Source organism: Mirounga leonina, unplaced genomic scaffold (assembly GCF_011800145.1).
Source record: "Mirounga leonina isolate KUSES-001 unplaced genomic scaffold, KU_Mleo_1.0 Mir_53, whole genome shotgun sequence".
Lineage (NCBI taxonomy): Eukaryota > Metazoa > Chordata > Mammalia > Carnivora > Phocidae > Mirounga > Mirounga leonina.
The window spans coordinates 86857757-86929845 of record NW_023270807.1 but is presented as its reverse complement, the minus strand read 5'-3'; the positions used below and the strand labels follow the sequence as shown (position 1 = coordinate 86929845).

At 40.9% G+C, this 72089-nt stretch overlaps 2 long non-coding RNA genes across 3 annotated transcripts; both read left to right on the top strand.

Annotated features, from left to right (window-relative positions):
* The first annotated feature begins 29639 nt into the window (after nucleotides 1-29639).
* On the top strand, nucleotides 29640-32029 carry LOC118000810. The gene is made up of 3 exons (XR_004676565.1): nucleotides 29640-29660; nucleotides 29916-30070; nucleotides 31861-32029. It is a non-coding gene; the product is annotated as an uncharacterized LOC118000810 (long non-coding RNA).
* An 8454-nt stretch (nucleotides 32030-40483) lies between these two features.
* Nucleotides 40484-62362, top strand: LOC118000809. 2 transcript variants are annotated; one of them, XR_004676564.1, is made up of 7 exons: nucleotides 40484-41700; nucleotides 43099-43217; nucleotides 43302-43359; nucleotides 43959-44047; nucleotides 55963-56004; nucleotides 60196-60336; nucleotides 61934-62362. It is a non-coding gene; the product is annotated as an uncharacterized LOC118000809 (long non-coding RNA). The 2 variants fall into 2 exon arrangements; XR_004676563.1 differs by lacking the exon at nucleotides 40484-41700 and having other exon boundaries at nucleotides 42758-43217.
* Nucleotides 62363-72089: the final 9727 nt, after the last annotated feature.

Sequence of the window (72089 nt, the reverse complement as noted above, 5' to 3'; positions counted from 1 at the left end):
GAATCAGTGGCATTTCAAAATATGGTTTCCTGCACCTTGCTCAATATAGTAACTCAAGGATCTTGAAGAAATTTATATTTGCTAAGACAGGGAGAGTCAAAGAATATAAGTATCCGTACGCTAAGCATATTCACAGTGAAAAAAATGAATTGGCTCATCGCAGCCATGTTTGTATTAGGAAAAACTGGAAACAATTTCAATAAAACAGTTAAACAAACAATGGTGTATTCATTTGATAAAATGTTATACAGTATTTAAAAACTGAGGAAGTCTGAGGAATTGATTTAGAAAAATATTCATGTTGTAGAAAGTGGGAATAATTACAGAATGATATGCAAATCATAATTCCATCTTAGTAAGAGTAAATATCTTGATCTACATATATACCGTGTGATAGTACATGTATACGTGTGTGTGTGTATTTACCTAGGTGTGGCAGTGTGGTGTATGCACATGGGTAGGGATGGGTAAATACCTATGGAAACAGAATGTGGGAAGGCAGGTATTTTTTACCACTGTGGTATAAAAAAGAAAACATTCGATACCCACATTTTATATATATGTATAAACAGACATAAATATATATATAAACATACATAAAGTAAAAAAATATGTATTTTAAGACAGTAGATATAAGAAAGAAACATTACTAACAATGCATGGGTTTCATCAAAATAAATGTATTATAAAATATTTTAAAACCACTATAAAGATAAGACATTTTATTTAAGGCCACTATGAAAACATATGTGTTTCTGAGCCAGGCCAGAGAGCCTGGCAATTATGACTTCATGTTTTTAAGATCTTTGTGCTTGTAGCTCCAACTATTTTTATTCATCTAGGAGGGTACACTCCAGCATTCTATCTGAGTAGTCCAGAGTTTGAAGTAGTGTAGTTTAGCACTCCAGAATAGCTGTCATTAGATAATGAGGAACTCACAGACTATTACATTCTGAGAGTGTTTTCATTGCCTGGTATAAATATTTTGACAATAGCCTGTGTGCACCAATAACATTTTGCATAACAAAGAATAACAGGTGCCTCAAGAAGGGAGGTAAGTTCCTTGAGGATGCATTTTCAATTTATTGTGTGTGCTTTGACTCTTCTAAATGTATAATAATAATCATTATTAATGCTATTGCAGTGTCACTGTTTGTTATGGACAACCTATCCAATGAAATCCTTTTGGAAGAAAGAAATCTACCCAGATGAGTTCAGGAGACCATTAAGAGTATTAAGAGGCATGCTCATCAAAGCGTCCACTTCCTAGGAATGCTGTTCTCTTATGCCCTGGGGTGATCGTTCCCTGGGCTTTGTTGAGCCTGTGTTTTTAGTGGGCTGAAAGAGGCAAGGGGTAGGACAGGAAGACACAAACTCAGGTTTGTCCATTCAATGACAAGCACTTGGATCTCTCCCATACCCACACAGAGGCGATGTGAGCACTTGCTAATTTAGAAATGACGAATAATACCTGCAGTCAGCCAGGACCAGAGGACATGACGAACTCTTTTTGGCAGGTTGATCTCCCCCCGCCTTTTTAATGGATATATTTGGAAATCCAGTTTCACATGCAATTGTGATTAGAAAAGAAACCATAAAATATTTTATCCTATCATGTTAAAGTCATTGGAAATCAAAGAAGGTGGATTTCCCCCTCCCCTGAATTGCCAGAGCTGCAATTTCTGTTAGGATATGTAAACCAAACCCGTGTACATCATGCGGTTCTCATCATGTGAAGTCAGCCTGCAGATAGGATTTAAAGAAAAATCCAGGCTAATACAAAAAGGTGTAATCCAAAGTCCTTTTCAGCCATCTTGGCATTGGAACCATGGACAGGAAGAAAAGTATGTCTCTGTCATTAAATGGAATAAAAATTACTGGGAAATTAATTCAGGAACCCTTGTGTGAATGGCTGCAGAGGAAAAAAAAATAATCCAAGTTCATTTACCCAACATAAAATTAATACATTGGTTTTCCCCTTCTATTTTTGAGGTTATTAGTTTGGGGATATTCATTTTACATAGTTTTATGAACGTAAGATAAATGTAGCTTTCTGATTAGATATGGGCTTATGGTTCTGTCCCTGATACCTTGTCTTTTTTTTTTCTCTTTTTACTTCTTGGTGTAAGTCACTTCATCTCAATTACCCTACATAAGAAATTTTTAATCTTTGCAAACACTGGTTTTTCAGTTCTTATCAGAAACTAAGTGGAGGGCTGGCACTTTATTTATTTATTTATTTTAATTTTATTATGTTATGTTAGTCACCATACAATACATCATTAGTTTTTGATGTAGTGATCCACGATCCATTGTTTTCATATAACACCCAGTGCTCCATGCAGTACATGCCCTCCTTAATACCCATCACCAGGCTAACCAATCCCCCTTTCCCCCTCCCCTCTAAAACCCTGTTTGTTTCTCAGAGTCCATAGTCTCTCATGGTTCATCTCTCCCTCCAATTCCCTCCTCTCATTTTTCCCTTCCTTCTCCTAATGTCCTCCATGCTATTCCTTATGTTCCACAAATAAGTGAAACCATACGATAATTGACTTTCTCTGCTTGACTTATTTCACTTAGCATAATCTCCTCCAGTCCCATCCATGTTGATGTAAAAGTCGGGTATTCATCCTTTCTGATGGCTGAGTAATATTCCATTGTATATATGGACCACATCTTCTTTATTCATTCATCTGTTGAAGGGCATCTCGGCTCTTTCCACAGTTTGGCTATTGCGGACATTGCTGCTATGAACATTGGGGTGCATATGGCCCTTCTTTTCACTACATCTGTGTCTTTGGGGTAAATACCCAGCAGTGCAATTGCTGGGTCATAGGGTAGCTCTATTTTTAAATTTTTGAGGCACCTCCACACTGTTTTCCAAAGTGGCTGCACCAACTTGCATTCCCATCAACAGTGTAAGAGGGTTCCCCTTTCTCCACAACCTCTCCAACATTTGTTGTTTCTTTCCCTGTCCATTTTTGCCATTCTAACTGGTGTAAGGTGGTATCTCAATGTGGTTTTGGAAAAAAGACAGTCTCTTCAATAAATGGTGCTGGGAAAATTGGACAGCCACATGCAGAAGAATGAAACTCGACCATTCTCTAATACCATTCACAAAGATAAACTCAAAGTGGATGAAAGACCTCAATGTGAGACAGGAATCCATCAAAATCCTAGAGGAGAACATAGGCAGTAACCTCTTTGACATCGGCCACAGCAACTTCTTTCAAGATACATCTCCAAAAGCTAGTGAAACAAAAGCAAAAATGAACTTTTGGGACTTCAAGATAAAAAGCTTCTGCACAGCAAAGGAAACAGTCAACAAAACAAAGAGGAAACCCACAGAATGGGAGAAGGTATTTGCAAATGACACTGCAGATAAAAGGCTGGTATCCAAGATCTATAAAGAACTTCTCAAACTCAACACCTAAAAAACAAATAATCAAGTCAAAAAGTGGGGAGAAGATATGAAAAGACACTTCTCTGAAGAAGACATACAAATGGCTAACAGACACATGAAAAAATGTTCATCATCATTAGCTATCAGGGAAATCCAAATCAAAACCACATTGAGATACCACCTTACACCAGTTAGAATGGCACTTTAAAAATACTTACTGATTGGGGCGCCTGGGTGGCTCAGTCATTAAGCGTCTGCCTTTGGCTCAGGTCATGATCCCAGGGTACTGGAATCTAGCCCCGGCATCGGGCTCCCTGCTGCACGGGGAGCCTGCTTCTCCCTCTCCCACTCCTCCTGCTTGTGTTCCCTCTCTTGCTGTGTCTTTCTCTGTCAAATAAATAAATAAATAAAATCTTTAAAAAAATAAAAAAACTTACTGATTGAATCTTTCTTCCTGTATAATTCTAGTTCATCTATATTGAAGAGTGCAAGGCAAGTTATTAAACACTAGTGTTTCATTCATCGAATCCTTTTTTATAATAGTCATGAATATTCTTTTATGACTTTAATTATTGCATTTGTAGGCTTTTGTTCCTCACAATTGTTTAATAAACTTTAAAAAAGTATAAAACATTTTACTGCAGACAATACCCTGTATGTTTCTCCTGGTTGTTGACTTATTATGCACCCTGAGCTCTCACTTAGATCACTCTTGTTCTTCAGCATTCTTATATGAGTGATGAAAGAAGAGTAATGGAAAAGCAAACCAGAAGATAAAGTGGCAGATGACAGGCCAATGGCTGATTGAGGATACACAGTCCTATCCATAGTGTAAGAGTTCAATACATGTTGAATGATGGAAAAAATATCCAGGGTTTTTGGATTTCAGTCCTGCAGAGTGTGCACTCACTTATATTAGGCTTTAAAAAAAAATTATACAAGGCTTAGTAAGGCTGAAAGAGAAATCAAGTGTCTCTTTTTGGGAGCTAGTTCAGCCCCCAAACTGCAGAAACAGAATCATTTCTGCAGAAAAGAGAGCAACGTTTCCTACTCCGACTCTAGGTGCTATCTTGCTGGACATGTTCTTAGAACGCCTGCACCAGCAATTGAGTTGTCCTGGATTCTGATGTGCTTGGTATGACTCACAGGAAAAAAAAAAAAAAAATCTATGAATTCTATATTGCTGCACGGGTTGCCAAGCATCAGAAGTTTGAGTTTATGTGTCAATTTCTGTAAGAATTATTTCTAGAAACCACAGAAATGAATTAGTCAATGCATTTCAAGTGAAAGTCCTTGGGGAAGCAGCAAGAGTTAACTAGTCAAGCCCAATTAAAATTCTTTTCAGGAAATAAATTCAAATCTCCTCCTGAGTTCATGGACAAACCACACAATTAAATGTTCAAGGCTCACTCACATGCGTTCTTTAGTGTTTGTAATGTAAAATTCTTCTATGCAGATTTTAAAAAGTTACTTTCTTGGGGTTGATCAGTGAGCCCTCACTGTACCAGGTACCACATTGGGTTTAGGGGTCCAAAGATGGGTAAGAAGGTCTCTGTACTTGAGCTTACCCATTTAGCAGCATCACTATTAATGAATTTCATTGGTTTAAGTCAAATCTGTTAATAAAATACTATGTTCCAGGCAAGAGATGGCTTACAAAGTGAGTATGACCTAGGCATTCTCCCTAAGGTGTTTAATATCAAATGAGGGGGACAGACTTCTGAATATCTAATCATAATACCATATAGTTCGTGCTACAGTTGAGGTCAAGTTGCTGGAATGAGAGAAAATAACTCATCTTAAATTTATAGAAATTTTCCACTTCTAAATACAAGATTCCTTCCTGGCCCAGCATGTGTAAAATATTTGGATGAAATATGTTTTAAAAAATGTTCTTTCAGTGCATTTTTTACTGGCAAAAAAATGGGGGGATTCCTTGAAGGCCAGAAAAAACATCTATAGGAGTTACAGAAGCTGACTTTTGCAGGGTTATTGGCACAAAACCCATGTTTTAAAAACACACAGGGGACATTTCTGGAAATTGATTAGGTGAATTTGGCCTTAAAGAAGATATCAACGGTTTTTGGAGAGTTGGTAACACACCTATCACATTTTCTTGCTCTAATGGGTTAGATCACTGAAAATGTATAAATTCAGAAATTTAAAAACATACTTGTAAATCAATCAAAGAAGAATTAATAGAAATTAGGAAATTCTAAGAAACGAATAATAACAAGAATACTGTCTTTCAAAACCTGTGGGATGTAGCTAAGACCATGATGAGAAAGAAATCTGTAGACTTAAATGCTTATATTAAAAAAAGAAGAGTGGCGGGGGGTGCCTGGGTGGCTCAGTTGGTTAAGTGACCGACTTGATTTCTGCTCGTCATGATCTCAAGGTCCTGAGATGGAGCCTCACATGGGCTCTGTGCTCAGCGGGGAGTCTTCTTGAGATTCACTGCCTCTGTCCCTTCCCCCACGCTCTTGCACATGTGCTCTCCCTCTCAAGTAAATAAATAAATCTTTAAAAAGAAGAATGACTAAAAAATGAGCTAAGGATCCAAGTTGAGAAGCCATGGGGAAAAACAGACTCACCGAATAACCCAAAGAAAATTGAAGGGATAGAAACTGATGAGATACAAATGAAAGATACCTAGGAAAATATCAAGAAAAGTTTGTTTTTAAAAGAGTAAATAAAAATGGCAACTTTTGTTGGGATTTATCAGGAAAAAAGTAAAAAGAAAAGTCACAAATAGACCATACTGGCAATTTAAAAAGAGAATATTACTACACATGTAGAAGTACAAGAAAACAACTTTATGCCAATAAATTTTAAAACTTATGAGAAATAGGTACGTTCCAAGAAAACAAAAATGATCAGAACAGACGAAAAAAATAAGACAAAACCTAATTTGTGCTGGAACCATTGAAGGAATTGAATTAAAACAAAACAAACAGCAACAACAACTTTCTGTGAGCCAAATCCTGGGGCAGGACTACTTTTATAGATGAGCTCAAGGTATGGGTATCTCTTGCTTTTCGCAAGTTCACATTATACCATTTAATTTTTTTAAAATTTTTTATTGTTATGTTAATCACCACACATTAAATCATTAGTTTTAGATGTAGTGTTGCATGATTCATTGTTTGTGCATAACACCCAGTGCTCCATGCAGAACGTGCCCTCTTTAATACCCATCACCAGGCTAACCCATCCTCCCACCTCCCTCCCCTCTAGAACCCTCAGTTTGTTTTTCAGAGTCCATAGTCTCTCATGGTTCGTCTCCCCCCACCGATTTCCCCACCTTCATTCTTCCCCTCCTGCTATCTTCTTCTTCTTCTTTTTTTTTTTCTTAACATATATTGCATTATTTGTTTCAGAGGTACAGATCTGAGATTCAACAGTCTTGCACAATTCACAGCGCTCACCAGAGCACATACCCTGCCCAGTGTCTATCACCTAGTCACCCCTTTCCTCCCACTCCACCCCCCACTCCAGCAACCCTCAGTTGTTTCCTGAGATTAAGAATTCCTCATATCAGTGAGGTCATATGATACATGTCTTTCTCTGTTTGACTTATTTCGCTCAGGATAATACCCTCCAGTTCCAACCACGTCGTTGCAAATGGCAAGATCTCATTCCTTTTGATGGGTGCATAATATTCCATTGTGTATATATACCACATCTTCTTTACCCATTCATCTATTGACGGACATCTTGGCTCTTTCCACAGTTTGGCTATTGTGGACATTGCTGCTATAAACATCGGGGTGCACGTACCTCTTCGGATCCCTACATTTTATACCATTTAATTTTTATTAAAGTTCTACATTAGTATTTGTTTTCACTAACTGAAAAAAATCTGAGGAGGATTTTTGCTTTTATGAAAAAAACTGAAAAGCGGAAATAGCACTCAGCATTTGTTTTGCAGTGAACCCTTCTAGAGGTAGTGTGCGCCCCCAGCCGCGGGAGGGGCCCCTCCAGGCTCCTTCCCCAGAAGCGACACTCAGCATCAAGTCACCAGAGCTTCGAGCTGCATCTGTGAGTGTCTGTGCTTTATCTTGATTTATTTTGTGCATCCCTTAGCTAGATGTGTCCTAAGGTATCAGAGAAGCCTAAGAGAGTTTATTTTGGGGGGGCCTGAGAATGCTGAAAAAAATGTTCCATATAAAGTAATGGTAACTGCTTTTTCACTCTTTTCGACTTATGAAAGGTCTCGTAGGAACAGTCTGTTTTCAGATAGAAGGGAAACCTGTACAGGAAATTCCAAATGTAAACTCTTTCAGAGAACAGAAAAAAGCAGAGCACTCCTCAACTCATTTTATAGGTCCGTGGTAACCTTGGTACCAAAACCAGAGAAGGACAGTATGAGAAAAGAAAACTATGGGCCAAGTTGACAAACAAAATTTAGCCATAGATTAGGAAAAAAATCATGGCCAAGTTAGTTAGCAGGTCAAGGGTGTGTGGAAGGTGGGAGATCATCGTTATAGCCACAGAAAGATCATTTGGTGGAGTTACACACCCATTCATAGTTTAACAAATAAGCAAATAAAACTCTTTTGTGACAGGAAGATGATCATTATGTTAACTGGAAAACAATGAATCTAAAATATTTTATTTGTTTTTTATGATCTGGTAGCTAACCAAAAATGAGCTTGCTTTCTTCCTTAATAGGAGGACGAGGAAAAAGCTGTTAATATTTAAATATTTTTTGCCCTATTAAATACATAAATATGTGTGTTTATTTGTACAGATATAAATATATGCAATCATGTAGAGCTTTATTACGTAGTAGTAAAGAACATATGCTCTGGAGGAAGATTGCTAACTTAAAATCCTGGAATTGTATGATTTGGGGCAAATTTCCTAACCTCCCTGGGCTTCAGTTTTCTCATCTCTAAAATGGGTGAGGAAAATACCTCACTGGGTTTTGTGAGGGTTAAATAAGTAAATACATGTGAAGCATTAAAAAAAAAAAAAAATGCCCAGCAGATGGTAAGCACTAAGTATGTATTAGGGACTATGGTGCCTTCTTTTTTCTTTTTTTTTTAATACCAAAATATTAACATGATGATTTCTGTCCGGGCAGAAGAGTCATGGATGGTTTTTAAGTTCTTCTTGATGTTTTCCCCATATTTTCCAAACTTTTTACAATGCTTTTATAAACAGAGCTATTTTAAACACACACACACACACACACACAGGCACGCACACACTGCTCACACACACCACCATAGCAGCTCACGCTCTTTGATCTGAGTTGGCTCATATACTTCCCTGGAGGCTTGGCTTGTGGCAGAACATCACTTCGGAGAGCTCTGCTCTCACCCCGGGTACCCCTGCTGCTTCTCCTGGGACAGGAGAGTTGACGTGTTATCTCTAACCACATGTATGATCACCCCGTAGCTGTCCACTGTGAACAATAGTGACTCCAGAGGAAGGGAAAAGCTCTTTGTCATCACGTTGAGACAAAAGGGCATCAGAATCATGCAATGAACTTCCTAACCAAGGATGTTCAGACTCTGCCCCTGGAGACTGTGACTTTAGCAGGTCAGAGTGGAGCTTACAGATTTGTGATGCTGATAGGCGCCTGGGTTGTGAACAGCTGCTTTATTACGTTTTCACTCAGCCTTTTCCCACATCCTGACACAGACAGCTCTGGGCGGGTGAATTTTAATGGTATGCAGCACTTCCCAGTTAATTTCAAACATATAGATAATGCCCACTCATTCATTCCAAAAAATGGATTGGCTCAATGGTTCAGGAAATGTTCTAGGTTAGAAAAAGGAGACATAAAGGGGAACCTAACAACATTCCCCATTCTCCTAAATTTAAGTTTTCATATAGGCAAGCAGAAAACAGGATAAGTACAGAGTATAATTAAGTGTTCTTAAAAGAAGACGTAAACAGGATGATATGACAGAGTAATGGGAGAGGAGGCTTTAGAGAGGTGAGCAGGGACAGCTTTGCGGGGCCAGTGACATTTCAGTGGAGGCAAGGGGAATGAGAGGAAGCAGATTATGCTCAGAATAGAAGCGAATGTTTTCGATGGAGACACAACAGCCAATGCTGTGCATCAGAAAGAACCCGGCATCATGTTCAAGGTTAGTGTGTCTGGAATATAATGTGTAAGAGACAGTGGTGCAAAGAAGATGCTGGAAGGGTAGATGCATAGGGACTTGCCATCCAGGCCAAGGAGTTTGGGTTTTTTCCTGAGGGGAGGAGAAAACCACAGAAGTCTTTTAAATGGGGTAGGGTGGAGGTCAGGTAGGAAATAGTTGTTTTCAAAGATCACTCTGACTTCTCTATGGAGAGGGATTGGTGGAGGATAACAGCAGAAGCAAGGGAAGACACGGGAGGCAGTTGTAATAAAGTAGGTGACAGATGAGGACAGCTTGGATTGGGGGTGCCGAGGAGATGGCGAGAGGCCAACCAAGCTGGGGACTCTTGGGAGGTGGAAGGCAGCTAGGATATTTGTGGTAGATCCGTGGCTTCTGATTGGCTGTGGCAGACGCAGATCAGACCACTGGTTCAAAAGCCACTGCAGCGGCTCCGCCCATGGGTAAATGTGAGAATGCTGACTAATCTCAAGGGTTCAAAAGACAAGTTCCCATTTGTCCTTTGACCCTCAGACTAGTTCTACTGTGGTTGTTATAAATACCCTGATGCTTTCAAAGGGTGACATGCTGTTTATGCCCAAGGGTCGTACTTCAGCTGCTGAGCTCCATATTCCGGGGAACACTTAGGGCTCACGTGATTCCTCTCCTGTGTCAGAGGTAGGATAGATCTAGGCTGCATCCATCCCCATGAGGTCTGCTGTGAGATTCAGGGCAGGCCCCAGAGTCCGCAGGGCCTCTGTGGAGTGACTTAGTTCCATGCCGAGGAAACACCAAAGAGTCCCTACCCCACCTGAACCTGTGGGCCTCGCCCCTGGTGAGGTCCAGAGTTAACCTGCTTCTCAGAGGCTTTTTTTGAACTGGAGCCAATCTGAGTCTGGGTCAGAGTCCTCTGGTCAGAGTCCTCCATCTCTCTACACTCTTCCTCTACATGACTATAGTCTCTTTGAGTTCACTCAAATCCTGCTCAATTCCTGGGCCAGCTCCAGAGAATCTAGGGCTGCTCAGGAATCTGGGGAGGGGGGGGGTCGGGGGGGGGAGTGGTTTGGAAGGGAGGGCTAGGACAGTGGCTGTAGGCAAAAGCAGGAATAGAGATAGAAAATGCTCCCCTTCCCCATTTCCTGTAAGGGGAAAATGGTGAGATAGTGCATAACCTACAGCTCTCCTATCAGGTTTGTGGGTAGGACATGGTGAGAATGTCCGATTACACAGTCTTCAAGAAAATGTGAAATAAACCAGTGCGTTAGTCAATTGACACACCTACTGCCCTCAGCATTAGGAAAGATATTTGTATTTTGTGAGCCTATTAGATATAGGTTATGGGAGTGCTCCCAAGAGTATGATTCAAATTCTTTATCTCATCTGCAAAACTCTTTTATAAAGGACTTAGACCTTTATGTCTATGGCACTGTGTGAGGGGTCAGAAATAAACTCAGAAGCAATTGAAAAATGTGAGAGCTGTAGCCGTATGTGTTACCACTTTAAAATATCAAACAGTATGTGGATCGATGCAGTGAGAATGGTAAATACTGTGTAAAGAACTTATTTAGGTTCTCTTGAAAAGTGAACTTCAAAACAACACATCAAGGGGCGCCTGGGTGGCTCAGTCGTTAAGCGTCTGCCTTCGGCTCAGGTCATGATCCCAGGGTCCTGAGATCGAGCCCCGCATCGGGCTCCCTGCTCGGCGGGAAGCCTGCTTCTCCCTCTGCCATTCCCCCTGCTTGTGTTGCCTCTCTTGCTGTATCTGTCTGTCAAATAAATAAATAAAATCTTAAACAACAACAACAACAACAACACATCCAGTATGAACCATCTAATAACAAACTAAAAAGCTGGGTGTTCACTAAATCTAAGAAGTATAAGACAGTCCAGTGTCAAAAATGTTAATGTGTGAAACCATATGCATTTTTAAAAATCAATAAACATTTTTATAAATGCTTTCTCTAGTTGTTTTTAAATAGATGTTTTTAAGTGCATAAGGTGTCAGAACAATATGCCCTGAAATGTGAAGAGAGAAATACTATACTTAAAAATGTTAAGGTACCTCTGGGAGAGGGGAGTGGGGTGGGATAGATAAAGGACCCTAAACACGTATTTTTTATTCTCTATATTTTGATATTATTTGAATTTTTGGGGCGCCTGGGTGGCTCAGTTGGTTAAGCGACTGCCTTCGGCTCAGGTCATGATCCCGGGGTCCTGGGATCGAGTCCCGCATCGGGCTCCCTGCTCGGCGGGAAACCTGCTTCTCCCTCTCCCACTTCCCCTGCTTGTGTTCCCTCTCTCGCTGTATCTCTCTCTGTCAAATAAATAAAATCTTTTAAAAATGAAAAAAAAAAAAGATATTATTTGAATTTTTTACATTGAGCATGTATTGAGATTGTGTGTGTGTATGTGTGTGTATAAATAACACTGGTCCATATGGGGGATTTGTTAGTTAAAAAAAATATTGTGGGGCGCCTGGGTGGCTCAGTTGGTTAAGCGACTGCCTTCGGCTCGGGTCATGATCCTGGAGTCCCGGGATCGAGTCCTGCATCGGGCTCCCTGCTCGGCAGGGAGTCTGCTTCTCCCTCTGACCCTCCCCCCTCTCATGCGCTCTCTCTCTCTCATTCTCTCTGTCTCAAATAAATAAATAAATAAATCTTAAAAAAAAAATTGTGTATGGGACAAATAGCCTAAGAGATCCTGATTTTTTTAAGCACAGCAAACATAATTCAGGGAAGGCTAAAGAAATTCTGTTTGTGCTGCAACTGCACATTCCCACTTGCTGGGAAGTAAACCCAACCTTCCTGCCGGGCTCTGTTGATTCAGCTTTGCCTTCTGGGGCAATCTAGCATCAACAGCCTGAATGGAATAATGCTGCTTCGGTCAGGGGCGCTGATGGTAGCAAGGTTCGTGGTATATGGTGCTAATTACATTCTTTCCATCAAATAGCAGCGTTCAAGTACGGAGCCGGGTGGAAATGGCCGAACACGTGTGGTAGCCAATATTCAGGATAAAGGTAATTCCCTTGGATTTCATCTGTTATCTCTCATGGGAGAGGAGAGAATCTGGATTCAGGTCAGGAGGCAAAAGGTTTGTGGGCGAGGGAGAACACCAGGTAGGCAAGGCCGTAAAATCTGAGCAGTGACTGTCTCATTATTCATGAGGCCTGCAGCTTCTGAGAACATTCTGTACCATGTGCACAGTTGGCTTAGTACAAATTCCAAAGCCATTTTGTATTATCGTTTAGAATCTCCTTTTTAGAGGAGGTAGATAAGTAAGCTGATAGTTAAACATTTGTAAACCAATACATTCCAAGGAAAGCCACCCATGGTCCACGTGGCCAAAGGCCTTACAGTGCTTTCGAGTCGGCATTGAAAGCAGTGTTCTCCAGTCTCCTGGAAAAGAATATTCATTCACTTATTCATTCATTTCTTCATTTGTTCGAGAAATGACTTATTGTGTTCCTCCTACGTGTCAAGCACTGTGCCCAGAATATGGACTGATGAAAACACATAGAGAATCCCTGCTCTTGTAGAGTTTACATTCTGGAGGAGTTGACAGATAATGAACAAACAAAAAAGAAATAATTACAGATTATGGCAATGCTATGAAGGACATGACCAGGGTGACATGACAGAGAGTTAGGGGGAGTGGAAGTGAGGGGCATATCTTCATATAGTTCATGGTGCCAGCCAGGCCTCTCTGGGGAGGCATCGTTGGATCTTATTGCTGAAGGGGGACAGGCAGCAGTGGGAGCTGAGGGAAGAACCCTTCCCCGAGGGGCAGGAGACCTGGGTCAGGTGCGCTCTGCCCTCTCTGGCCTGGAGCCTCTGTTTCTGGAAGGCTCCCACCCTCTCTGGTCAGTCTTTTCATTTGCAAAAAGAGCAACCTGTTCCTCAAGGAGGAAGCCATTGGTCTGGAAATCCAAATAATTATGAATCTGTTAACTGAAGAATAATAACCTGTATGTGAAAGTACTTTGCAAACTGTAAAGAATTTTCAAGTATTACCTCCATTTGATCTTCTTAATAACTCTGCTAAGTAGGTCAGATAAGGATTAAAATTAGTTGGATACTGGCAAGTCTTGCTACATGATTTGCACTTCCTGGTGCAAATTGAAAAAAGCAGGGCCCGTTGTTCAGAAATGATTAAGAATTTTAAAAGGGCAACAACAGAGGATTAAACCATTAAACTTCTGAGCGCAGAGCCCTGCCTGACTGGACGGGTTGTGTGCTAAAAGGCCCCAGATAAGACATTATCATCAGCTGTAGTGGCAGCAGGGTGGGGAGGACCTGGCGTGTCATTTTTTTGTTGCTTTTATATCCAGGGTCCCTGCTTCTGCAAAATAGTAAATTGTCAAATTCTGGTTTTTCTTCATGTAACTATACCACTGAGCTTATTCCAAGGATTCTGTCTGGTCTGTTTCTTCATTTGGTGTTTTCGACCCTATTTCAATAATTCAAAAATCTGGGGGACCACCTAAAGGGCCAATATATCCTCCAAAAATCTGTAGCAGTCGAGCTGTTTTGATGCAAGTTGTCTTGAGAAAAACGACTTTTGTGCAGTCAGAAGATCATGGTTTGAAATAAGAACGCCTACATGAGTCCTGACCCTGCCATTTAATATTTGTGTGACCTTGAGTAAATGACTTAGTCTCTCTGAACTGTAGTTCCTCCTGCAAAATTGAAATATCCCTTTATAAATGTGTCCGGGTTGTTGGTAAGGATTCAGTGATCATGCCCAGTGGTCTGCAATATGTGGCAAACGTAGCAAATGGTTCTTTGGGGGTTTTCTGTCTGAAGGCTGACAGGACTGACATCTCGCTGGCTGGCGCCAATTGTTAATGGGAGATGTCATTTTTGACAGGAGGCATGTGCTCTTGCTGGTTATTAAATATTTTGAACATCACCCTTCACCCTTGAATGGTAGGAAGTATACTATACTGGTTTGCAAAAGAATGGCAAGTTTGTAATTTTATTTAGTATATTAATCACATCTCAGTGGGAAGACATGATTTATTTCATTTCGTTTCGTTTCATTATTTCATTTCATTTCATTTCATTTTAGAGAGAATGCAAGTGCGATCTCATGACCCTGAGATCATGACCTGAGCTGAAATCAAGAGTTGGACGCTTAACCCACTGAGCCACCTAGGTGTCCCCAACATGATTTTTTTTTTTAGGTGAGATTCATGTAACATAAAATTAACCATTTTAAAGTGAACACTTCAGTGGCATGTAGTACATTCAGAGTGTCTGTACAACCTTTATCTTTATCTATTTTAAAATGTTTTCATTACTCTAAAAGGAAACCCATGCCCGGTGAGCAGTCACTCCCTCATTTCTCCTTCCCCTCAGCCACTGGCTACCATTAATATGCTTTCTGTCTCCCTTTACCTATTCTAGATATTTCATATAAATGGAACCTACAATATGTGACCTTTTAGGTCTGGCTTTTCTCACTTAGCCCGATGTTCTCAAGGTTCATGGTGTTACAAGCATATGGATCAGTATTCATTTCTTCTTGTGGCTGAATAATAGTGCACTTTATATCCATGCCACAATTTGTTTATATATTTATCTGTTGATGGCCATTTTTAAAAAATCTTTTGGCTGTCATGAATAATGCCACGAACATGCATGTGCACATATTTATTTCAATACCTGTTTCAAATCTTTTGGGTATATACCTAGGAGTAAAATTGCTGGCTCATTTAGTAATTTTATGTTTAACTTTTGAGGAAGAAGATATGCAATTTTAAGCCAAATATTTAATCATAAAGACTATTTTTCTTAAATAAAAATATATAATAGCAAGAAAACACTTCCATTCATTTTTTTCATCTTTCTATTGCAACTGTTGGTTATTGAGCTGCTGTTACCTTTGGGTTGACTGATCAAAATTGAGGACTTGGACTCCAGAGCCCCTGCTTTTGATGGAGAACCTGCCTAGCAGAGAGCTTGAATAAAATATGAAAATGTTAGCTGTCAATACTAGAACGTATTAGCCAAATTGCCTGTTGTGCCTCCATCTTTGACTGTCTGTTATGTGACCTTATTGCTTTTAATAATCCCTCGGTCAGTCTAGTGAAGAGAACTATTAGCCAAGGTTGATTATCATCACTGAAATGGGAGTCAATGAAAGAAAGTGAGTCATGCACTAAAGTGATTTTATGATGCTTATGAGGGAAGGGTAAATCAAATGTACAAATCTAAACTACAGGGAACATTTGAGTGGCTGAATCATACGTCTAAGTGGAATATATTTTATAGCATATCCTTAACATAATTGTCCCACTGCTTTGGTCAGAGTGTTCTCTTCCTGAAGGCCCGGCAGTGACCTCTCCAAACACATCGAAGGAAACCCAGGGCACTTCAAATGGAGGCCACCCATGTTGGGAAAAAAGACAACAGGAAGGGAAGAGAGAGCAGTAAAGTCACATTTCTACTTGAGTTTCATCAAGAGCTAGCTCACATCCTGCAGTTGGTGATTTTCCCTACAATTCATCCATGTTAACAAACTTGAGCACAGCAGCTTCAGGAAAGTAGCATGCAGAGTTCTTGGGAATGAAGTGACCAAAGAGAAAAGACTGTGCTTCTCCTGCCCCATTGCCACCAACCTGTGTTTATCCTGGATGGGTTTTCACTGTTGAATCCTAGATGTCCTTATGCCTTCCTCACTTATTTGTTTATTCATTGATTGAATTAATGATATGATCTGTAACTCTGCCCAGGTACTATTTCTAATGTTATGTGGAATATAGACATGAATCAGAATGAACTCTGTTCTCAAGAAGATTGCAGGATTGGAGGAGAGATTAGGCGTGGAGGATGCCTACAACCTTACCATGCTGAAGGAGGTATAAGGTAGGGGTCAGAGTACAGACTGTGGGTCTAGACTGCCTCGGCTGGAAACCTGCTCCACCTTGGCAGATTTACTTACTATCTGTATCTTAGGTCCTCATCTATAAAATGGGGAGCATAATAATAGCTACCACATAGGACTGTTTTGAGGAAAGCCCTGGGATTAGTGTTGGTGCTAGGTAAGTGCTACACAGGAGTTTCCTAAACAAATAAGAGACAAAGATCCTAACTGAGAAATAACCGAAGTGCTCTGGGAGTTCAGAGACAGATGTGTGTACTGGGAGCCTCGAAGTCTCGTGGCAGAGACGACTCTGAGGTAGTCTTTGAAAGCTCAGCTGAGCTCTCTGTAGCATGGTCTTTTCGGAACATCTGAATCAGTGCTCAAGCAGTAGATAAGCAGGACTTCGCCCAGATTCCTCTCTGCATAGCTATTAGAGTTTGATATACAACCGACTCCTAAAACATGCTTTCTCTTAGCATTTGTTTCAGAGTGGGGGAGGGGCAGAGGGAGAGGGAAAGAGAATCTCAAGCAGACTCCCTGCTGAGCGCAGAGCCTGATGCAGTGCTCGATCTCATGACCCTAAGATCATGACCTGAGCAGAAACCAAGAGTTGGAGGCTTAACCGACTAAGTGAAATAAGTCAGTCATTGAAAGACAATTATCATATGGTTTCACTCATATGTGGAATATAAGAAATGGTGCAGAGGATCATAAGGGAAGGGAGGGAAAACTGAATGGGAAGAAATCAGAGAGGGAGACAAACCATGAGAGACTCTTAAGTATGGGAAAGAAACTGAGGGTTGCTGGAGGGGATGTGGGTGGAGGGATGGGGTAACTGGGTGATGGGCATTAAGGAGGGCACGTGATGTGATGAGCACTGGGTGTTATACGCAACTGATGAATTGTTGAACACTATATCTGAAACTAATGATGTACTTTCTGTTGGCTAATTTAATTTAAATTAAAAAATGCTTTCTGAGGACACTGAGAAAAAGAATTATTTCTTACATAAGGGTTAGTTACTTGTCCTTCAAATAATCAAGCCACTATTTGCTTGACTTTGAGCAAGTCACTTGACCTCTCTGAGATTTGGTTTATCCATTTGGAGTAGAAAAGATCTAGACTCAGTAAGTGTTATGACTTTTTAAAAACTAACTCTAAACTATTGTGATTATTAGGAGTATTGTTATGAGTTTTTGACTTGTAAACATCATTCACAGTATTTATAAAGAGTTGACTGCAAGTCATATAGGACTTGGGCCTGAGTTTTAGCAATGGATTTCTCTTTGAAGTTTTATGTTATAGAGTCTTTTTTCTTTTTTTTTTTAAAGATTTTATTTATTTATTTGACAGAGATATAGCGAGAGAGGGAACACAAGCAGGGGGAGTAGGAGAGGGAGAAGCAGGCTCCCCGCTGAGCAGGGGAGCATGACCTGAGCCAAAGGCAGACGCTTAACGACTGAGCCACCCAGGCGCCCCTATGTTATAGAGTCTTGAAAGGAGCTTTTCAAAACCATAAGACTGCCAAAAATTCTATTTGACCGACAGTGTTTATAGTATCTATGCCCATATTTACAAATTCCATCCTTATCCACCCACCCACCCTTTTGCCTATCTGCTTTTTCCCATTTTGCTAGTTACGGAAAAACAGCTAGCTTACTACTGCAGAAAAGCCACAGTTCTTCCTACAAATACCCAAATCTCTAAAGGGATTAGACTTTTTTTCGCTGTACTTTGATCTTCCATACTTCTTATGGATCCATATGCTATACGGCTCAAGGAAAATAATAGAACTTTTGTTGGTTTTCATAGGCTTAGAAACCATCATTGCATGTTGGAGCATCAGTGTGTCCTTTAGTCAGGATACAAGACACATGTTGTAGTTAACAGAATCCACTGGACCTAGGTTAAGAGAAAATGACTTAATTCAAGGAATGAGAAGAGCAGAAGTAGATTCTAGATTGAGTTTTCAGGCACCACCACTGAATTGGCCTCCCGAGGTAGTTTCTGCCTTTAAGAGAGTAAGGAAGCTAGGACACAACAAACAAACAAACAAACAAACAAACAAACAAACAAACATCCTGAAACTATAACCGCCAGCTCAAGGAATACTCCGCTCTGCTGTAATGGGCATTGTCAAAATGGATGCTGCCCTCTCCCTCTCCCTGCCTCTCAACACCTACAGAGGGACCAGACATTGGGACCTGTACTTATTTGCCAGGGCTGCTCTAACAAAGTACCAAGAACTGGGTGGCTTACACAAGGGAAATTTATTGTCTCACAGTTCTGGGGGCTAGAAGTCTGAGAGCAAGGTGTTGGCAGGGTTGGTTCCGTCTGAGTGTTGGGAAGGAGAATCTGTTTCATGTCTCTCTCCTAACTTCTGTGGTTCATCAGCAATCTTTGGCTTCCTTGGCTTGTAGATGCAGTCCTCTGATCTCTACTTTCATGTTTACAGGTCTTCTCCCTGTATGTGCATCTATCTCTGTGCCAAATTTTCCCCTTATAATCATTTGGATTGGACTCACCTTAATGACCTCATCTGAACTTGATGATCTGCAAAGATCCTATCTCCAAATAAAGTCATACACAGGTACTGGGGGTTAGGATTTCAACATTTGGGGGGACACAATTCGGCCCATAACAAGACCTCTGTAACAGTTGCTGTAGAAAAGACCCCAAACCCAAATGCCACCACTGCAAGGATGCTCCTAGAAATAGCAGAGGTGGTGAATGGCCTCAATGTGGTGAGGCTCACCTCTGCCTTCCAACTCTTGCATGGTTAGGTCTGATCGGTGGAAGCTAGGCTTTGGAAGGAACTAGAGCTATAAAAAAAAATCTGGAAAATGACAAGTGTCTTCAGCTTTTTGGTTTCTGGGATGTTAGGGGTGGTGGAAAGGAGATGGATAGGCTAAAATGGGGCTGAATGAGTCAATCTGTATTATCTTCCAGTCAGTGAAATGGAGACTGTGAGAGATGTTATGAAGACTGATGGAATCACGAGCGATGGAGTTAAACAACAGAATCATTAGTTGGTAGTGAATTACTACTTTCTGTCCCAGGACGGGATTTATGAAACTTCCTTTTCAACTACCGTGAGCAATTTATTTGTGGACTAGGAATTGTAGGTATTTAAAAGGGCAAGTGGTTTATTCTCTTCTTTCTAGCAAGATTATATTTAGACCCAATATCTTTGAAATCTTTCAGAGTCTGGGGGGAATCTCATATTAAAGTATAAAGGGAGGAAAAAGGAATAAAGGAAAACCTGACATATGCTGGGCTGGTTCATTGTGTCTACCCGCCTGGTCTTCTCAGTGACAAATCTTAGGAACATCTTCATGCTTCCCTTTTTCTCACTTTCTAGCCCATTTTTTTTCATCGCTAAATCCTAGAAATTTTGCCCTAAAATGAATCTCAAATTTGGCCACCCTGCTTCATCCCATGGCCACTGTCTGAATTTAGTCCCTTGCCACCTCTGGATGGTGTTTGTAATCACCTGGCATTCCCCACTCTGGATTCTCTCCCATTCTTTCTTTCATACTGTTGCCAGAGTTCTTCCTACAGATTGGATTTGGCTATGTCCTACCCACTTCCTATGCCGCTGCTATCCTAATTGTTGTTATTAACCATTGTAGAAGCAAACACTTGTTCTTTTGATTTTATAATTTTCTTGAACTTTTCCCTCAGCTCCTGTTATATTTTTAACTGTTTGTTGGATATCCTTTTGTATCTTGAGTGCTGAAGTGACCTGCTTCAAATTGAATTGTCATCTACTAATCTCCTCTCTGAAGATCAGGAAGGCAGCATGGTCAAGCCCTGCTGGAGGTCTGCTTCTGGATTGCAGACTGCGGGCTTCTTGCTCTGTCCTTACATGGTGGAAGGGGCTAGGGAGTTCTGTGGAGTCTCTTTGGTAAGACCCACAATCCCATTCATGAGGCTCTATCCTCATGACCTAATCACCTCCCAAAGGCCCCACCTCCTAATACCATCACACTGGACATAGGATGTCAACATGTGACTCTTGGGGGGGTGGCTACAAACATTCCGACCATAGTAATGGCACTATCAACCTGTCCCAATGACAGGAGTCTTCAGGAGACCACAGGAGAACTCCACTTCACCTTGGGCTGGCATCTTGTGGTCCACAGCTCTTCTACGCTCTGTATTCTTGTGTGAATCTCAGTATAACTTGGCCAAGTACACATTCCCTTATGCTATCCAGTCTAAATCTTCACGTTTCCTGTCTTCCAAAGCCCACACCATCCTTCCCTCTTCCAGGCTTCATTGAGAGCATTATTCTTTCAGTCTAGACCAGCCTCTTTGCATTCTGCAGGTTTCACTTTAGAATAACAGATGACATTGGCCTCGTGTTGATTCTAAAAAGATACAGGCAGCAGATGTAGAGCCTTCAACTTCAATCTTACTTAGCCCTAAAGACCAAGAGGAGGATTCAAAATCTGCTTGTGTGTGTGTCCATGAGTATGCACATAACCTTGAGAGAGCTTGAAAAACAAGCCGAATTGCTACAAATTGCCCCTGGTTCAGTTTTTAGGTTTGTTTGGATGAGCCTCTATGTAATCATTCATAACTAAAATATATAAATTATATTTTATTTCCTGATCACATAGCATGCAGTAAAATAAGGAAAAATAATTACAGGCTAGTACTTCTTTTCTTTACTTGAAAGGCTTTGTTTTAGGTCTATTCAAGGACTGAGTCCTAGAAAGGGCTTTATTCTGATCGGCTCACAGACAGCATAGCTTTAAAAAGAAAAAGCTGAATTAAATTCTCCTGTTACTGAAATTTCTCCCTTTTTTTTTTTTTTGTTTACTCGTGGCAGTGTCCAAACCATTCTTAAATTATAAGGCATATGATAGGAACTTAAAACCTTCCTTGCAATTCTAGTTCATTTTATTTCTATGGTTATCAGTTAAGATGAAAAGGCTTTACAGACTCTTCTAGGATAACACCTCATCAGCCTGAGGAATAATACTAATTTTTATCTACCTAAAGTTAGAGGGAAGAATGTAATTGATGGCCCAAAGTGCATTTGAGGCCATGGTTTAGAGGGTTTTTATCACGCTTACCCATCTCTACTTGCTGACATTCTACTTTTTCAGCCTCTTTCAAATGTCTCATTCATCATAAGGGCTTTCCTGGTCCCAACAAGCCAACCGGTGGGTTTCTTTCTCCTCCTCCCCTTTTTAGGTCTTTCTTCCTACTTTTATCATACGTTCATGTTTTAGTCTGTACTGTAGTTACTGGGCGCACACAGGGCGTAGAAAGGAAAGCATAGACTCTGAAGGTTGGCAGGTGGGAGCTCAATTGGGATCATGTCACTTGGATTGTATGGCTTAGATATATTGCCTCCTCCACTAAACCTTAGTCTCCGCATCTTTAAAGTGGGGATAATAGTACCTGTTTTGCAGGGCTGCCGTGAGAATGAAAAAGAATATTGTGTGTCTAGCACGTGGAGTCCCTCCAGAGGTGCACCTGTTATCAGTGGTGGTAGGAGTCACGGCTTTACCTGCTTCATTTCTTATAGGGCACACAACTCTGTCCTCTGTTTCCCTGAAGGTTTCACAGAGGCTGGAAGCACCCTGAACACGGGTGCTGGAGAAACTTTTGTTGAATTGGAAGAAATTGGTCTTTCCTCCCAAACAAACATTATTCCACATCTTCTATAGCTTCTTTTTTTTTTTTAACTACACATTTATTTGTGTTATGGCTGTGTATAGCGAGCGGCATCACTAATTATATCGTGAAATTTGAATATTTGGGATTATGAAATTAGATTACTGTAAGATACTTAAAAGTAAATTGTATCTGTAGATGGTTAGAAGCAGAATATGAGTGGTATGTATGCATAAGTGTGGGCATTTCTGTGGGTGTGTACCCAGAATTGGAAGTTTGCTGTCACTCAGTCTTCACGGCCTGTGTGGGCAGCCCCCGGTCTCTGAAAACAGCCATACAGAGAAGTCTTGCAAGCAAACTGTGCAAACACTTGTCAGTTTTCATCCTTTATGAAGACGAAATCTCATCTACAAAAAATATGGGTTTCCCTGATTGTGTTTTCCCCGCGGATCTTTTGGTCAAATTTCTGTATTGGGGGAAAACACACAGTTGCCACTATAGATTGAAATAAAATAAAATATATTATTTGCCCTTTGTAATGGAAGGTCATGAATTCCAAACATTTCTCATCCATACACTTACTTTCCTTGGTGGGGGAGGGTTCGTTCGTTCATTCATTCATTCATTCATTCATTTAAAAAATCTTCCTCTTTCTCTGCTAGGAATGTGCCATATTCTCTAACAAAGGCCACAGATGATCATAAAAGGCTCATCATGTGACAAAGACCTATTCCAACTCTCACAAGCTTCCTCCTTACATTTCACCATCAGATCCACATGCTGGTTCTTTCCCTAACCCTCTATTTTAGGAGGACACTATCTGATTTTGGCAATCCTCCATAGCAGGTGGGACCTGTAGCTCTCAGCACCGGTACCCTTTTATACATATGTATGCAGTTATGTTTCATATAATCAAAGAATTTTAAGACCGAAGGTCATGAGATTTTCACCACACAAGAACTTTTGAAATTTCTCAAAGCAACCTCAGCAGGTCCTCTCTAGATTCTTTTCCATAACCTAAGTGCTTCTTTTCATTGATTCTTACTAACATTTAAGCCTATAGTTTTAGCATTTCAAGATCTTGTTAAATCTGGCCTGCCCCTTGACATGTAGGCTATTCTTCTCAGTTTAAATCACATGCATATTGGCTCAATCAGTATTTATAGTTCTCTTTGAATTATCCAATTTATTACGAATCAACTAATTGTGCTATAATGTAGCTGGTTCTGTGAAGATATGGAAAAAGTGGCCAAATTCCTTTAAAAATTTATGCCACATTTATAGCATTTCTAAACTGATACTGAGCCACCCAGGCGCCCCTGGCCATGACATACTCTTGGTCAACTCGTGGGAGATCTCTTTGGTTGGTACTTCCTTTTCTAAGTTCTACACATCACCTGTTTAATCAACCTACCTTTCTAGAACTTTGTTGAAGATTGATGTCAAAATCATTCATCTGTAATTCCTCGAAGCTGCCTTTTTAAAAAGTTGGGACCTTTGTCCATCTCTAGGATTCCAACATTTCTTTTATTTCTATAAATGCAGAAATTACTAAAATTGGCCTTTCAATCAAAATGTGGATCCTCTCAGAAGCTTGAGGTAGTTCTTCTGAGCCTGGGAACTTGATTTTGGATAAATATGGCAGATTTTAAAATGCATTCATTATTTCCTCCACTATTTTGATTCCAAGTCCTTGCTATGTTTGTTCTACACTTTCCAGTTTGAAAATACTCTCTAAGGCAGAAACGAAATAGGAGAGACATATTTAACCATTTCTTGTCTGTTAATTTTATACCATCTGCCAAACAATGGGCCCATCTCTTTTGTTTTTAAAAAAAGCTTTTGCTTGCCCTTGGCAATTTGCACAAAAGCTTCTGGCCTTTAGACTTTTATCTCAAACTGTGCTGTATTTTCTCCCCACCCTACCTTCCTTACAGGCACTTTTTTCTTCTATATTAGGTACTGGTACTTTTAATACTAAACTCTTCGGGAAGCTTCTTGCGAGGGGCCCGAGTGTTTGCACAGTTCCATCACTAGCAATTCTTGTGCCTTTGGCTGACTTGCTTGATCTCTCAGAAATTTAGTTTCCTCATCTGTAAAATGGGGAAGGAATGCGTTACTTACAAAGTAGTTGTGAAGGTCAAATAGAATGGTAACTGCAAAAGCTTTTGGTAAGCTTAAAGCACTGTCAAAAATGTAAAGCCTTGTAATCTGGGGAGCTGAATAGTACTTTATAGAAGCAATTGAACATGGCCTATTAATACTGGAAAGGAGCTGGGGTTCATCTAGTCCAATCCTCTCCATTAATAGATAAGCCAATACTGATTTGGTGAAGGAACTTGCCAAAGCTCCCAGTCAGAGGCAGCATGGGAGAGAGCTTAACACACTGTGGAAGATGACTTGTTATCTCAACCGTAGCTGTGCTGTACAAATCTAAGACCTTGGTTCTAGTCCTGGCTGTGCCGCTAAATAATTATGACTTCCCTAGAGCAGAGCTTGGAATTATCCTACCTCATCCACCACTGCCCATTGCAGACATAGCCATTCACTGTGACTTCCTCCTGTTACCTCACGTTCCTTCTTAACGAAGTGTCACAGGTAGCATGACCAACCTTCCTGACACAGCTTTACCTGCTTTTAGGTTCTTCTTTTATATTCTGTTGAGGCTCATTTGTTGTTCTATGGTCCGAAGCTTTTGTTGTTGTCATTGGTTTGCTGTCTGCCATGAAGTGGCAGACTAGTTCAAAAGCCTTCAGTGACATTAATAAACAAAGCATGGGAAATGTAAGCCGTAGGGGAAGGCTGGTATAACTTATTTTGGACAAAAGTCAAATTCACAAATATTTATTTAGTGCCGACTAGATAGGAGGTCTGACAGCTTCTGTAAGCGGTACGCAAAGCACTATAATAAGGATCTAAGCTCAAGGAATTTCAAATATTCTAAGGGATATCTTATAAATCCATTGTATAAATTAGGCTGCTTTTCCCTATGACTCATAATAAAAGCTGCAACTTTTGGAGTGTCTACACATTGTGGACTTGATGATATATTTCATCTTATTTAGCATTACAAAGAAGTACTATTGTTCCCATTTTATGGTTGAGGAGACCAGGGCTCAGAGAGTTGAAGTTCCTTGCCCTAAGGCACATAGACCAAGGGACATAACCAAAATTTGAACTTACATTGGCCTGACTAAAGTTTGCTCTTTTTTTGAAAGTTACAACTTCCTGTTGTAAATTACATGTCTGACTACACCCGGTATTATGAAGTCTGAGATGATATGCTTGTTTCCCCCCAAATTTGATGCATCCAAATAATTAGGGATAGAAGCAAGAACACTTAATTTTAGAAAATCAGTTGATGGCCAGATGGAATTCTGCCAAGAACCGTTTATAGCCTGGAAGTTTCCAGTTCCCTACTCTGGGTCTTTCTGTCCTCAAAATATACAGATCCAACACTTGTTTGAAATTTACCTTTTAAGGTCCTGAAGAGCAATAGAATAACTCACTAATCCAGAATCCGTATATCTTTGTTGGAAATTTATATATACAACTTATTATATATATATACTTTTTCTTGGCATTCAACAGATATAATGGACTTCATGGGGAATGCACTGAATTGGCCAGATTTTCTGAGCTGGGCACTCTTTATTCTGTCGTGCTTTAGCTATCCATTCTTTTTTGGAATAAAAGCTTCTTTCCTTAGGCCTTTTCCAAAAAATATTCAGATTGCAATGCTATTGTAATTCTTTTAATGGGAACAGGAGCAACAGCATGAGCATTCATCCCAAATCTTAGCCTTGAAGTTGTGCTGTCCTGACCTGTGTCCTAGAGATGAGACTCGGCTGGAAAACACTATAGAACATCCACTGTGTTCCTAGGGACCAATAATGAAAGAAGATGTTAGCCTGTGTGGGTGACTTGGGTTTAGTCCGAAAGGTTTGTTTATTTACTTGTAGATAGTAGCACACCATAGATACTCTTTTACTGTTAGGAGAACTAGTGGATTTTTCTTCTTTAAAGAACTAATATCCGCTTGCTGTTTATAAAGATAAAATTATTTATGGAGCTGTTAAATCTAAACAGCTGTTATGTAGGATCTCCTCCAGGATCACTGCCGATTGAATAAAATATGTATTCACTCATATACCTCTGTTCAACCAAGTCAGGGGTTTTGGTTGAATACGTCAAATTGGGCAAGTGGTGATAAAACAAGATTGGGCATCTGTTAGCTTCATTCTGTTTGTGGTTCTTTCATAGGCAAACTATGAGAACTTGACCTTTGGGTCTATTTACCTGTCTGAAAAATAACAGTAATAGGTACTTTGGTACTACCTACTTATCTCCTTTTTTGGGGTACTGAGGATTTAAGAGTTAAGCTCCCTTAGTTATCCAAATGAATGGTTTGGCAAAAGCACCAACTATGATTAAGGACATGAGTAAAGTGACAGGCATTCTACCACCAGAATGTATTTCTGGAGTGAACTAATTTTACCTCTCGATTCTCTGTCATCAAATCCATACTAAGATATGGTTTAGTATTAAGTAAATTGCCTTTACTGTTCAGGCACTGAGGAGCTTTACTTAATTAGGATTTGGTTTGGACAAAGGGGTAAAGAGGTATTATCAATGATTACTCCTGACACTTTTAAATAGTTTTTAAGTTCTTAAAATGCACCTAATCCTGAATTTTAAGGAATAGAAAGAATTACAGGGTGAGGATAAATCAGAAAGGATTATAAAAATTGCAGCATATGGTGTTTTAACAAACCTCTTTACTCTCTCACTGGCTCTCAGGTTCACATTTGATCTTTTTACCAGAAAAAAATGTGCAAGTAAGATTTGTTTAACTTTTTCCTACTTGTCTATGGTTTGTTGGTGGAGGGGTAATCCTAGGACGTTTGCACTAAAGTAAAACACTGTGGGAGGTAAGGGGAGAGGACCGGGAAAGCGTGTAATATGTGTTCCTTTGCAACTTTTCCTGTGGAAGAATTTTGTACAGGGATATACGTTAATGAGAAGTGGTAATTGGTTCCTTGACTTTAGTCCTCTGTGACTTTGATTCAAGAAACATCAAACAAATGCGTAAGCATTGGTCTTGGTACTCAGGAAACACCGAAATGAGTAAGCCATGGCCACTGCCCTCAATGTTCCTTCTGTCTAAGGGAGGAGACAACGGAGTAAGCACTAAATAGAAGATGGCTTTAAGAGTCTGAAAAGAAGTAGGACAGATAATGTGCATGGGGATAATAGAGGAAGAAAAGATTACATGTGACCTGGGTGGTCAGGGAGAGATTTGGAGAAGACTTTGCACTTGGTTGGAGCTTTGGGCGGATTTGGGGAGAGAACATTTCATGTTGACATTGACAGAGAAATGGGGGCACAGGTGGACCTGTTTGGGAAGTGATGAGGAGACTGACAGGGCTAGAAGGGAGGGTTAGTGGGAGAGGAAGTCAGAATGGAAATTTGGGGTCATATTATGGAGGAAGATTAAGCTCTTCTCTGGCTACAAATTCTTTTTGGAGCAAAACCTCAGACGAAACTGCAGAGAATCTTCAGTTGCACTTGCCCTTTAGAGTAAGCAATTTTTGATGAACAGTCTTGTCAAACAACGTTCCTTTAACAAGATTCATTAAGGCCCCCATGTATTGCAAAGTCTGGGCCGTTTAAGAGCAGGTCATAGCTGAGAAGCAGCCACAGAAGTCACCTAGTACAACTTCCTATTAGTTTCTTCTTGCTGTTGCAACAAATTGCCACAAACTTAGTGGCTTAAAACAACACCTGTGTATTCTCTTAGAGTTCTATAGGTTGGAAATCTGAAATCAGTGTCACTGGGCTAATGTCAAGGTGCCATAGGGTTCGTTCCCTCTGGGGATGTAAGAAGAGACCCGGTCTCTTTGCCTTTTCCAACTTCTAGTGGATGCCTCTATTCATGAGCTTATGGACACTTCCTCCATCTTCAGATGACCTCACTCCAACATGTGCTTCCTTTGTCACCTGGCCTTCTCCTCTGACTGACTCTTGGGTCCTTTTCATAAAGACAGTTGGGATTACCTCAGGTGTACCAAGATCATCAAGATAATCTCGCCATCACAAATTCATTAACCTAATCACATCTGTAAAGTCCCTTTTGCCATATAAGGTAACAATCATCTGTTTCAGAGATTAGGGTGTGGACAATTGGAGGGACATCAAATCTCCACATTTTACAGGTAGGAGAGTTCAGGCCCAGCTTGGTCTAAGGACACACAAATAGCTAGTGACAGACTCCTGATTCTGCCTCCCAGTTTTCTTTGTACCTCACCATGATGCCAATCTTTCATACTTTCCATGAGGAATCAATCAGTGGTGCTTTCTGAAGGCAGAGAGCCCAGCCAGCTAAGACCAGGACTGACTGGAGTAGCATTTAGGAGTGGATGAGGCTCTTCCTCCTTGGTGTCACTGGGCAAGGACCAATTTGAGAGAAGAAGAAATGTTCTTTTTAGGACCAAAAAAGGCTGAGGAACTGCTCTCTCATTCAGTAGAGAAGAGACAAGGGAAGAGGAAAAGAGAAGTGTGCAAGAAAGGAGAAGAAAAGAGAGGGTAGAATGGAGAGAAGGAGATGTTGTAGTTGAAGTGGAGTTGAAAAGAAAAGAAGATAATCATGTATATCCCATAATGATGCCACTTTCTTCTCTCTATGTACATGCTTTCTGAAACTAAGTATCTCCTGCAACAGTTCTCTTCATTAATGCCTAGAGTCTAACTTCTATAATAACTACATTATCTGTTTCTTTATGCATTTGTTGCTCACAATTTATGTCCTTTACAGGTTCATCCTCCTCACTATTAGATTCCCCACCGAGTAGCAATAATTTCTATCTCTTTGTTATACTACAGGACACAAATAGCTGTGTTATAACAGTTTTAATCATTTTAATGATGATATACAGAGTGTATCACACTAATATCATTAGCATTTTTCTTTGAAAAAGTTCTGGAAAAACTCCAACCTAATTTTGTACTTTAACTGAAAGAAGAGCTTGAGGCTAATATAAAGGGCATATTGTTCTTAAAACTAATAAAGAAAGTGAAGATCACCAAGAAATAGCAAAGATGTATTGACATTAAGTTGGGAAAGCCATGCAAGAGATGAAATAAAACATTTGAGAGGAAAGAGAAAGTTTTAAAATTATTTTTAACTATAAACAGAATAGGGAAAGGAGAATATAAAATGTTTACATTATTACTGGAGGAGGCCTGATTGATGATACAAAAATAGAAGCTGAAAAAAAGTTTTCATCTTTACCCAAAAAGTGATCTATAAGAAAATTTAAACTAAATATTAATTAGAAGAGAGATAAATCAAGTTAAAAAATATGGAACCTTATCAACATATTTATTGAGAAATACTGTTTTTTGTTTTGTTTTGTTTTGTTTTGAGAGAGAGACTGCGAGAGAGAGTACGAGCTGGGACAAGGGCAGAGGAAGAGGAGAGAAAGAATCAGACAGGCTTCACTCTCAGCGCAAAGCCTGACTCAGGGCTCAATCTCAGGACCCTGAGAGCATGACCTGAGCCGAAGTCAAGAGTCAGATGCTTAATTGACTGTGCCACCCAGGCACCTCTTGGGTATTTTTAAAGCTAATGTTTCCATGTCTCATAATTTCCCAGCTTATCCAAGGTAGGCAAGTTTTATGCTATTGTTGTAATTTGTCCAATATCCGTTAACAGATTTCAATGCACAATGGATACTTAATAAACATGAGATAATAATTATTGATATTAATTAAGGCTATTGAAAATGTTTTGGTGTGCCCTTATCAAGAAACTGAGATATTTAACTTAGAGTATTTATTTTTACTCATCAACACAGAATATATCAAAATTGAAGTCAATGTAGGATAACCCAATTTTTACTTTGAGTGCTTTATTTCAGGAAAATGCCTGAAAAACCTACTCAAATGCTCTCCATCCCTGCCCATGCAAATCTCACCTGTTCTTTAAGGCCCAACTTGGTGACTACCTCCTCACAAGACCTTCCCTGATCCTCTAAGTTATTTCTGACTCTTCCAAGCTTCTACAACATTTTAGGTAATTCACATTATCTCATAATTACATATAGACTTTAATTAAAATTATTTCTGTTAAGTCTATACCATCTAATATATAATAATTCTTCAAAGGCTAAGACTATTCATCTTTTCATCCCTGGATGCCTAGCATAGTCATTATCTACAAGTGAACAATCGAGGTACAAACATGTATAGACAGATATAGTTAAGTATGAATACAGCAATGCAATGACTGTTCTATAGTAGGAGCTCTGAATTACCTTTATGAAATCCTACTTGCTTTGCTTGTTGAGTAAATTCTTCTAGACATGGAGTGGATCTACAAATCTGTTATTTTTAACAGACTCCCCCAGTTATTCACATATAGCCAGCCTGGCGCTGGCACCAGCCACACTGGGGAGTCACTCATCAATAAGTCAATCAGATATCAAATTCATCTTATTGTGTGCCTGTGAGGAATGCTTACCATAAATATAGGTAATTAGCAGAGAACGGGTAAACTGCTTTGGAGGGAAGAGAATACATGATTCCAAAAGCAAGAAATGGAGTGTATCAATGAAGGGTGAGATGGTTTGGTAATTCAGATAAAGTTAATCTTCTGAGGAAAACCTGGGTCAGTTCTGCCTAGCAAGCCCAGCCTGATTCCTGCCCAATGGAGAGTTAAATTAAGACCAACCACTAACTAGGCTCTAGAATACTCTTTCCTGTTCTCCATGAATAATCAGAATAATTGAGTCATCCTCCTTCCCTTCTGTCAAGACCTGTTGTAATAACTTTATCTATATGTCCACTCATTTACTTCTATAGTAAATATGAAGACTACCCTTGAAATTCCTTTTTTTAAAGATTTTATTTATTTATTTATTTATTTATCAGAGAGAGAGAGAAGGAGAGCACAAGCAGTGGAAGTGGCAGGCAGAGGGAGAAGCAGGAACCTGGGATCATGACCTGAGCCGAGGGCAGATGCTTAACCAACGGAGACACCCAGGCATCCCTACCCTTGAAATTTTAAGTACCAAATCTTCTCCCTAGTTTTTCATGTTGTCAGTAGTTCCTAGAAGGAAGTTTCATTAAAGATGAATCCCTCTTGGGGCACCTGGGTGGCTCAGTCATTTAAGCGTCCAACTCTTGATTTCAGCTCAGGTCATGATCTCAGAGTTCTGGAATTGAGCTCCAACGTCAGGCTCTGTGCTTAGCATGGTGTCTGCTTCTCCCTCTCCCTCTGATCCTCCCCCCTTGCTCTCTCTCTCAAATAAACAAATAAAATCTTAAAAAAAAAAAAAAAGCTGAATCCTTCTCAGCAATACAATAATATTCCAGTAAAGAAAAAAACTGAAAGCCTCAAAGACAAAGAGATCAGAAGAAAAATCAGGAGATTAAAGATCTCAAACTTCCTGTGAGATCGAAGAGGACGAAGTGGTAAGTGACTCAAAAGAGAGGAGGAAGCTGTCAGCCATAGGGCCTTCAAAGTAAAGTACTAATGAAATGTGAGCCCATCCCCATCACAAGATCCCTAAGAGACCTGGAACTAGACACACCAGGTTTTGCTGAGGATGGGAATTTAAAACATAAAAATTGGTTGGAAGTCATGCTGTTGAATGACTGGACCCTTAGATTTCTTTCTGTACTACAGGTAGCCTGTGATTAAGGTCAGGGGATGAGGTTATTTCTTAGGCAGCATTGAATGCGGGTGGTTTCAGACATGGTGGCAAGATGATGGGTGAGACATGGGCTGATCATAGAGGCACTGAAAGAGTCTGCATATTGAATGATAGAAGCCTCCCTTTCTACTCTATAGTTATCTTCCAGGTATTTACTTCTCAGGCAGAAAACAGAGGACTCCTCCTTGAAAAAACTGAATGTCACCTGAGAAGAGATTGCCTCATCCTGATGTTTGGGGGTCTCACCCAAAATATGTGAGTCCTATCCTGATTGTTCTGAGTCTCATCAATTGATAAGCAATGTGCTTACACGCATAGAGCTTTTCAGTGCCTTGCTCTTAAATGTTCATCAGTGGCCAAGAAACATCAAGTTTTCCAGAAAAGCCTTTAACACAAAAAAGAGAGACCAAATATAAAAAGAAAGAAAGAAAAAAAAAAAAAACAGCCTTAGAAATTCAGATCATTTAGAGATCATTTCTATTTTCTGAATTCCTCTAATTGCTAGCCCTGTCTCAGTTCTAATAAATGGATTTTTGCCTTTTCTTCTTTTTTTTAATAACCAAACTCCCATCTTGTACCTCTCTGCGGGCCCCTGTCTTGTTCTGCCTAGGACTGTGTTTTGATACCTTACCCAGCACTCACTCCTTCCCAGCCCGGAGCTCTTCCTTGCTCTTACTCCTAGCCACACACAGGTCACTTCTCAGTGTGCTCAACTTCTGCCCCCAGAATCTCAGCCCTGTAGCTGTAGCCTTGCTCCCTGCCCACAGTCTTCTCTGACCTACCCACCTGCCCACTTGGCCTGTGAGAGCTTTGACTTTCTATTGTGTTACTCCACCCACTTGCTATGGTAACTCAAGTTTCACTGGCCCTGCTGTCGTCTGCTGGCTGCCATGCCTTCCCCTCTTGCCAATATCCAACCTTTAGGACACCAGCTAGTCTTATTCTATTGCCTACAGCTTTATCTGTGCCCTAACAACTTAACCCATGTAGATGGACTCTTTTCAATTCTTCAACTCTCTATGGCTGAGCCATCCTACTGAATCCTTAACTGAGTACTAAGTACCAAAATGGGTCGGGCACTTAAAAGTCATCTACTATCCTGTAGCCCAGGGAGTAGGTTGGTTCAAAGTTGTCTATCAAAAGAACATTGTACTTTGTGTTGAAGGAAGAAAGAACTTCTGCTATTCTTAATTCCCTTACTAGGAGCTAAAATCCTGATTGCCTGAGTTGTTCTGTGACTTAAGTGAGCAGAAGTTAAGAGCTGACTTTACTATCTGCCTCTATCAGTAAACCATGCTCTGCTACCCCAGTTTCCACAGCTGTGAGGTTCTGACCACGTGGGCCTGCATACCCAGTGCTGCCTTCTTCCAGCCCACCTGGATGGAAATAACGATGTTCCCAGAATTCCATAGTTGAATTGCTGTAGCTCTGAATACCCTCTAAACAAAGAACTTTCTTAGGAGGTGAATTTTTGAACTTTTTGAATGATTAAAATGAAGGTTGATGTATGAATATACACTCCCAAGAGACATCTTCAAGTAAGTCTTTAATTTTTTTTTTTTTTAGGTTCTCTGTAGGCAATAAAGAAGATAAAAAACATTATTAATTTTTTCATACTTATCTTTCAGAAGTAAGCATTCTACTTGGTGAGCCATTAAGTACCCAATAATAAGCGAAATGCTCTTAAGGTGTAAAATGAAATGAGGAAAGCTTCTAAATCCACCTACATTTTTTCATTGTTCTTTCTTCAAAAGTCTTATTTAAGTGTAACTTGTTTTCCCATAAAATCGACTTCATATTTTAGCTCCTGAATATTGCCTACTTAGTCAAATATTATAAATCCTTCAAAAAATGGTGAATCATTGTCTTTGGCAAGACACATTGTCATGATGCAAAACACATGATCATAAATGAGAATACTGATTTAAAAATCCATCAGTTTATTTTTAATCCACCAGTTTTGGTTACGGTTGTATTTCCCAAAGGCAAGCTGGTGCCCCTCATGGCATGGACGTGACTTTCAGAGGAACACAGTAACAAGGGTTAATAACCAAGTCCCTGATAGTTGGTCTCTTGACATCAACAAAATTACAAACACAGTGCATCGAGAGCAGGGAATCTTGTGATAGGACTTGGTAAAAAATAATCGTAAACACCAAGACTTTTTGTATATTTAAAAAAATTATTTTTTCATCTGTTATTTGTCAAATTTTTGTCTTGATGAAAATATTAAAATAAAAAGATTCTTATAGAACTTCCAGAGCTCATCACAAAATACATACACCTGAAATGTTTGAGAAACATCTGGCTTCTCAAGCATATTCTTTAAAACTAAGAATCCCCAAGTAATACTGACCATAAAGCTGACATGAAAGAGAAGCAGCTGTTCTGTCCTGACTAGATCTACCCATGTCCTAACAAATCATCCTGTGAATTTGTACCACTCTGAGTGGTGCCTCTATCACTGGGCTCAGTGGGACAAAGCCACAGAATAGTGCAACACAGGCCTTCCTGAGGGTGCTCCCAGGCTAGTGGGCCAGACAGAGCTGAGAGTAGGGCAGTTATAAGACAAGACAGCATATGATTGAGAGCCTTCGTTGCACAAATCAAAGTTGCTAGGATTTGAATGAGGAGAGCTTCTTATCAGTAGGGGAATAACAAGTCCTAGAAGAGATGGCATTTGGAATGGAAGAATGAGTAGAATTGAGACAGAGTGGGTATTTAAGGGTCAGTCACACTCAAACTTTTACTGAGAATATGCTCTATACCAGGGGCTGAGGGCACAAAGATTAATATAATAATAATAATAGTAGTTTGTTATAGAAAACCACTTTCGTGGAAGACATGGATGCAAACTAATTGTTACTCTACAATGTATTAACTGGTGTCATAGAACTCTGGAAGCAAAAGGGGGGAAGAAATTAGTCCTGCCTGGGGAATTTAGAAAGCATTTATGAAGGAAATGAACTTTGATCTGGGCTTTGAATGATGAGTGGAACTTTACCAGATGGAAAAAGATGAGAAATATATTCCAGGCAGTGAGCACAACATATGACAAGACATGAAGACATGAAAGAGCATACTGTGTTTGGGAAGGGTGAGAACCTTCCATGCGGTTGGAGTGTGGGGGAGGGAAGTGAGGATGGAAATGGGGACTGACAGAGAAACTCTGTGGAAAGACACGCAGTGACTAATTTGTGAAAAGCCGTGTGTGCGATGCTATGGAATTCAGACTTCATCCTGTAAGAAAGTGTTTTAAGTAAAACAGTACAGTTTAGGTCTTTGTTTTCAGGAGTAGCACTTTGGTGGCAGGACAGAGGCAATGCCTGAGATATGGTGCACGGGAGGTAAAGAGAAGTCACCCTGAACAGAAGGACTTGCATGGGAATATGGTCTAGGTCGAGGAAGTTTGGAGTGAATCGTAGAGAGCCCCGGAGGCTAGATTGACAAGTTGGCACTGAGTTCTGTGACAGTCACCAATGTGGTATTTTAGGAAAATTGATCTGGAAAGGGTCTGTGGAATGGGTAATCACGAAAAGACTCTAGGCCCTAAGGCATAGGCCTACAGTGATACTCAGACAGGAGATGCAGTGTGTATTGCCGGTCATCCACCCACCATCTGTTCTGTCCCTGCTTCTTCCTCCCAAACTGAGTTCTGGTTTTGTTCCATCTATCCTTCCTCCCCCTCCCAACCACGATCATCAGAAGAGGAGACCCATGCCCTGCCGAGAGGATGCATCTGCTCTAGAATGTGTCCATATAGTCCATTTCTAGCCAAGGAGATGTGAAGAAAATCCTCTCGGGGTCTTCTAGGAAATGTCTTCCTTTTTTGAAAAAGGGAAACACAGAAAGAGACAATCTCTTCTGCTGAAAACTGTCTCCACGTGATACTTGGAACTGCCAAGCCATTACCCGGCTATGATAAAAGGGGCGAGTCTGTGGACAAAGCAAATGTTTAAGTGACCTGATTTCTTGATGTTGTTATTGAGCCACTGATTTAAACAAACCTGGAAGTGACTTCCCTTCCGACATCCTGAAGATGAGCCAGTATGGGAAAGAAGTTAATAAACCAGACTTTATACATTCATATTGAGAGTAGGGTGAAGATGGTTACAGATAAAGTGCAGGGTTGGTATGTCAAGAAATGAGACCAAAAGCCAAACACAGTTCTTTGTTTCTTGCTTTGGGCCTGGAGGAATTCTTGCATTATAAATGCTTGCTCCTTACTACATTTTCTATTGTTAATTATTCATGTCTTCATAAATATAATTAATGCAATTTATATCAATAACAATGATGACTAACACATAACCTAACAAACAAACAATTTCTTATTTGGGAAATTTTATTAATGCTTTCACAATATTAATGTTGGCGAAAGGGTTCTGCTGTTATTTCAAGTCACAGAAATGCGTCCCTGTGCACAATGGCAGCGAAGCACAGACCTGGGCTCAAATACCTGCTCCTCCACTAGGCAAGCACGTGGACCTGGCACGTGGCTTCATTACCACAAACCTCATTTTGATGAGATTTTAAACGAGTTTCATAAAACTTGCTCTGTAGGGTTTCTGCTTAGTTACAGTAATTACTACATGCATCCACATTTTCAGAGTTGTATTGACCTTTGCTCTTGAAGTTCACAAAATTGTCAGTTACACATTATGGCTACCAATATTTGATTTCCAATGTAATCTTCCTTCTACCAAGGTCACTGCTATCTTGAGAACCCTCGGGTTCCAGGTGGAGGAGTTGCAAATCTGTTGAGTTCAAGGACGCGGACAAGGCCATTCAGTTGTCTGACAGGGTCACTGCTTCAAAAGTGCAGACCTAGCCATCTTACTTTCTCTCCCTCTTATTGCAGAATGAGCTTTCTGAGCACCGGGCAATTCATTTTTTTCAGGTTCTGCAGCCAGCCTGTGGACAGGCTGGGACAGAGAAGTGTAATTAGACCCACGGAAGACTTGAGCCTACAACAAGGGTTCCAGTTCATTCAGCCTGCCAGAGAGTCCACTATTGGGATAATGAAGTGTCTGCGACTCATATTAGATATATATTTTTATTTCCACTTGCCATCGTTCCTTATTGCATAGCTCCCCCAAGAAGCGCACTAGAAGGAGCTGATCAGGCCAACATAGGATTTGGGCATTCCTTGCTGTGATATTAACTAGTCTCATATTAAGGTTCCCCCAAATCTTAATTAACATTCATGCATTCTAACATTCAACAAATATTTATCAAGTACCTACTCTGTGCCAAGCCCTGATATATGCTATAACAAATCTTTTCAGTTTTGTTTAAATAGAGGCTTTTATTTTAAGAGAGGTACATCAGTGATGCTCTCAGGATCCATTTAATCTGTCACCATTCAGAAGTTTTCACTTATTGGACCATCAACGAAGCTAAAACGAAGTTCTAGGTGTACAAATTTATGAAGGAAAAATCTCAGTAGTGAGTAGTAGACTGGGAAGAAGCACTGTGACCCTATCCATGCATAATGGCAGAGATTAAGAACTCTTAAATAAAAGGACCACACCTTGCTGACTCGGCTGGGCAGCTGTCTCTCCCACACACTGGTTTCCTTGACCAGGTACAAGAGCTCTGCTCTGCTTCTCATGAGCATGGCCCCAGTGACTGACAAGGTTCAGTGTATTTTGACTAGACACCAGTCTTGTCCCTGGATAATCTGAACACTTGGGCTCATTCCTTTTTAATTTAGTGACCATGGATTTCTAGTTAAGACATGTTCTGCTTTGCCTTTTATTGTCTGTGTGAGAGTAGCTTGATAATTATGGATGTCAGTTTCCATTTGACATTTGGGAACAAAAAATGTTTCCTCTTGTGAAACTCAACATTTTGCTTTATGGCAATAAATTCAATATGTAAACTCTAAAATACATCAGAAATATTTGGTCATTAAGCAAGTCACTTTTTTTTTTTTAATAACCACTCCCAACCGGGGACGTAGGGGTTAGAATAGATTATTTTCCTCTTCCTGGGAGTAGCCCAGTTAAAAAGAGAGAGAGAGAGAGAGAGAGATACAGTGAATACACTCATGTGTGGAAAAATTCAATATTTATCTCTCAACCCACACTCCGTACTTTCTGGGTGGACTTGGATTTGCTTGCCTTCCACTATTATACGCACACAGAGAGAGTTTGAGCTTGGGATGAGTAAAGTAGAGAAAGATAAGACTGAGATATTTGATTTATTTGAGTACATTCTTTTTCCACCTGTGCTCTTCTTCCTCATAAAAAAAAAAAGCACCCATATATAAACATTGTAACCACGATATGAAAATAAATTTAATAAATGTGTATTTCAAAGTAAACCTCCCTTAGTATGGACATATTCTGAGCTAAGTGGGATTCTTTGCATTTTTTGGCCAGGGTTTCATACCGAGTATCGGTATTTTGGAACAGTTCTTGGAAAATTGTACAGAAGCAAATCTGCTCCAGTAATTTATAGAAAATTTGTATTTCTATAAAATTTTAACTTCTTACTCAGGTTTCCCAGGCCCTGTATGAGCAAGCTGTGGTCTCAGGGGCCTGGCTCACCCCCACCACTCCCTCTCCTGGCTTTCTCTGTAGGCACCCTGGCTTTCTAAATTTCTAACTCACCAAGCTGGCCCCCACCTCAGGTTCTCTGCAACCGCTGTCCCCCTTGTCTGCACCTCTTTGCCCTCAGACCTTCACATGGCCAGTCCCTCCTCCGTGTGTTATCACCTCCTCGGCAGCTTTCCCTGCACACACTTTCTAACACGATGCTGCCCAGTAGACATACCAGGGGAGATAAATGTGAGCCATATATGTAACTGTAAATATTCTTTTTTTTTTTTTTAATTTATTTATTGAGAGAGAGTGAGCGAGCGAGGAGGGGCAGGGTAGAGGCAGAGGGAGAATTTTAAACAAGTTGCATGCTCAGTGCAGAGGCTGACGCGGGGCTTGATCCCATGACCCTGAGATCATGACCTGAGCTGAAATCAAGAGTCAGTCACTTAACTGACTGAGACACCCAGGTGCCCCAATAACTGTAAATATTCTAGTAGCCACATAAAATTTTTAAAAGGGAAATTAATTGTAATATTTTGATTTAATCCAATATATCTAAAATATCATTTCAACATCCAATTAGTATACAAAATTTAATGAGATATTTTACATTTTTTTTCTTATACTAAGTCTTTGAAATTGCCATCTCTCTTACATGGCATTTTAATTTGGACCAGCTGAATTCTCAGGAGCCCCATGTGACTAGCGGCTGCTATGCTGGACAGCACAGACCCAAAGTAAACCCCCACCTCCACTCACTCTCATCATATTACCCCTGGTGGATCATTACCGTAACGCTTATTGCTGTTTGAAATTCTCTTGTTTGCTTATTTACTTGCGTATTGTCTTTCCTCCCATCCTCTATCTGCCGCCTGTCCTGAAACGAAAAGCCTAAAGACCAGGAGTTTCAATTTGTTTTCGTTGTATCCACAGAGCTTGATGTATGGCCAGTTTTCAATAAACGTTTACTGAAAAATGAATAAGAAACCAATGTTTTGTTTAAAACAATGCATCTACGTGTGGCTTTTGCCCCTAAAAAGTCTTCCCTCTCTCTTGCTGTGTTTCAGATAGATGGATTCCTGTCCTTCCGCGTCTTCGTCCATGTCCTGCTATAACTGTCCTGCGTGGTCTGTATCCCACTATTTTTCTAATACAGGGCTTCATCATAAAGAGAAAGCACTTCCACTCCACGCATTCAACTCACAGTAAGCAGAGAAAAAAAGGTCAACATCTGGACTTTGTCTTCTTTCCCTTACTAACCATTACAGGATTATTTCAGAAGGTAGTCAGGCTGTAACTTGTATTTATTTTACTTTTAGCCGACGGAAGGGAAACAGGATCTGCGATCAGTTGCAGGCCTTGGAAACTGCCTGGAGGCCTGGGATTTCCCTCCAGGTGCTCTAGAGGTGACCCAGTCTTGCCTGCTACTGGAGCTCTGTATGACAGTGGTCACAGGTTCCAGATTTACCTGTGCTCATTTCCTCCACCTGTAAATGGAAAGTCACAATTATTGCTTATTTCCAGAAGAAGACACAGAGAAAATAACCTCAGAGTATCTTATGCCCAGTGAGAAGCACTGCTGCTGGTCATACAAAGCAATGGGCATTGACTCAGTACCTAACCTTCTGTCCTAAATGCAGGTGTTACAATAAACAAATGTTAGTCTTGGACGGTGGGTCAGTATTACGGCAAACAGTAAAAAGTAGGCGGGGCTTGAAAAGAGCTCCCACTCTTTCTACAGTTAGGGAAGTTTGTAGAAAGAGAAATGTTTCTGCAGGCTTGCTTTGGCATTTAATTACATTAGCATACAGCTGCTCCTGGATGAAGCCGAGTGAAGAGAATGCTGACCTGATTCGGCCATCCCCTCCCTACATTCTCTGCTTTCCCTCCCTGGGGTATCTTTGGAATTAAACTCCATAATAAACCTGGTTCTGGTTTAGCTGCAAAACCAGCAGAAGGGTTGTAAAATTAAAGAATGCTGAGTTTTCAATTCAGGGTTCATTCATTCATTAAAAAAAAAAAATGTATTGTGCCCCTGCCATGTATATGGAAAATTGAAATGCAAACATAAATTAGGCCTTCCAGGGGTGGGGGACTACCATTTTAGCGATGACACACTCATTAAGCAACAATTTCTGTGATTAAATTTTCAATTACAATTGTAATAAGAGCCTGGAAGGAGAAGAACCAGGTGGTGTGAGAAGATTGGAGTCCTGACTCAGTCTGTCCCATCAAGGTGAACTTTCAGCTCAGTTCTGAAAGACAGGTAGGGTTTAGTGCGTGAGGGGGGTTGGGGTGCATTTTAGGCAGAGGGAGCAGCAGGGTGTCCCTGTGCTGAGGCAGGAGGAACCTGGTGTAGCCAAGACAAAGAGCAGTGGCTGGGGTGCCCCAGAAGGCTCCCCAGTGAGCAACAAGACCCATGGCCCAGGGTGTCCGCTGTTTTCCCCAGCAGGGCTGACTATTACTGAGAGTGTTCCTCTCCATTCATTTACCGGACCCTTCCATACTTAGCTCCAACCTGATATGTGAGTCCCACAAAATCTGTGGCTTTCTAGGGGCCGTTAGCAGATGATACACCCATTTCTCTATTCCTGTCTGGAAGGTCCCTGTGCTGAGTCATCTACTGCAGTAGCAGGCAAGGAGCAAGCAGGGGACAGAAAGCATTCTCCTGTTGTTTGCTTTGGGAGATTGCAAGCACCATGGTGAAAACCTACCCTCATTGTGACCTAAAGTGTTGAATGAGGGATTAACAAACGTGGCTACTACCCGGGTCGGAGGCCACTGCCTCTCTCATCTTCACTGAGCATTACAAAAGCAAACAACACTTAGCTTATTAGGTGTGATTTAATTCACTCTGAATTAAACCAGGAAGCATTACTAATCTGTCTTAATGAAGCTGTGTTAGTCACATGATGATGGTTAAAAAAAAGAAAAAGGCCATTTGAGGGGACACTTCTCTAAACCTGGTACCAGGAAGCAAGAAAGGTCATTTTCCACTCTCCTTCAGAATGGTTTAAACTGGAATGACAGTTGAGAGGAGACCCTAAGAGAGATGTAGAAGGTTTTAAACATGCAGTTGTATGGACCATTGCAGTTTGAGAGTTGTTATGCTATTAATAGGAAGACAAGGCACCTTCCTCCTGAATGAAGTTAGATGCAGTCTCGTCAGGTTTATGCTACACTTCTGACAGCTAGGTTTCCCACGCATGATAAATAATGATACCTCTGGGGAACACAGGAAACTAGATAAGGCTACTCATTACTACAAATTGGTCACGGACTGGGTAGTATTAACCTCACATTGCTTATGTCTTTCTGACTGCTGCCGGTGGAAGTCTCACGCTTGCCACGAGTCAGACCAAATAATTAGCAGATGTCACCAATGCCAATCTGCTGATGTTTAAAAATGGAATGAGTGAATCAGCAAACTCTTTAGGAAGGTAAGGCTGTGCCAATCATTCTGTCATCAAAAGCCTTGTACGGACAATGTGGTCTATGTGTCATCAGAGTTCCTCAGCATGACCATGGGAAAGAAAATGGAAGCCTACAGCTCAAGCATAACTATGACCATTCACTACGTTTATAAATACCATATTATGGAGGTATAAACAAATTTCAAAACAATATTTGAAATAATCACTCGGGCAATGCCTCCCTCTTACTCTCATCGTCAGTTATTCAGCAAATGGCACTGTTGAAAGTGAGGCATGATCTCTTCTCTCTGGAAGCACGCACTTAAAATAGAATATGAATATGCATGAGTGTATGAAACATGCAACAAATAAATATACATGAAACTAAGAGAGAAAAGGCAAACAAAATAAGAGAGGACGGTGTGATTTAGGGGAAGCTAATGGACATACTCTCTACGTGACAGGCGCTATGCTGGGTGCTTCGAAGCACTGCTACACTTATATCTCAAAGCAACCTTGGAGAGCTGTCCTGTCACCTCCATCTTGGGACAGGCTTGGGGAAGTGGAGCAGTTTGTGTAGGAAGCCGCAGGCGCGGATGTGGAGGCAGGTCTGTCTGACTCTGCAGTGGACCCTTGTTGATGTTGATCCCCCAGCATCCCTCTTTCCTTTGGGGGGATTTGCTTCTCCCCCATTGTGGGTGATTCCAGAAGTAGCTTTTGGCCAGAATCTTCCTGTGGCAAGGATCTGAAGGGAAGGCCTTCTAGGATCTAAGCCATGGGCAACTGGCCTTTCTCTCTTCAATACTGATGTAAGGAGGGAAGGAACTGCCTCAGCCAGGAGTCCCTGTCCTGGTTCCTGTCCCACCTCTAAACCTGTTTCTCCAGTCTTCCATCAGTCTGATGTGTTGTGCTCACCAGTATCCTTATAATAAGTTGAACCAGAGTTATATTTGTTGCTCCTCACCAAAGAACCTAATGCCTCAAAGTAAGTGTGCTTTTAATTCCTCTTAACCCCAACTGTGTCAAGAAAATACCATGGTTGTATTTTTATTTCAAATACTGAAATAACTTCACAAATAAAAGGTTAGGTAGAAGTCCTTTTCATAAAGAGAACAATATGCAAATCAAAACAACGTTGACCTTTACTTTCACTGGGGTCCCTATTAATACATAAATTCAACATAATGGACTTTGTAACATCTATGTAACAGTAGCTCATCTTCTAGGGAGATTAGAATTGTTTTCTTACAAGACCCCTTCCCTTTGTAACTCCAGCTACTGTGTCCAGATTAGGCCAATTCAGAATTTGGGGTTAATGCACTGTAATTGCTCTTACCAAGTCCTTACCAAGTGCCATGAACTATGCTACACTCTTAACAAACAGTAATTGTATGTATTAAATGTTATTATTCCCATCTCACACAGGGAGAAGCCAAGGCTTGGAGAAACTAAGTGACTTTCAAACAGGAGCATATCTAAGAAACCATGAAACAAACCCTTGAACCTGGCCTGTCCGAGCCCAGTGCTTCACATACTCCTACTAGGTTAGTCTGCGGCACTGCTCCGTGGAAAGCTGGGGTTCCTGCTCCTCACCCTAACCCTTCAACGTGGCCTTCATTGTCTCCTAGTCACAGACAAGAAACTCAGGAGTAAGAGAAGTTCAGTGCCTCGCCACAGTTCACAAAGGTAAGAACTGATTGAGTTTGCATCGGAGAGGTCTCTGTCATTCTTTTTTTTTTTTTTAAAGATTTTATTTATTTATTCATGAGAGACAGAGAAAGAGAGAGAGAGAGAGAGGCAGAGGGAGAAGCAAGCTCCCAAGGAGCGGGAAGCCCGATGCGGGACTCGATCCCAGGACCCTGGGATCATGACCTGAGCCGAAGGCAGACGCTTAACCATCTGAGCCACCCAGGCACCCGGGTCTCTGTCATTCTAAAGCCACCACTGCACTGAGCTGTCCCCCTGGGACATTTCATGGTGTGTAGATTAAGTAAAAAGCACAGTCATAGCATGTTTATAAAATGATTCCAATTCTCCACGTGCATTGCATGCTTCCAAGAACCAACGCACTTTTACTAACCAGCCGGATTCTTTTAAACCAGTAGGGCTCAATAGTGGATAGCTTAACACATTTGTGCTGAATCACTGGAGCCAACCCATTAAAACATTAGTCTCTGTCTAGTGATCTTTGCCAAAATACAGAATTCTGGAGTGAAAAGAGTATTGAGAGATGACTTAGTCCGTTTTTTTTTTTTTTTTTTTTTAATCCCGGTGGGGAATTAAAGGACTGAACAAGTTGGGAGACTTGCCCCAGGGCCCAGAGTTTCTGATTTGCAAACTGGGAAAAGGAGGGTGCCTGTCTCTACATTCTCAGGTGAGTGCTCTTTCCACAACAATATATTTCCTTGCCTGGGTACTATTTAAAGGTACAGCACAACCTAACTTAAGAACAAGTCAGTAGCCTGATCAGATAATCAAGTTTCCTCAAGTTTTAGTTCTTTAAAAACCATTTTTTATGCAAGGGCATTTGTCTCTGGAGCAGATCCTAAGTCTACAGATCAGATGTTTTTTAGGGATGCCTCATTTGGAGCGTGACTGCTTCACGGTTAATGGGGTTTTAGCAGATGATAAGCTAGCGTCATGGGGGTGGTGGTGGCAGAAGACATGCAGCTGCCCACTCATGCTTCTACCTCTCAGCATTCTCTCATTTATAGGGTATTCCCCTGGTGCTCAACTCACGAAACGATCCATCGCCCCCTCTTCTCTCCCTCCTCCTGCTAAATAACCTTGAGGAGATTTTGATTGGCAGCTTGCTTCAGTCTTCCCACACAGTACGTGGAGCTCCCACCTCCACCCCTAAAATACACTTCCTCAGCCCCTGTGTTCCATAGATCTTATTTCCCGTTGCTTGCTGACATTGAGATGGGAGTTTTGTCAGTCCCTAAAGGACCTCGTCTTTGTTCTTTTCCTTTATAACATCTGGCACTGTGACGATCAAAAGCTGAGGATGAAGGGAAAGTAGCATGACACAAGGCCAGAAGACTGCCTCAGTAATCAAAATTCAGTCTTTATATTTAAAAAGAAAAATGCAGTACTGTTAAATATATCAGGTGAAAGGAAAGACTGCACACCATGTTCTTTCTCCCGAGCATTTCTTCCAAAGTGGGACCCCTGTGAAGTGCAGCGTGGATGGGGAGCTCCCGGGGTGAGGGCCCGCTGGTGAGATTTTGCTGATGCCTTACCAGAGGTAATTGCAAATGCCTCGCCTGGTATTCCCCCTTCTTCCCTGCCCAGTTCCCATGAACATCCAGTCCTTTGACTGTTTCGGCTCTTCCTCCCCACTTTCCTCAGCCACCACACAGGACATACTGTGGTCTGATGGCACTGGCCTGCCACCTGGGTGGAACCGCCCCAGGCCTTAAGCCCAGCTGGAGAGAAGCTTAGAATTGGAATTTGGGGATGATGACTTTTGTCCTGAGGCTTTCCACTAGCACTCATTAGGGACCGGACACCAATGATTTGCAACTTAGCGCCCTGAGCAAAGGTTACCTGGTTTTGCATATTGACCGTTGGACCCCAGGGCCTGTGTTGAGCCAAGGATTCTGAAACTGGGTGTGGGGGCTGATTTGGTTCCCAGAGGTCTTCTAATGACCTTGGAGCTAGGGGCTCAACTTCAAAGAGTAGCCCCTGGAGGAGCCCAAGTTCAGTGCTGAGAGAGGGGGCCATGCTTGTCATGCCAGTCCATGCAGCGCTAATTGCTTTGCATCCAGATGTTTTCTTCCTCAATGCCAGTAGTGAAGTGCCTAAGAGATCACGTTACAGATGAGATGTGAAGGAACTTGTCCAAGTTCATATAGCAAGTGAGTGGCAGAGGTGAAGATGATGCCACATCCAAACTTCACTCATTGCAGCACTTTTGTTCCACTTGTTTCCAAAAATAAGTATAAATAAGCCAACTCTGTTCTCAACACGAAAATATGAACCTTTTCATATGAATAGGCCTTATATCCCCAGTTAGATTACCGTCGGGTAGTGAATCTAATATTGTGCTCTATTGTTGCAAACAAGAAGTGCTTTCTGAATAAATGCTGATTATTATAACAGCAAGGATATGTTTTCAGTCCCAGCCACCTTCTAACTTTTTCTCCATTTTTCTACTTGAAAAAATTACGATGCCAGCACCTTATCATTGTGACAAGACACGGTTTATGAAATAATTGTCTCCCTGTCTCAGCTCTGCTCCATTTATTCCAAATAATCGGTATTGTTAGTTAAGTAGTCTTCCACACTTATTTCCTATTTATCCAAGTGTATTCAAATGTATGGACAGACACACCACTTTCTGCTTTCTTATTTTTAAAGCAAGAAAAATAGCATTGTTATCCCATATGCAGTACTCTGTAGCTTTGTTTACTCCCTGTGATGTGTACCACACATATCTTCCCAAGTCAGTAAATACAAGCTTACGCTAATAGAATTCTATTAGCTACTGGCTGCATAATAGTTTCCCTAATGAGTGAATCATAATTTACTCAGTTATTCCCATATTCATAGATGTTCCAGTTCCCACTGTCTTCTCAATAGCTTCCGCTTGATCAACATGATGTGTGGCCTCTTCACACCTCCACGACTGCTTTTACACCTGGGGTCAATTCACGTCTAAAATGTTGTCATTTACTCTTTGGGCAAATGCCTCCTGAGCTCTAGGGAATTTGTTTTCTATAATTCAAATATATTAAGGTATCTCTTCTATTCCATAACTAAGGTTAGAGAATGTCTTTTCTGTACACTCTGATCTTTTAGGTAATGTTCAGTATACAGAGCATGTGATCTTTAGAAAATGGAAAATTTTGAGTTTACAAAGGAATCTTACGTCTTGTGTGATTGTTTCATGTATTTGTAGTGTGTGATTTCCATCCCACTTGACTTGCAACAACAACAAAGATTTGAGGCTGCTTTTTGCTTTTCTTGGCTTTTCAAAATTGTTAAACTGTCAAAAAATGTAAGCTCCGTGAGGAAGAGCCTAAGCTCAAGTTGGTCTAGTTCTCTAACGTATCCCTAGCGGGGAGCATGATGCCTGGCGTACACAGTGGGCTGTACCAATATTAGTCGACTGAGTGAAAATCCACTCAGAAATTTCACATACTCTGAAACTCACTGTGTTGGGTCAGTAACAAGTCATGTCCTAATTCATGTTGTAGTTCTCCTCTTCCGAATGACAACAGGGGACTTACTTAGTTTCCTGAGCTCAATTAACCCCTGAATCAACTGGAAGTCTCCCCCTGGGGACTGACCACGAGGGAGCCAGGAGCGGAGGAACACATTCAGATACCAGTGGAGAATACAACTTCCAGAATAGCCAAGAGGGACAGGTGGTTTAAAAGCTGAAGCTCTCAAGGCATCATTTATCTCAAGGCCACAAACGTATGCTTCTATTGGTTAAATCGAGCATAATATAGTGGAATACTATGCTGCCATTAAAAATGATGATGCAGGAGAACATTGAGTGGCCCATGGGCAAACGGGATATGTAACATCATGGAGAGTGTGACCCCGTTTTGGTTCCAGGAAATAAGTAGGTGTCTAGTGTATATGTATAAAACCAGAGGGTAGACACTAAAATGTTAACGGTACTTCTAGATGGAAGTGTTTGTAAGTTTTAAAAAGTTTTGCTTCTCTTTGCTTCTCTGTCAAAAAATTTCTAAAAGGAAAACAAGCCCTGGAAAAAAATTGTTTCTGTGAATACTACATCACTCTTATTTGCTGTCTTATGAAATCATAGCAGTTTTTTCTTTTACCTAAAACTCTTTCAACAAAATAGTGCTTTGAAAAGAAATAGGGAGGGGTGATATATGTCCCCAAAGCCGGAGAACTAGCGAGCAAGATTCTAATTACTGAAGGAACCGGTAAACAGGCCAGGTAAAAGTTCCCTCCACAAAAGTGTTGATAACTGTGATCTACCTGGTTATTATGCTGACAAGTTCTAGTTGCAGAAAAATAGGTGCAATTATAATAATTTTTGACAATTGTAAAGTAGTTTCCTTCACAAATCTGACAAGTCTTGGGGAGAAATATCTTACTTGCTTAGAAGTCCCCCACTGGCACAAAGGAGTTGCCGTGCACTTCAGGAGCGTTCAGATCAGGGCTCAGCAGCCTGGAAACATATTTTGCAGTGATTTGAGATTACACATGTCTCAAACGGGACGAGTATACTTGACGCCAAGTGGCTTTCCCGGGACCAGCCACCAGGTCGTTGTGTTGCTGCAGGATCCACAGTCCTCACCGTTTGCACGAGTAACCAAACCTTGAGTTGTTCCTTCCTTCGTGATCCTTACAAGCTGGGAAACATTATATTCTGGAACGTCTGGTTTGGCGTCAAGTGTCAGATTAGCCCCAGATGGTGACACTTCATTGGAGAGGGCAGGAAAGCAGCTGGGAAAATGGCTTTGTGCTTTTACAGCTCTTGCTTAGGAGACCGGCTGCAATTAATGGCTTGGTGAGGATCCACGCCTCTGGTCTAGTCCTGGCACACAGGCGTAGCTCAGTTCCGGCACGGGAAAGCTTCCCAATCAATATTTGTTAAATGAATAAATTTACTGTATAGATGTCCACATATAAGTCACACTGCAAATTCAGACTTTCAATCTCCCCTAGCCCATTTGCTTCGTGCGAATGCACTAAAATTGAGCCACCTCTTTGGGTGGTTCCTATAGAGTTCTGCCTAGAAAGGTCTCAAGTTGTTCTTGATCTCTAGCAAAATGCCCATGGATTTTGTCTCTGGGTTTTATTTCCCTAACTCTATAAACAAAATAAAAATGAGTTAACACAAGTCAACACAACACACATGCGCACAAACTTGTGCAGTTAAACAACCTGCCAACATTATAATCCTTGCAGAAAGGCACACACACATACACAACATTAACTGGCAACTAGACATAAATAGCAAACCTCTAGAGTCTGTAATAATCTGTCAGTTCATTGGGAGATTTTTATAATGTCTGAACTCACTAAAATAATTCTCTTGGTTCTCTTTCTCCTTCTCCTCTACTTTCTCACTCTTTCAAAGCAACTAATAAATAGAACTAAGAGAAGGTGGTAAAAGAAGACAAGTGGAAAGGTTCTATTATTAAGCATCTATTGTATGCCAGGCATCATGCCAGGCATTTTACATATAATGTATCTTTTAATCCTCACAAACCCCTTACCAAGTAGATATTATTAACACTATTTTATGCCTCAGAAAACAGAATCAGAGAGGAGAGGAGACTTGCATAAACTCAGCAACTAATAAATGAACTGGAAGGGGACCCAAGTCTTTTTATCTTAAAAGCTTGAAGTCTTCGCTGCCCACTGCCAACAATGTAGAAATCTTCCGGCTCCCTAAGTGTGGTCTCCTTGGAAGATTATTGGAGACTCAGAAGGCTCAGCCTAAGAGTCATTTAACCAGTGCTATCTTTCCTTAGCCTCCTCCTCTCTGACTGCGGCGTCTAATTTTGAGCAAGTGGCCCCGGAGCTTGAGCAATAAAATCCTGTGGTATGGGAGGCCCACACGGGTTGACTCAACCCTCGTCTGGGTCCGCGTCTCACTTTCAGGCCCCAGCCCATGTCTGTGTCCTTTGCACAAGGAACAGGTGGCCTTCCATGCTTCCACGGGATGACAGCGCACGGTGTTTATGGTGATTTGTCTCACGATGTACGGTACATTTTTTATGGCACCAAAGATTAGCAGGAACTTGAGTTTTGTACATAGAAGTGAAAGATCGCTCCTGCAAGAACTGGCACACTCTGGGCATTTCCTTTAGCCTGGTTGCATTTTTATGTGTGTTCCCAACAGATGTCCTAGATTTAAATAACTGGTTTATTTTTCAGTTAGACTTTGTAATTGTTCTTCTGGTACAAATTAATTTGGATGAGGTGACGATGTCAGGAGTACATTGGGCTATTCTTTTATGTCCCCCTTTTTGCAAATATTTTATGAACTTTTACTCATCTATATACTTGGGAGCTAAGAAGGTGGTACTTACTGATATATTCATTTGGTATCTGCAAAAATATATAGTCTTTCTGATATTCATGTTCCTGGTGTTCAGGAACAGTCTGAAAAGGGAAATGGGACCTCTTTAATGGCTCATGACCATCCTCATCTTCATCTTGTTTTAGTCGAACAAACTGTGGACGTCAGGACCCATCTTTCGGGGGTATGGAGGGTGCAGTTCTAATGTTTCTATCATATCCATATTTACATATGGATGTTACAAAATTGATATCATACAGTGTATGTTCTTCTGCATCTTACATTATTCCCTTAAATACATTTCATAGCTATTTCCCCCAACTCAGTGAATTTTTTCCCAAAGCACAATTTTTCTGGGTTGTGTACTATTCCTTTTCAGGGTATGACAATTTATTTAACGAATCTCCTATCATTAGAAATTCTATTTGTTTCCAATTTCTCCTCATTATAAAAAATGCTAGAACTATATTTTTGTGTGTGGATTGGTTTACATAGCCATTCTGATTATAAATTTTTATAAGTATGGAACTGCTGAGTCAGGGGTCCACACTTTTAAGATTCTGAGATATTGTGAAAAACTGTGATTTTTGTCAGTTTTTACTCTCCCCACCAGTTTTATTTCCCCTCCATCTATGTTGACCTCATATCCTAGCACATGATTTGGGCTCATTTTGAAGCTGGGAACATTTTGTGTTCATTTTCTCCACTCTGCTGAACACCTACTTCTGTAACTTCCCCAAAATAAGCATTTGTGGAGTTGTAATGACTATGTATCTTTCATTTCACTTACTAAAATCTGTACTGAAAGTTAAATGATCCCCCATGTGTCAAATTAATTGTTTACAGCTCTTTGTGAAGCCCAGTAACATGCCAGAGAGATTCTGTGGTTGATCGTAGATAAGTTTTCTCCTTCAGGTAATTTTCTTATTCTACTATAGCATGGATGCTGTACTTTTCTTCAGATAAAATGGCTTAAACAAGGCATATAGAATTGTGTTTTTGGATATATATACTCAGTATTCATCAGTAACGGTTTTAGACTTATTTTTTTTTTCACCTGGAAATATATCATATCGCTCTTACACCCATTTATCAGCTGGGATGCCTCTGCATTTAAGGGTAATATCATCCATTTCTTTGTACTGGAATTCTTGTCTCTTCTTTATTTCTTGGCCAGGTTAAGGAAATTCAAATAATGTTGGTATTGGGAATACAGTGAGACAAGTTTGGCATCCCACTAAGAAAATAAGTCTTCTCATTTGGTGCATACACAATGTTCTGAATGGCTATTATGATTAATTAACTTTTCCATGTTGATCTAGGAAGTTTTACTAGCTCTGAGAAAACTAGCTCCAACTAGCTTTTAGTCTGATCACATACAGAGAACAAGTCAAGTGAAAATGGAAAAAGCCACGCAACTAATCTTTTAAGGAGCAATAGTGATTTTTTTTTTTAAAAGGCATCTCAGTCTAGTTAATAAATTGTTACCTCTCTTCCTGAACAGGATGTTATTCTATATGGGAATTATAAATATACATTTGAATATTAACTTTTCGCCTGCCATATTTGCTACTGTTTGTTCATCTGGTTCAATCTCTGCTACAAATAATCCTTTTTTGAGCTCTTTCTGGAGGTGTGGCTTGGGAGTTGTTCACTTTTAGCTATGCCTTTGTGTTAGGGCAGAATCTAACCTCACAGAGCTTGATTTTTCACTCAGTTAAAAACTCAGTTCTATCTATGCAAGGTGGCTTACTGCTAGTGGACGGAGGTGGAGTTTCACAATGATAAACACTTCAATTTTGCAAGCATCTACTATGTACCAATACTTCATGTTTGTTATCCAATTCTCACGACACTGCTGCAGCTATTTGACAGATGGTAAAATAGGCTTAAGGAGGCTAAGTCTCTAACTCAAGGTCACACAGCTAGTAGGTGGCAGTTGGGATATTCCAACCCAGCTCCTTTTAATTCCAAAGCCATGTCCTTTCTTCAGTAGGACACTTCTGAATCTTTTCTTACATCTGTTTATGCTGTTGTTCTGTGAGATGCAATGGAAGAAATCTCAGGTAAAAAGAGTATGGAGAGCTCATCTAGGATAGTCAGTTCACACCGTGCTTCTGGAAACACTCCCTTGCCAACAAGTGGCAGCCTTGGGTAGCACACCTGATTCTCCCCCTTTCAAACCAAATTTGAAGAAGGAGCAGAGCCTGAATGTAGGGTAATTTTGCTTTTCATTCCACACAGGTACCTTTTTCAGTATTCCTGAGGTACACGGCATAGAAAACTGGGAAACTACAGGGAAATTAAAAATAGCACAAACATTAATACTCACATATATGTGCCTCAGCAGCACATGGAAAATACATTTGTCTTGTGTGGCACAGTTAATGGTAGCAAGGATGATGAATAAAAATGGTCTGTTTTAAAATTCAGACACTCTAAAATCTACCCGTGGTTTGTTAAGAATGCTGGAAACGTGATGTGTCCTCGTAGGAAGAACAATGGCCAAAACATATGGGCATTGAGAAGAACATTTCTTTTGCCACTGACTCTTTAAAATTCTGGGCAAATTGCTCATTTTTCTATATTTTAAAATAGTTGGGGGAAGCATTACAAAGACTATTTTTAAGTTAAATATTTACTATCAGTAATACATTTCTTGTAACTGCTGGTTCTCGGTTGCCTGTCCCTAGCAAGAGATATTTCAGATACAATATTTCCTAAGGGAGTCATGATGGGCTAAAATACTCCAAGTTTCCCTGAGATAATAGTGCTCCTCTGTGCTAAGCAGAGGGCTAAACACTTTCATTTTCACACAACACCCCTTTGAGGCAGGTAATATTATTGCACTCGAGTTTCAGATGAGGAAACTGAGACCCAAAGGAGATTAAGTAACTTGCCCACTAATGCAGTAGGGAAATAGTGGAATCAGGATTCAGACTCTGGTGGTTGGGTGTCAGCATCCGGGGACTTAAACGTCAGGCTATACAACTCAGGGAGAGCCAGGCTACTGTTTAGGAAGTTGATTTTTCAGTGAATACTGCTTTGTGTTCAAAGTGACAGAAAGGGTTCTAACCAGGGCTTTACAGACCACCTGCAGCAAGACGCTGAGAGCATAATGACCAAAGGGAGAAAAGGAAGGATCCTGCTTAGGATCCAGGCCTGAGGATGGCCAAACTCTTGAAGACCTACTGGGATTGAGAGGCCCTGTTAGGGATCATTTCTTGCACAGAGTCAAGGGAGAAGAAGGAAAAAAAAAGGTCTCTAGCTGGAAAATTACTTTAGGCTTCATGAAAGGTTCACATTGTGAGAAGGAGGACTACTGTACATCATTCTGTCTTTGGAGTTCATGCCTAGGGTTTCAAAGATTTTTTTTTTTTTTAATTTATTTGACAGAGAGAGACACAGCGAGGGGAGTGGGAGAGGGAGAAGCAGGCTTCCCGAGGAGCAGGGAGCCCGATGCAGGGCTCCATCCCAGGACCCCGGGATCATGACCTGAGCCGAAGGCAGATGCTTAACGACTGACCCACCCAGGCGCCCCCTGCCTAGGGTTTCAAATGATTCTTGACTTTGGCTCCTGGCAGAGGCAGAGCCAAGCAGCAGACTCTCTTTGCCCCCAGCAGGGATCTTTCCCGCACACTGTACCGCCATATGGGGCCACACCCACATGGCGCTCCAGTGCTTTTCCCTTTAAAAACATTTAGGGGTTCACAGTTCCTTGGTCTTGCTTGGCCTATCCCCTGGGTGGGGCTGTTTGCTTCTCAAAGCAAAATGGCTTCTATCTTTAGGAAGCTCATCTAACGCAGGCAAAGCTGCTTTATTTAGAGGCTGATCATTAAGACCATAATTGGATCAGGTCTATGTGCCAGTCACCCTGACATATTTATGGCATGTACTTTCTCCAGATTTGTCCCCTTCCATTGTCCAGGTCACAGGGAAAGTAAGAGAAAAGGAGATTAAGTTTCAGGGTATTGCTTAGAGGTGATTTGCCCACAGGTACATTTTAGCATTGGCTAGGATACAGAGAGTCTTTACAAAAATAAAAAATAAAAAATAAAGTAGAATTTGTGCTGGGAATCAAGTACAATCAATCCTTTCTGGTTTGCTATTGCTTCTGATCTAATTTAAGGATTCTCTGGATTATGTATGTGCTTTTTTTTTTTTTTCTCTTTTCATTTTGTCTTAATTCGGGGTTTATTTGTTTCAGTTTATGGCTATTTTTTGTTATATTGTTTTTTTTATAGGATTATTTTTACTAAGGGGAACCACCAAGGACAAAGATTCTTTTTTTTTTTAAAGATTTTTTTTTTTTTTTTTTTGAGACAGAGAGAACAAGAGAGAGAGAGAGCACATGAGAGGGGGGAGGGTCAGAGGCAGAAGCAGGCTCCCCGCCGAGCAGGGAGCCCGATGCGGGACTCCAGGATCATGACCTGAGCCGAAGGCAGTTGCTTAACCAACTGAGCCACCCAGGCGCCCGACAAAGATTCTTTAGAAAGCTTGACCTAGATCTTAGTCTTTGCTGTCGAGCAGAGTGACCCTGGATAAGTCACATAACTTTTGCATTTGTAAAATGTATTGTGTCATGTCAGTGATTCCCAAGCATGGCTCTCCATCACAATTACCTGGGGAGTGTTTTAAAATGAGATGCCTGGGGTCGCCTGGGTGGCTTAGTCGGTGAAGTGTCTGCCTTTGGCTCAGGTCATGATCCCAGGGTCCTAGGATCGAGCCCCACATCGGCTCCCTGCTCGGTAGGAAGCCTGCTTCTCCCTCTCCCACTCCCCCTACTTGTGCTCCCTCTCTCGCTGTGTCTCTGTCTGTCAAATAAAGAAAATCTTAAAAAAACAAATAAAATGAGATGCCTGGTATAAAGCGGGGGGTGGGGGTGCAGATTTTGGGAGATGATGGAATTTTTCTGTATCTCGATTATGATGATGGCTGCATGGCTACATATGTTTATCAAATTCTGAGAATGGCACACTAAGAAGGGTGAATTTTACACTCTGTGGGTTATTTTCATTTTTAAGTTTAAAAATAATTTTTAAATCCCCTGAGTATTGACATATTTAAAAACAATGCTTAGGCCCCACCCTGAACCAATTGCTTACTGAAGGTTATCTCTTCTTCTAAGCATCTCTGTACCTGTGAATCTAATGGGAACCAACCCAAATGTACTGCTGTAATGATCCCAGGTTTAGGTGTTTGTCAGCTGTAGACGTGACGTCAAGAGTAACCCGGGTGACCAAGCAACGTGGGTGCCTACAGTCATAGCATGTCTGGACAGTCCACTTAAATCACATGGGTAATGGAGGAAAAACATGGCTAAGCTCTGCGTTTAATACTCAATTAGAGCATCCTTTATGATCACTGAGCCGATAACGTGAGAGCAGCCAACTTCCGATCCCATATTAGAAATCAGTGGAAAAAAAAAATCAGTGTAAAGATAGAGGATCTTGAACTTAGAACTGTGTATTAATGAAAACTATTGATTTTTGCTTAGCATTAAAAGAAACAATGCTCTGGAATGAGTCTGACACCAATCACGTAATTGTAGGTAAGTGTCCAGCAGAAAAAGGCTCACTGAGTTGAACTATGTGGATTTTAAGAGAGAAAAGAATGTTTATTAGGGCCAACTGATATTTTAAGCTCAGTGTCAACCTCTGAGAGAATTCTGCCCTAATATTAAGGAAATAGATATATGAAACCCTCAGAATTAAAAGTGTTTACTGACAGCATTGGGAATACATATGCTAGACTCCTAATAGGAAAACAAAATGTTGAACATATTTTGCCTTGTTTAAAAGTCATGGAAGAATGCAGTAGGCATGTTTTAGGATGTGTCTCATCCAAAATACACTTCCTTAGGACCACCCCTCACCAACAGGCCCTTCTGAAGCTGAGGGCTTAGGTGACCACATTTCTGTAGCATAGCCTGGCTATTGCTAATGGAACTGTGGCAGGAACCAAGGTCAGCTTGATGGGGGATACTGACTACGGTAAGACCCAGATGGCTCTTTGGGGGGAAACCAGATCTCAAGGTGGCAGAGGAAAGGGGCTGCAGCTGTGTATGGCAAGCTAAAACCATGGGCAAATACGGAATCAGAGGGAAGCAGTAACCACAAGTAGTAATAACAGCAACAGCAACAATAATAATCATGGCTAATGCTTAGGAAATGCTTCTGGGCCAAGCATCCGGCTCATCCTAGCAGCTGGGAAATATCACTGTCTTGATGATAAAAGAGGAAACCAAGACTTGAATGTGTTCACTTTCCTAGGGTCACGCAGCTGGTGAGTGGCACAGCCAGAAGGCAACTCAGGTAAGGCAATTCTCAAGCTAGTTCATGAAGTCTCCGGGAGTGCTCTTCTGCCTCTTAGGAAGTCCAGAAGGCAACTGCAGTGAGGAGAGTGGGAGGGATGTGCAGAAGCTGACCCATGAGGCACAGGGGAGCAAGGAGAAAGGGCAGAGCAATGGCCCCATTCTTGAGAACTTGTGGGCTTCCAGCTGCAGTCTGCATGTGACTTTTCTGTGTTTGGTGGAAGATCTAAATTTTACATAATCCTGTCCTCCCTGCCTTTATGAAGAACTAGTTTAGCAGGGATCCTCTGTTCCTTGAAATCAAAGAATGCTAAACTAGAATGAAGAAGTATCTTAAGGGAGGATGAGGTCGGGAGGACATCTCTTATGTAGAGGTTAGGGCAGAGAGAATTTTCATGACTCTCTGGTTGTGATACTATTTTTCAGGCATCTCAGGTTTAGGAAGATGAGTACCTGCGGTTCATTAAGGAAACATCTTATCAAGGAAAACTCCACAACAGAATACTAGGCTGCTGAGCAAGGTTAGACTTCCTCAGCAATATACTCAGTGTCTTGAATTATAGCTGTTGAATCTAGTTCCTTAAGATGTTTTCTTTTAGGACCTTTGCACCAATTACTTTAATGGAATTATTTGTCCGTTTATCAAAGGTTTTAACCGCTATGAGGTCCCTCATGCCACTCATCTCCTTTCTCTGATGTGAGACACGATTTATAAGGGCTATGTGATATTGTGACTCAGAGTAAGAAATATATATTTGATCTTTGTCCTAAGTGATGAGAGCAATAAAGATGTCTTTTGTTATGTTAAATAGGTGACTTTTTTTGGAAAGCACCTAAGGATAGAGACTGGTTGCTAGGGAAACAACCCTGTGATTCTGAGGGTTGGAATATTCAGTCCCCCCCAACCCCAACCTCAAGGGAGAGGAGGGGGCTGGTGATTGAGTTCAATCTCCAATGGTCAACAATTCAATCAATCATGCCTGTGTAATTAGGTCTGCATAAAAACCCCCAAAAGGATGGGGTTCAGAGCATTTCTGGGTTGGTGAACCCATGGAGATGTGAGGAGAGTGACCTTTAGGAGAAGACATGGAAGCTCCACACCCTTTCCCCATAACCTGCCCTGTGCATCTCTCCATCTGGTTGTTCCTGAGTTATATCCTTTTATAATAAACCAGTGATCTAGTAAGTAAAATATTTCTCTGAGTGCTATGAGCCACTCTAGCAAATCAATAGAACCCAATGAGGGGGTTATCTGAACCCCCAATCTACAGCCAGTTGGTTAGACGCACAGGTGACAATCTGGACTTGTGATTGGTGTCGAAGTCTGTGTGTGTGTGTGTGTGTGTATGTCTGTGTGTGTGTGAGAGAGAGAGAGCTGTCTTGTGGACCAAGCCCTTAACCTGTGGGATCTAATGCTATCTCCAAGTGGATAGTGTCAGACTTTAGTTGAATTATAAAAATCCACACATTGTAATTGGACCAGACTGCCACTCTCCTTAAGAATAAAAAGTTGGACTCCTCAACAATGTGCTAGGACTCCTAAACTTTTATGAGGCAGCTGTCCTATTGTGGAATCAAAATGAGCTGGCAACCTAGGTTAGTCATTTGTGTTTTCCAGGGAGGAGCAGACTAGGGGGTCATCCAGGAGCCCAAGAGCAGACACTAGGAGCGAGCTTTTCCCTCTGATGCTCCGGTGGAGGTCAGCCGGACAGACACAGAGGCACCCAGGAGGGGAGGTGCTCAAATGAGATGGGAAGCCGGCCACTGTGCAAATTTCAGAGTTGTGGGCACATGGGGGGGGTCAGTCTTTAGTTTTCAGGGACTTGAGAGATGGCTCCGTTTTTGTTTTTGTTTTTTCAATTATACTGAAACACACCAGCAAGGGGAAAATCCACTCTTGGCTCACCTGTTTGTTTATTCTGCTCTCTTGTGATTTCCCAAAGGGCTTTATTATTACTGTATGATTTTAGCTCTTTGCTCCCCTGAAGAAAGGCTCGGGAACTGACAACCTTTCCTTCTAATCTTACCTTAGTGTTCTTTCTGAGTCGAGCCACTAAAGACTTTCTGTGTGAGGCTGAAAAATATTTAAGCAAGCAAAATATGTAAGTTCCAGCCAGTTTAACATGGCATCAGAGCTGTTGCTAGGCAGGGCATTTTAGTACACGAGCATCAGCCTGGGTTGCCAGGTTGGCACCAAGTCATAGGTTACCTCACCTGTCCTCCTAGTTAATCTTGTTATGTTAATGGGTGCGATTTCCCCACCGTGGAGACTCAATGTTCTTGGCACCTGGACAGCGCCCTACGGCTTGACTCAGAGGTGTATAAGAACTTGTCAAGAACTTGGTTGTTGCCAGTCGAGGCTGCAGGCACTCCCTGACCAGTGAGTGGTCCCAGATCCACTGGAATGTGCACACAAGTGGACCGTGAAAGACTCCCTCCAGGAAAGCAACCTTGGAAGAAAGGGAGGGACTTCGGGAATTCCTTTGGTCCTCAGAGCATACTTCACAGGTTTTTATGGCATCTTTATGGTTCTTTTCCTTTCTCAGGGAAAGCATACATTTTCACATTTGCCTGGTGCCCTGGATATGACATCCCAGCTTAAGCACTACTACATTCCTGCCCATCTGAAGAAGCTTGCTTCTGTAACGGAAACTTGATTCATAGCACACTTCTGGAACACCTAGTCTAACCAGTACATTCGTTATGTAAGAGGTCTGGAGAGCCAGATTTAGGGACCCCCCATAATTATGTGGATGGAGCAGCTCCCAATTATGCTACCATGTATTTACGAATTTTCTTGTTGCCTTGATGGGTAATCTTTACCTTTGGAGGGTGGTGGGCCTCACCTAGCAATTCCACACTGCTGGAAAGCCTGGGGATTTGCTGTTACCTCTTCTAGAGGTGGTCTGCCAAGAGCTGGAAAAATTCATTATTATTATTCTTGGCCTCATTTATAATCCACAACGTGCCTCGCAGAAAACTCACCTGTTAATGAAGTTTTATTTTTTGATTTAGGGTAAAAAAAGAATAAAGAAAGTTTGAAGCCTGTTTTTGAATTGTGTTGGAAAGTCAGATCATCGCTAAAACTTTGAACAGAGTTTTTATCAAATGGCGGGGGCGGGGGGGTAGAAACTGGAAACTGACCAGCCCAGCCTGGCACCCAGTAGGCTAAGAGAGGGGTCCTGCCCAGTCTTTTCTGTTGGAAGTTTTTAGCCATTCTTCTAAAGGAGGCATTGCAGAATCAGAATCAGTTTCCAGATCTTTCCATAGAAGCCACTAAAAGAGAGTAAGACCTTTCAACCCTTTACATTAGGAATACTTAAAATAAACTTAACATAATAAAACTCCTTTTTTTTTTCTTTTTTACATATTTTGCCTATTATGGGCTCTCCTGTCAAAGTTATGGGAACTGTATCAGGATAAAGGCACACACTCAAAACCCGGAATTTGTTGTTTCTCAAAATATCTTCGAGGAGGGAATTTATGGGGAGCCTGCACATGGTAACAGACTCATGACATCACAGAACAAGAATCATGGTCATTCTGGGCCACTCCCCAGTTGGGAGAGGCATCACTCCTGTCACATTTGAGTGACAACTATTTGACTAGAGCACAGATGATCAATACATTCATACCTGTGGAAATGTACATGTCCATTAGAATCTTTGGGTTTACCTATTTTTGTTTAAAAACTTTTTTAGTTTACTTTTTAAAAAAAATAAAAGGGGTTTTCCTCTGTGTCCCCTAGGCTAACTATACGTCCCCTTCAAGTACCATGACTGACTCAGGACTAACCCCGATTCTAATGTATCTCCCACTAGGCTCTGCACTGATCAAGAGCACTGGGTTTAACTCTTCAGTTACTTCTTTTATTAGATGTGCAAGCTTGAGCATTATTCAGCCACCTTAGCCTTTGTTTCTTTTCTTCATCTATAAAACGGTGACAATATTAGTATTCATTCTCTGTTGTAGGCTTTTTGGTGAAGATTTAAATGACAGTAGAGAGCTTAGTACGGTGCCTGGCATACAGAGAGAGTCCTATAATTATTACTGTTATTATTACTGTGATGCCAGTATCTAGCGTGGTTGTTGACTCAGATGAGACTCAAAATGCTTTTAAAAATTGATTTATTGTGGTTACACCGAGTCGTGCTTATCTAGCTCTCTGCTCACTCTGTGCTTTGGTCTACAGGGCTGAATGTGGCTGGAGAAGAGTAACAACTGTGTTGACTGGCTTCACTTTACATTCCTGACCCTTAATCTCAAGTGGGCACTTCACACTGCCCGGCACTCATACCGGGACTCTAACTCAGTCATCCTCTTACTGATGGAGGTGAGTAGTTCATACTTTCTTCTCCAGTGTCAAACCTCCCCCATTCCCACTCTTAGCTAATAATCATGCTTCTATTTCAATGGGAAAAAAAAAAAAATGCTCCCATCAACCCCATACCTTCTCCCCTTCTAGAAGCCTGTGTGTTCTGTATTCTGCCCTATAACCATGGAGGGTGCTGTGTCCTTGGCTGAAACCACCCCCTTCACTAAGCACTATAATCTGCCCCCCTTGCTCAATCAAGCACATTGCTCTAGCATTCTCCTCTCTCGGCATCATTGATTTTTCTCTTTCTACTGATTATTATCATTATAATACAGATATTTTATTTTTTCTCCCACCCTTAAAGATCTTATTTTGACTTTCTTCTGACCTTCTTTTCTCCTTCAATTATACCCCCATCTCTCTCATTCCCTTTAGTGTGAAGCTCCATGAAAGAGCTGACCATATAAGCTGTCTTCAGTTTCTCTTCTCAGTCTCCTTTTGCTGATTCCCCAACCTCTAAATGTTAGAGAACCTCAGGATTCAGACTATACATCTCTTTTCTTCACTATCTACACTCACCTCTTATGTCCTTCCTAGTCAACCCTGGGAACCAGCAAAGTCAACTTCACCTGGTAGGGTGTTAGAAATGTCCCACCCCAGACTTGCTGAATCAGAATCTGAATTTAACAAGATCCAAAAGTGATCTGTTGCACTTTATTTAATATCTAGGATCACCCCAAGTGAGCCTGTCTAATGGCTTTAAATGGCATGTATTTGATAAGTTGACTCCCACATTTGTATCTCGAGCAAAGAAATCTCCAGTGAAAATCAAAGTCATTCACCCAACTGCCTATCAACTTTTCCTCATGGGTGTTTTATAGTCATTACCAGCTTAACCTGTCCAAAACCGAGCTCTGATCTTCCCACTAAAACTGCTTCTCCAGTTTATTCCCTTTCTTCATTAATCATGACTCCATTCTTTCATTGCTCAGGTCAAAGTCCTTGGAACTATTCTTGCCTCTTTCCCATATCTGGTCTGTCAGCGATCCCATCAACTCTACATTTTCAATGTAGTCAGAATGTAATCATTCTCATCGCCCCACTATCTTGGACCAACCCTGCTTCTACTCCTTCCACTAGTCTATGCTGAACAGGACAGCCAGAACAAATTTAATAGATTATGCCCCTTCCAACATTCCCACCTTACCATAAGGTATGACCCATGAGACCCCACGTGGTCTGTTTCCCCCACTACCTCTACTATATTCTTCCGCTACTTTTCTCTTTATTTGACTGCGCTCCAACCTCATGGCCTTTTTCCCTGTTCCTCAAACTCAGCGGGCACGCTCATGCCTCAGGGCCTTTTTGTACTTTCAGTTCTCTCTGCCTGAATGCTCTTCCTCCAGATATCAGTGTAGCTCCCACCCTCACTCCCTCCCTCCCTTCAAGCCTCTACTCAAAAGTCACCTTCTCCTGAAGCTTTTCCTGGCCTTGCTACCTACAATCTTAGCCTCAACCCCCTCCTTCCGCTAGACCCCCTTTCCCTTATTTATGTACTCATTTATCTATTAGCACATCTAACATTCTTCCCTCTCTCTCTTTCTCTCTGTATTAGAGTTCTCCAGAGAAACAGTACCAGTAGGATTTGTATGGATATAGAGGAAAAGATTTATTATGAGTGGTTGGCTTACACAATTATGGAGCTTAAGTAGTTCCTTGGTCTGCCATCTGCAAGCTGGAGGCCCAGGGAAGCTGGTGGTGTAAGCCCAGTCCAAGCCCAAAGGCCTGAGAACCAGAGGAATCAATGGTGTAAATCCCAGTCTGAGTCTGAAGGTCCAAGAATCAGGAGCTCTGATTCCTGAGACAAGAGAAGATGGATGGCCCAGCTCAAGCAAAGAGAAAGCAAATTTACCCTTCCTCTGCCATTTTGTTTTATTCAGGCCCTCATTGGATTGGATGATGCCCACTCACACTGATGTGGGTGATCTTTACTGAGTCTACGGATTCAAATGCTAATCTTTTCTGGAGACATCCTCACAGACACACACCCCAAATTAACATTTTATCATCTATCTGGATATCCCTTAGCCCAGTCAAATTAACACATAAAATTAACCATCTCTCTCTCTCTCTAGATATAGATACAGATACTCATATTTGTTTGTTTCTGGGCTTTTATCATGTTCCACTGGTTTTGTCAGTGTTTGTGAAAATATCGTTTTGTTTTTATTACTATAGGTTTATGGTAACTCTGTTCTTCTTTGACATTGGAATTAGCTTTTCTTTCATTCTTTCTTTTTTTTTAATTTATGTCAGGGAGAGAGAGAGAGCACAAGCACGGGGAGGGGCAGGCAGAGAGGGAAGCAGGCTCCCCGCTCAGCAGGGAGCCCGATGCAGGATTGTCCCAGGACTGTGGGATCATGACCTAAATGGAAGGCAGATGCTTAACCAACTGAGCCACCCAGGTGCCCTGGAATTAGCTTTTCTTGTCCCTTTGCTGTTTCATATACATTTTAGAATCTGTTTCTTGAGGTCCATGAAAAATTTTGCCAGCATTTGGGTTGAAATTACATTGAACAGATTTATTAACTTAGGGAGAATTAACATCCTTATTACATTCAAATTTCGTGTGCATGAAATGGAATTTCTCTGTTTATTTAGGTCTCCTTTAATACTGTTTAATAAAAGCTTTATATTTTCTCTTAACGGTCATGCAGTTTTGTTATGTTTATTTCTATGTAGTATATTTTTTAATGTAGACGTTACATTACAAATTCTTTAATGATATTTTTTCTTTGGGGGTGATTTTTAGATTTACAGAAAAGTTGTAAAGATAGTACAGAAAATTCTCATATACTCCTTACTCAGTTTCAGTTTCCACTAAGTGTTATCACCTCTCATTATTGTGGAATGTTTGTCCAAGCTAGTAAATCAACATTGGTACAATACTATTAACTACACTCCAAACTTTATTTGAATTTCCCTGGTTCTTCTACTCATGTCTTTTTTCTGTTCCAGAGTCATCCAGCATTCCACATCACATTCAGTTGTCATGTTTCCTTAGTCTCCTTTGAGCTGAGACAATTTCTCAGTCTTTCCTTATTTTTCATGACATTGACAGTTTTAAGGAATATTAGATATTTTGTAGAACATCTTTCAATGTGGGTGTGGCTATTTTTCTCATAATGAAACTGGGGTTATGGATTTAGGGAAGAATAGCACAGAGGTTACGTGAGCTTTCTCATTACATCATAGCACGGCATGCCTGCTAACCACGTGACATCGTTGGTGCTTTTCACCTGATCACTTGTTTAACATATACATTTTATTCAGTTTTTTTAAAGATTTATTTATTTGACAGAGAGAGAGAGAACACGCAGGGGGAGCATCAGGCGGAGGGGGAGGGAAAAGCAGGCTCCCCTCTGAGCAGAGAGCCCGATATGGGGCTGGAGGATCATGACCCAAGAGGAAGGCAGACACTTAACTGACTGAGCCACCAAGGCACCCCCATTTTATTAATTTTATCTTGGCTTTTTTGTTTGTGTGTGTGTTTCATTTTTTGTCTTTTTTTTTATCTTTTTAGAAAGTGAAGAACATAATTTCAATCTTTTTTGTTCACTGATGATTCTCTCTCTGGTACTAGAACAGAGTCTGATGGATAGTAGGCATTCAGTAAATATTTGCTGGATTTTTTCTTTTTCTGTTTTGTATTTACGATTCATAATATTCAATAAAATGTCAAACATTTCACATGAATATAAGACATAGGAGGTCATCATAACTGATAGTTGATCAATTGCTCCAATATGTTAATAGAAGTGGGTTAAATTAAACAAAAACAAGCCAAAATGCCAATGGACAGCACACCAAAATCTCAAGACACAAATCAGAATATTATTAAGAAAAACTAGGTATATTTTAAATATCTTATTTTCACAGAAGTACAATGAAGCTATTCTCATTCTTGACATCTTGAGATTAAAAAAAAAAAAAGAAAGAAAGTCTACTGGATGACTCAGACAATACCTTAAGGGTGTTGCTCAAAAGCCAAACATGAATGTGTAATTTAAATTGGATACCACTAGTTTCATTTCTCAGCCTTCTCTCCCCTCTGACTGCATTCCTGGCATATGTACACAAGTGTTCTTCCCTCAGTGTGCCTTTCCTTATCTTCTCCCTTTTGTTTGCAGTCCTCCAACCCTCTTCTTGAACACGCCTCTTCCCATCCTCATTTCTTCACACGACTAATATCTACTCAGACGAACGGCACTTCCTCCAAGATGACTTCCCTAAAACCCCTAGACAAGGTCAGGCGCCTCCTGAATTCACTTGCTTGGGGTCATCACTAGATTGGAATCTTGTTCACTTTAACTGTTGAACAAATGATTTGCTTATTCTCTTGAGTAAGGATCTTGTATATTGTGCCAAATACCAAATGTCAAGTAAATTGCCAGGACCCCAAAGATTTATTTATAATAAGTAAGCTTATGCATTATTTGGATTAAAACCAATTGTCTCACCATGCCACCTGATAGGAGCTTTGATATTATGTATAATTTTTTATTTTTTAATCTTTTTAAAAAGATTTTATTTATTTATTTGACAGAGAGAGACACAGCAAGAGAGGGAACACAAGCAGGGGGAGTGAGGGAAGGAGAAGCAGTATTCCCGCCAAGCAGAGAGCCCGATGTGGGGCTTGATCCCAGGACAATGGGATCATGACCTGAGCTGAAGGCAGACGCTTAATGACTGAGCCACCCAGGCACCCCATGTATAATTTTTTAAAGCAGCATCTAATTCTGTAATGAAAAAAGACTTCGGGAATCAAGATGTGTATGTGGTCAAATTGTGTCTTCATACTTAGCTCATTGGATCTAGTCTCTTGGTGTCTGGAAACATTCTTGTCCAGATCCTTTTTCATTATCCAGTACATTTATGGGTGTAATGTAAAACTGGTCAATATTTTCTATCTTAAACAATCTAACAATTTAGGCAAAAATATTTTTATCTCAGGATCAAATATTTTTTACTTCAGTATCTGCATAATTCATATGTTACACTATGACTGTTCAAAAGAGTGTTCTAATATATTGTTATGAACTGAATATCTGTGGCCCCCCAAAATGCATATATTGAAGACCTAACCACCAGTGTGATGGTTTGGAGGCAGGGGGTTTGGGAGGTAATTCGGTTAAGATGAGGTCATGGGGATGGGCCTTTCGTGTTGGGATTGGTACCCTTATAAGAAGAGGAAGGCAGAGATCTCTCTCTCTCTGCACATGCACAGAAAGCTATGTGAACACACAGCTGGATAGCAGCTGTCTCCAAGCCAGATAGCTCTTGCCAGAACCCAATCCTGACAGCACCTTAATCTTGGACTTCCCAGCCTGCAGAACTGTGAGAAATAAGCGTCTGTTGTTTAAGCCAACCAGTCTATGGTATTTTTTATAGTAGCCTGAGATGACTAAGACACATATTATATGTTCTTCAAGGTGCTGAAGAATGTCCTTCAATATTTCTAGAAAAATGTAGCTAATGTAATTATTTGAAGAATAATATGGGCATACTGAAGATTCTGTCAGTAACTGGGAAAGTTTTATTCACTTGAGTGTTCCATTATTTATCATTTTTGCCCACATACATAATTCCCTTAGATGGCAATAGGTCAGAAGGTGAAGTGTCGAAAGGATGGCCTCACCATGCCACCTGATAGCAGCTTTTATTTATTTATTTTTTATTTTTAGATTTATTTATTTATTTGACAGAGTGAGAGAGACAGCGAGAGAGGGAACACAAGCAAGGGGAGTGGGAGAGGGAGAAGCAGGCTGAACAGGGAGCCCTATGTGGGGCTCGATCCCAGGACCCTGGGACCATGACCTGAGCCGAAGGCAGCCGCTTAACCGACTGAGCCACCCAGGCACCCCAGCAGCTTTTATTTTTAAAAATTCCTATGCATGTAGTATTATATGGAAACTCTTGGGAAAATCTATTTTAATGTAAATTACTAGTCAATATTTTTCAGCGTCAATATTGCCCAAAGTTACCCAGATTAGTAAGAAATTGACAACAGCAACTTACTATAAAAGGGTAATGTTTAATAAATAATAGAGATAATAGAGATAATAGAAGAATTACATTAAAGTTATTTTCTTATAACTTTTCCCATACCTCGGCCCTACCACCACCAAGGAGCCAAATGTTTCACTATGTCCTTCAACCAATCTTGCACATTTAGATGGTATCTCGAAGATTTTATGTCCTCTTGATAGCTCAAAGGATGTTCAAAAATGGTTTCAAGTGTCCTGTGTATTTGGCATATGTTTTAAAAATGAAACTGAAAGAAATAATTTTAAACCAACTATTGATCTCCCTTTTGTTGAGGAGGAAGTCTCCAGCTTCTACCTGGGATTAGTATGTGAGACTTGGAGAGTATATTCATCCAGAGTGCTTAGTTAACTTAGGTATCCGAGATCAACGTTCAGATATTACTCAGTTCACACAAGGGGAGACATAATCTTGAGGAGACTTACTCTTATATCACCTGGAATTTTTTTTTTTTTTTTGCAGTTGTATCAGTTAGGATGGGCTAGGTAATGTTATGATAGCAGCAAAAAAGATTCAATGACTACATAACAAAAATTCATTTCTTCCCCATATTCATTCTTAATGTATGTCTGAAGGGAGCTCTGCACTCTACGGTCATTCAGGGACCAAGAATCATGGTAAAGGGAAAAGAACTTGGTAAATGATGCAATTGCTCTTAATGCTTTCATGCAAAATTTATATGTGCCACTTCTCTTCACATTTTATTGACCAAAGCAAGAAAAATGACCACGTTTTAGGTTAAAGGATACAGAAGCATGGTTCAATTGTATCATGTATTCAGAAGGACAACAGGAATGTTTGCAAAAGTTCATATATGGCATTACAACAATGTTGAAGAAAAACTCTCCTGTGTTCCTTCTCTACACTCACAGCAATATGTAGGGGTGTTCTCTCTTCCAAATGTACGGGTGTTTTCCCCACACCAAGCAATTCTTAAATTTTCCAGACAGAAACCCTGGGTGTCTTATAACTCAATTCTGACACTGTCTACATGAAGATAGGGTCAGATCCCACAGGGTAAGGGCTCAGTCCCACAGGACTGCCATCACTTGTACCCACTTCAGATGCCAATTGCAAATCCAGGTTGTTACTTGTGTTTCTGACCAATCAGCTCTCAGTTGGAGGTTCGACAACCCACTCCTGGGATTCCATTAGTTTGCTATAGAGGCTCACAGAACTCAGGAAAACATTTTACTTACTAGATTAGCAGTTTATTATAAAAGAGTATAACTTCGGAGCAGCCAGATGGAAGAGATTCACAGGGTAATGTTTGGGGAAAGGAAGTGGAGCTTTTGTGCCCTTTCCAGGCATGTTACTGTCCCAGCAACTCCATGTGTTCACCAGCTTGGACGCTCTCTGAACCTGTAGTTCAGGGATTTTTATGAAGGCTTCATAATGTAGGCAGGATTTATTGAATTGTTGCCCCTTCCTGATCAAGTCAATCTCCAGCCCCTCTCCCCTTCCTGAAGGTTGGGAGATGGGGCTGAAAGTTTCAACCCCATCATAGGGTTGGTTCCCCTGACAACAAACCCCAATCCTTAGGGGCTTTTCTAAAGTCACCTCATTAACATAAATGCAGGTGTGGTTGAAAGGAACTTGTTATGAATAACAAAAAGACACCTGTCTCACTTTTATTGCTCTGGAGCTATTTCAGGAATAGAGGACAAAAACTAAATATAACAAAAGGTGCCCCTGTTGCTCTAATTACTTACGAGACTCCAAGGGTTTGGGGAGCTGTGAATCAGGAATAGGAATGAAAACCAAATATATATTTCTTATAAATCATAAGATCACAAACAATAACAGAAAATTAGAACTGGTATAGGGGAGATTACAACTATGTCAAATAGATAAATTTGAATAGATATCCATAAAAAGAGACAATGTATCAGGTTTTTGTTTTTGTTTTTTTTTTAAACCTCTTTCTGTTGAATCCCAGGAGATAAAGCTTAGATAAATCTTAGACCCATTGCAGAGCATCTGCAGTCAAGGAAAGTTGAGTAGTGGGTTGAAGTAGAATTCTGTGGAACACCGATGTTTGGATGAGCAAAGGAAGCAATGAGGGAGACTGAAGAGAAAATATATGAAAACTGGAAAACCAGAAGAGTTTGAGCCAATATAATAGAAAATTTGCAGTAATAAGGAGTAGTTGGTGTCAAATGCAACAGAACACTTCAGGAGACTAAGGTCTGAAAGAAACCATTGGCACAGACACCACGGAGGTCTTTGGTGGAATAACCACAAAGGACTTCAGTGGACCTCAAATTCTGCCACAATTCTCAGTTAATTGTTCTTCTCTCCAATCATACTCTTCCTCCTGCATTTTCTATTTTAATTTTTGGCATCTGGCCACCAAAGCTAGAAAGCCAAGAATAATTATATGCTTCTGAACACCCACATCCACTCCATTTCATGCACATTTATATTCCTGAACATTTCTCAGATCCTACTCTTCTATCCATCTGCACCCCACAGCCCAAATTAAGGCCCTCATTAGCATTTGCCTGGACTATTTTATGATCTCCTACACAGTCCCTTTGCCTCTGGTCCTGTTCCTGTACATCCATCTGTATTGGTTATCTATGGCTGCATATCAAATTATCCTAAAGTTTGTGACTTAAAACAACAGTAAACATTTATCTCTCACAGCTCCTGTGGGTCAGGAATTTGGGAGAAGCTTAGCTGTGTAGTTCTGTCAGGGGGTCTCTTACGAAGCTGTAAGTCAGGGTGTTGTCTGGGGTTGTAGTTTTCTGAAAGCTTGACTGGGGCTGGAGGATCCACTTGCAAGGTGAATCTTGCACATGGTTTACTGGTGTGGGTTGCTGATGGGAGACATCAGTTTCTCTCTGGTAGCCCTCCCCACAGAGTGGCTTGAATCACCTTATGGCCTAGCGATTCACCTTCCACCAGAGCAAGCAATACAGGCAGAGGCTGTAATTATTTTTATGATCTGGCCTCAAAAGCCACATGTTTTCATGTGCACCGTACTCTGTTGATTACGCAAAATCTGTTGGAGAGAGACCACACAGGCCATGACAATCAGAAGGCATGGAGAGTTTAGGTAACTACCCCACGGTATTGCTGCCTTGGTATCCGTTTTGTGGCCAAGAGGCCTGCAGGGATCTTAAACTGACACCAGCAACTCCCACGAGCACATGTCTTAGACAGCAACCCCAGAGTCGCAAGCAAATCTAAGTTCCTGATAGGACTTCCCCAACAGCCCTCATGACCAGCAGTCTCCCCTTCCTTTCAGTGTTTGTATATCTTATGTACCACTTAGATAAGACCCTCATGGGACTTAACAAAACTCCACTCTTTTGGTTTAAATTAAACCATCTGGTCCTAGCCTGGAAACCCCAAGCACGCCACCCATGGATCCTAATAAAGGCACTGCCCCAGGTCCTGCTTTTCTCTCTGTCTGCACTATGCCTTGACCTCCCCATGTGGTTCCTTAAGGCTTGCAGTGTACTGTCTCCAGCACCTGAGATGAATAAACTCCTCTATTTCAATTTCTTTTGTTGTCTGTTGTTGAATTTTGGTTCACCATCCTCCACTCTGCGCTTTACTTAACAAATGTTAACTTACCAGCATCCTAATGGAAGGCCAGGATCATCCAGATCATCTTGGAGGCTGCCTACCTTCTCACATCCTCCTCATTGCTATCAGACTATGATCACTTAAATTTGTACATGACAACTGAAAGTGGAAGTGATACAGGTACAGTGGGGGTAGGGACACTACTCAGAATGGTGAAGGTTTGGCCCAGTTGCAGGGAATGGGAAAAGAGCCACTCAGATTACTGTGAACAAGCAAGAAGTTTGTTGAGTGGCATTGAGTTCAGCTGAAGACCATTGAGACTTTAGCTGTAGTAGCAACAATCTGATTATTCAGACCTTTTCTTTAGCAATGCTAAACATTCTAGCTGTGGAAGAATGGAGCACAGATTTTGGGTGTGATGTGGTTTTGGAACTTGAGCAGACACATGCTGTATAAGAAGGGTAGGTAGCTGGGAGTTGGATTATTGATGAAGAATTCAACTCATCTGCTGTGGTGCCAAGACTAGGTATGGAAGGGGCGCCTGGGTGGCTCAGTTGGTTAAGCAACTGCCTTCGGCTCAGGTCATGATCCTGGAGTCCCGGGATCGAGTCCCACATCGGGCTCCCTGCTCAGCAGGGGGTCTGCTTCTCCCTCTGACCCTCCCCCTTCTCATGCTCTCTCTCTCTCAAATAAATAAATAAAATCTTTAAAAAAAAAAAAAGACTAGGTATGGAAATAAGTGAATTGAAGAAGAAACTGAGAAGTTGAGAGAAAATGGAGTTATCAGGAAGAATTGGGGTAATTGGGGGACCTGAAAGAGACACAGAGCACTAAAAGTAGATTCAAAGGCATCAGTGGATGTGAAATACTTCAAAAGATAGGAGAGAGATCAGAGTGGGCATTGGAGTTTAAGGTGTCACATTAGGATGATCTGGCTTATAATATGTCCATGATATGGCCATGGATGCAGGATGTAGAAGGTAGAGTGTTGGAAAAGTCATCTCTGTGGACATTGATGGATGTCAGTGTTACTCAGTATGATAGAAGAACATGGAATAGAGAAGTAAGCTATAAGTAGGGTACCAGGATGTAAGTTAAATATCAAGTGGCTGGTAGGGGCCAGCAATCAGGAGCATAGAAGGCAGAGTAGTCAGATGCCATGGAGGTTTGTATGCAAAGTTGGAGGAACAAGAGTTTAGAAGAAGCACTGAGCAGCTGTGAGAATCCCAGTAGCATCTTGTGGCCACATGGTTGACTGATGGCATTGATATTTGGCCAGACTCTGCTGATGTAGAGCAAGGAAAAATGAACATCTTTCACTTAAGGTTTTCTGGGGAGAGAGACTGTAACTTTGTGAAGTCTATCCTTACTTAAGATAAGAAGATGAAGTCATTCTGAGAAGGTGTGTTTAGGTTTGTGCTTGTAGGAGAATTTAATTATAGGAATTTCAGAAAGTGTAGTTGAAAAATGTTGAAGAAAGAAAAGCGGGGGGGGAGTGGGCTGGTGAAAAGGATGTAGTGCTGAGATATCTGAAGGTGAGAGCATGGGAAAACAGAAAAAGCTTGCATTTCAGACAGTGACATGGGGGGACAGGATTTCACACAAGGTGGAAATAACTGTCCTTGTGATTTCAAATGAAATCTGGCGTGACATTTGGCAGAGACACAGCAGAACTGCCTTTGAGATTGTGAATTTGTGACAACAGCATTAAGTGGAATATCTCTGATGGGGGGGCAGGGAGAGGAGGGTCTGAAAAGTTCCAGGTGAGTCCTAGAGGACTCACCTTCAGGTTTCCAAGAGAAGAGAAACTCTCTCCTATCTAGAAAGGTACTGGAAGGTCGGGGAGCTGAGGAAAATTTCAATCAATGGGCAAGGAGTGTGGGTTTAAATCTGAATATGGTCTGCAGTCCAGTTAACTAGATTGTACAATGTTAAATTCCTGGTTTTGATATTGTATTATAGTTACATAAGATTTTTACCATAGGAGGAAGCTGAGTGAAGGGTACACAGGACTCTCTGTATTATTTTTTATAATTGTGAGTTGATAATTATTTCAAAATAAAAAAGTTAACAAAAAAGGAGGATGTGAGGCATAGTCTGAGGAGATCTAAGCCCCAAGAGGGAGGAAA